Raw genomic sequence first — 66,183 nt, 5'->3', positions numbered from 1 at the left:
AACGGAGTTTCCGGGTGTCCCTGTGAGATGGGTAGTAACCGGCGTCCTTGGTGTCTTAAATTCTTCGTTGCGTCCGTGTCTCTCTACTCGTGCCGATAGGTTCTCTCCGGTGTGAGCAGAATATTGTTTGGGAGATTGGAAAACTCTGTGTGCTATGTGTGCGCTAGTTCTTACTGCGCTTGGTCGACTTTTTGCCTGTATGGCAGTTCAGATACGCGTCGTCTGGGGTGAGTTCCGTCAGGTTTATTCAGATGCGATAAGCGTGCGCAACATTCATCTTAGGGAGGGGGCGACGCTTCGTGGCAGCGGCCCTCCCTCCCTATCATGTCAATTTAGGGGGCTGCCTTTGCGCCCGCCTCTTCCCCTGACCTTCCTCCTCCGAGCGCATGCCTGTGGATGCAGTGCTGTGAAGCGAACGGAAAGCCTTTCACTTGCTCGGCCGTGCGGTGGCGCCCTCTATTTCAACGCGCCGTAGGCATTCCCTTGTTTTGAAGTGTCCTTAGCAGTTTTCAGTTGATGATTGCGATGAATATTTATTACTCGTGCAAATAATTCTTAGGTAATTGTCACGAACACTACTTGATTACTTGAGCTAATGCAATATTCTAAACCCCGTTAGTTCTGACGAAAGTTATACCGCGAGAAGAGAACGGCGACACAGAGACAAAAAGGACACTCTGTGTCGTCGTTCTGTTCTCGAGCTGTAACTATCCTCATGTCATACGAACTAGCCCAAGCTGCCACAGTTCTCGTAAGTTCATTACGGCATTTTTTAGCAGTGCTTGCAATGTTCCGGCCAATATTGAGCGTTTTAAATGCGAAGCATTTCTTAGCGAACTTCGGCGACATTGAGTGTATCTATCTATCTATCTATCTATCTATCTATCTATCTATCTATCTATCTATCTATCTATCTATCTAACTATCTATCTATCTATCTGTCTATCTATCTATCTATCTATCTATCTATTTATCTATCTATCTATCTATCTATCTATCTATCTATCGAGCTGCCTACGACTTTAAGCTCTCCTGGCCGTTTCAATAACGGTATTGATACCAAACTTGGTATGGTAAAACATGACTGTATAAAGAACATATTTGACTAGTCACAACATGAAAATCATGACATATATGTCAATAATGTCATGATTTACATATCATGGTCCTGTAGGTCTTGTGGTGGTTTCGTTCACATGACATGTTGCGAAACTGGTATGGTACGACATGATTGCATGGCTAACACAAGTGACAGACCCTAACATAAAGATCATATGGCATGCGTGTCATGTAACAACATGACTACTTGTCGCACTCATGATGCGCTCGTGGCCATTTCGCTAGCGTCATCATTATGATCATCAGCCTGACTACGTCTACTGCAGGACAAAGGCCTGTCCCATGTTCCACCAGTTAACCCAGTCTTGTGCTTGCTGCTGCCAATTTATACCTGCAAACTTCTTAATCTCATCTGCCCACCTAACCTTCTGTCTTCCCCTAACCCGCTTCCGTTCTCTGGGAATCCAGTTAGTTACCCTCAATGACCAGCGGTCATCTTGTATACGCGCTACATGCCCGGCCCATGTCCAATTCCTCTTCTTTATTTCAGCTATGATATCCTTAACCCCCTATTGTCCCCTAATCCACTCTGCTCTCTTCTTGTCTTTTAAGGTGACACCTACCATTTCCTTTCCATTGCTCGCTGCGTCGTCCTTAATTTAAGCTGAACCCTCTTTGTAAGTCTCCAGGTTTCTGCTCCGTAGCTAAGTACCGGCAAGATACCGCTGTTATATACCTTCCTCTTGAGGGATGGTGGCCATCTAACTGTCATAATTTGAGAGTGCTTGCCGAATGTGCTCCCCCCCATTCTTAGTCTTCTAGTTACTTCAATCTCGTGGTTCGGCTCTGCGGTTATTACCTGCCCTAAGTAGACATAGTCTTTTACAACTTGAAGTGCACTATTACCTATCTCGAAGCGCTGCTCTTTCCGAGGTTGTTGTACATTACTTTCGTTTTCTGCAGATTAATTTTAAGACCCACCTTTCTGCTCTCCTTGTCTAACTCCGTAACCATGAGTTGCAATTCGTCCCCTGAGTTACTCAGCAATGCAATGTCATCGGCGAAGCGCGGGTTACTAAGGTATTCTCCATTAACTCTTATCCCTAACTGTTCCCATTCTAGGCTTCTGAAAACCTCCTGTAAGCACGCGGTAAATAGCGTTGGGGAGATTGTGTCCCCCTGCCTTACACCCTTCTTGATTGGTAATCTGTTGTTTTCTTTATGAAGCACTATGGTAGCAGTTTATCCCGTGTAGATTTCTTCCAGAATGTTTATATATACTTCATCTACGCCCTGATTCCGCAGTGTCCGCATGAAGGCTGATATTTCTACTGAATCAAGCGCCTTCTCGTAATCTATGAAGGCTATGTATAGTGGCTGGTTATATTCTGAGCATTTCTCTATTACCTGATTGATAGTATGAATGTGGTCAATTGTTGAGTAGCCTGTTCGAAATCCTGCTTATTCGTTTGGTTGATTGAATTCTAATGTTTTCTTTACTCTGTTAGCAATTACCTTTGTAAATAGCTACATTGGAGTATATTGGGTCCTTCATGATGCGATCGCGTTTGTTTTGTTAGCTCCACATGTACCAAGTTTGGTGTCACGGGACGTCAATGGATTACGAAATATATGACTGGTGCAAACATGGTAATCATGACATGTGTGTCATGGAAGAACATGACAACATGCCGTGCTCACAGCATGCTCGCCGCCGTTTCGCTAGCTCCACATATACTAAATTTGGTATCACGTCACGTGAACAGATGAGGAAGACACATCCAAACATGATCATCATAATACGGAAGTCATGTGCAGCATCATTTACCTCCACCTCGTAACGTTGTGCTGATTTTAAAGTAACTTATCAATATTTCCCATTCGTGCTTCGCATATTATCGATCCCCACTGTACGTGGGATCTGCAAGTTTTTTTCTTTGTGCGTAATAACGCCACGTGAGATGCATGGAAGGACGTCAATGTAGCAACTGGTGCGATTGGGTGACTCTGCTGTAAATTACATCACCCCCAACCCCCAATCATTTGCTAGCTAGTAATTGTGAGTGGGGTAACTGACTGGATCCCTAGAAAAGGCAAGCGGGTGAAGGATAGATCAAGTTAGTGGACAGATGACATTAGCAGGTTTGCGGGTATAAAGTGGCAGCAGCAAGCACAGCACAGGATCTGGTTGACTGGTGGAACAAGGGAAAGACCTTTGTCCTGCAGTGGGCGTAATCAAGCTTGTGATGATGATGATGATGATGATGATGATGATGATGATGATGATGATGATGATGAATGGTGAGAGGAAACCCGCATCGAGTAAAGGCAACCCCGAAGACGACGACGCATTCCCTCATCGTGGGGCGCGAGAGGACAATACACGAACAAATGAATTTAGTTTCAATCCATCACGTCGAATGAGTTGTGAAAAAAGCCGGAAGGCGCCTGCAGTTTGGACTTCCTCGCGGCACGGTTCAGGTATCAGCTGAGAAGCGAGGCTAAACTAACGAATGGTAAAGTGATACGAGAACGATACTAATTATTCCATCACGTTCTACTGTTGAAAGAGAAGTTCAAGTGTCCTACAAGTGTATTTTTAGTCCTTGTAGTATACAAGCTTGCACTTTAGGCGTGTCTCATACACCGTTCTTGCGTCAGGTTATTCGGATAGGATACCATATACACACATATTTTACAAAGCAGACGTGGTTCAAAGTTATTACTTGTCGTGTTTGACATCGTCGTTTTTTTTTTTGTTCCCGTTTTAGCGCGCACGACATGCTACGTATAATGCAAGCTCTGTTCACCAGCCGCATTACGTACGGCACGCCGCACCTGAATTTGAAAACCACTGAAATTGAAAAACTTGATATCATAATAAGAAAGGCCCCTAAAGTAGCCTTGGGACTTCCGCCAATGGCTTCTACCACACGTCTCCTATAGATCGACGTCCACAACACGTGGCAAGAGCTCATCGAAACGCATAGGAACAGTCAGCTGGAAAGGCTCAAGCTGACGCCCACGGGGAGGTCAGTGCTCCGGTACCTCAACTACAGCGACACGTTTATCAACGATGCAGACCGGAAAAAGCGCACCCCGCTGTACGTTAGAGAGTCGATGTACATCGCCCCTATTGCACGCAACATGCATCCCACTTTCCACAAAAGAAGACGGAAAGCTAGAGCTAACGCTATTCAACGAAAGTGCAAGCAAGACCCGGACGCCCGCTACACTTACGCGGCTAAGTATCCGCATAGAAACGCGTACACTGTCAACGTCGTGGATTCTCAAGGCCGAGAATTAGCGTCGGCCACGGTCAACGCTTCAATTCAGACACCGAGAAAGAATCGGCAATCGCTCTAGCAACCACAACATTTACAGACGCCGCGGTGCTTTTCACCGACTCACAAGCCGCCTGCTGGAATTTCGCTCAGGGCCTTATCTCAGCCAATGCCATCAATATTTTGAAACAGCGAAGCACTCTACTCTCATACACTTGTATATTATGGGTGCCAAAACACGAGAGTCTCCAGGGAAGTGAAGCGGCCCACGCCGCTGCCCGCGAGCACGTCAGCCGGGCTGCCCCCTGCCCACAGGACATTCGACCCGTCGTTGAAGAGACGGAAGTCGTTCAAAACGCCTACTCGTCGTTACTCCAGCATTACAGGCTGGAGCGACGTGTATACCCTCCACCACACCCAAAACTGACAAAAGAGGAAAGCGTGATACTGAGACGCCTGCAAAGCAGCGCATACACACATGGGGCCCTAATGCACCGTCTCTACCCAACGAGATATAGCTTTATGTGCCCGCTTTGCAGCATATCGCGGACACCCTGGCACACTTGCTTCTTGCATTCCAGTGCATTGCCAGACATAATCTGCAACAACGCACGACTGATAATGAAGCAGGACGGACGAACAAAGACCTAACCGAAACGAGGGAGGCGAAGCTCGCCCTCGAGGACCTGGAGGACCAACAACAACTTGTCGCCAGGGCCATGAGGGCTGTAGAAGCCAGAGAGTTCCTGGACTAAGGAGCTCTCTCACCTTAGGGTGACACCGGGTATTGCTCGGGGCTCTGTTTCAGAATAAACGTTCACCTCTCTGTCTCCCGTCTTAGTGCGGTAATTGTTTTAATTCATGCACACTTTTCTACTTGTTAAACTTGCCGCAGTTCTAAAAAATTCGTCACACTCATGAGAGCATAGTCGTCGGCAGAACTTTCTCTTGAATGGTGAAAACGAGTGTTTCATGGCGTCTGGGGTGGGGGAGAGCATTGGTATAGCTCGAGTGAGGGCGAGCGCTGGTAAGGCGTGAGGGGCGCAATTGCCCCGTCTTCATCACCCTTCCAACCCCCATGCATGAGAGTGCAAATGAATTGCCCCATGGGCTGACACCATATGCGTGCGTCTTTCACATGTATTCCAAAGCATGGTCAATGATACACCATTTCAATATTTATGCATCAGAGATGTGAATTACGTAGGAGGTTGACTTAACCTCTCCCTCACCAACTCTTCCGGAAAATTCATTGGAATAAAAAAAATGTTATGATGTCATCTCTTTCAAGAAAAAGGACCTTACTACTTTGCAAGCACTCAGAACTCGTTTTCTAATCTACTATGTCAAACGGTGCCAAGAAGAGTACCGAATACGTGAGATATTGGTGTTAAAAATCTTTGACACCATGGCCGAAGAAGCTAATTCTTGGCTGAGGAAGTAAGGAGTCGACTGACTTGGACTCACTTAGACTCAGATCGAGCCGTGAGTCGGAGTCCAAATGAGTCCAGGTGAGTTGCGCTTTGGTAATTTTCAGTCCGAGTAAAGTAGCAAACCAGAAACCCACTCTCAAGGCCGACCTCTCTGCCTTCTTCTTGATTGATTTGTGGAGTTTAACGTCCCAAAACCACCATATGATTATGAGAGACACCGTAGTGGAGGGCTCCGGAAATTTCGACCACCTGGGGTTCTTTAACGTGCACCCAAATCTGAGCACACAGGCCTACAACATTTCCGCCTCCATCGGAAATGCAGCCGTCGCAGCCGGGAATCGAACCCGTGATCTGCGGGTGAGCAGCCGAGTACCTTAGCCACTAGACCACCGCGGCGGGGCTCTGCCTTCTTCTCATTAAACACCTTCTTCTTCAGGCCAAGGGAGTGCGGACGCTCGTCTCTCGGCTCCTTCGACTACGGCGCGTTCCGCCTTGCCCGCTCCCCAGCTGTGAATCTACGACGTTGCCGCGTTCCTCGTCGCAAGCAGCCAACGACTTCGCTGCTGTGCGTTTGCTTTTTGCCGCTGCCCACGTCTCTGCAGCTCTGAAGCGGTTCCCAGGCAGCCGCCCCTGTTGGGGCCATAGCTGTCCAGGCGTGTTTTTTCTACCATGAGCCAGGAACGCCCATCCACCAGCTCGTCCAAGGTATGTTTTCTCAACCTGAGCGCCAAGGGCGTTCGGCCTATTACCCGCTCTGTTTCGATGGAGCATTTGACTGCCTCCACGACAGTTTCCAACGAACATGAAACGCCGTGGTCGACGGCGAACGCCGACGCGCGTCCCTCGGTAGCAGCGCAGACACCCGAGGCGAATACTGCGAGGCCGGCAACTGATCCTGCTGTCTCCAATTCTTTCTCCCAACAACCTGAAGTCGACACTCCACCCGGAGAAAGGATGGAGGAGGACACTACTCTTTGCGACAACACGGACAACGACGCGGGAGGTTGTTGGAAGATGGTCCAACACAGGCGACGCGCCCGCCATATGCACGCCGAGGCGCAACCCCCCGAAGATACATCGGGCATTCCTTATGCCCCTCAGCAAACCACACGCAAGCGGAGCCAGAATCAGAATCCGCCTCCGCTTCCTTTACACGATGAAAAGATAATTCTGCGACCCCACAGCGGACTTTTCCTCGATAGTTGGACGCGCCCAGAACTCGCCAACGCTTTATGGAGCGCGGCAGGCTTGAGCACCGAAGATCGTCAGAACATCATATTCCGCCTGCGGCCCCAGCACAATTTGGCAGTCATAAGCACACCCAAGTCACATGTTGCCAACGCATTATACAAGGTGCGGGAACTGAGGCTTGGTCAGCGAGTGTATCCTATCACAACGTATTTTGCTGCCCCAGACAACTCATGCAAGGGCATTATTCCCGGTCTTGTAGCCGGCACGCCGTCGTCCACGCTAGTGGACGAGCTTTTGACACCTGGAACCCAGATTCTTCAAGCACGTATTATGGGGCAGACCAACGTTGCGTTAGTCACCTTTGAAGGATTGAAAGTGCCTCGCTATGTGCGATTCTACGGGGCCAAACTCCGCTGCTACCCTCATCGCCCTCGCCAACTGGTTTGCAAGATATGTCACCGGCTCGGTCATTGGGCTGACCACTGTCCCACGCCACACATGCTTACTTCTGCAACATGCGGGACTGACAACCCAGCCCCGTCGCATCCGTGCACCCCTCACTGCAGGTCCTGCGACGGAAGCCATCCTACATCCGACCCAAACTGCCCCCAGCGCGCTCGCCAGACACCGAACAAGGCGTGGGTGCGCAAAGCTCTGAAGAAAGAACAGCGTGAACTGCAGCCCCCCAGCACATCTACTGCTTCCAAAGATATGGCAACGACTGGACACCCACAAGTCTCGACTCAGGGGACACTGCGAGCGCGTTCGAAGTCTCGCTCGAGATCCTGTCGCAAATCCCAGACCCGTTCCAAGTCTCGGTCCAGATCCCGCGGAGCATGAATGCGGCCGCCCGAGAAACGCCCTCCTGACCAAACTGCACCACCCTCACAACAACCCTACAAGAAGGCCCTGCTTACCAACGCCTCTGCCAAGGTGGCCCAGGCCCCCACGGAGACGCAGAGAATCTCGGCGCAAAAAACATCCACACAGGCACCTCGGGAGGTAAGTCGAGCGGCGGATCTCCCACAGCTCGTTATAGCCCATACTTCACTTTATACTCCGTCCCCTCTCACTACCTCATCCTCTGCTCCCGATCCCCTGGTAGAAATCGCCCGTTTACGCCGTGACATGGAGGCACGCTGTGAGCACTTGCAAAAACAAATGGACGTGCTGGTGGCAGACATGGGTACAAGTATGCAGGCGGCCCTCGACCGAATCAAGCGGCAGATGGAAGAACTTCGTATAGGAATTACGGAGCAAGTGAAATTATGTATAGAACGTACTCTCGCGTGAGATAATAACATACAAACTCTTGAACCTAGCAGTTACAGCGCCAGCCTGCCACCCGACCACATCTCTCGGCCGCAACATTCAAACGTGGGTAACTCTAACGGGGGTAACCAACGCATGCATCCCTATACACGCCCCTCTGCTTCCTCTCGTGATGATAATTGCGCCGCGTGACCCGCCACAGCTAGTGGTGTGGCAGTGGAATCGTAGGGGATTCCGTCAAAAACGAGGTTCCTTGCAACAGTACGTTGCCACATCCACAAACCCTCCGGATGTTATCCTCTTACAGGAACCCAATTGCACCCCTTCATTATCCGGTTACAGCCCGCTCTCGGGTGTCTCACCTCTTGTGGGAGCCTTAGTCTCGAAACGCGTTGCATGTCACATGCATACGACGAGTAGCGACATTCCTCATCAAATATTGGAAGTTATTACGCAAGGAAAACGCGGCGACAGTTTGTTTATCCTCAATGTATACAGTTCCCCTCGTTCGCGTACACACTGTTTTTACCGTCTGTTAAAAGAATTTGGCAGCCTTGGACGGGTTTGTGTGGTATGTGGTGACTTTAACGCTCCACATGTCGCATGGGGTTACGTTAAATCGCAAGCCAAGGGAACCCGCTTATGGAATTCCATCTTTAACATGCGATACATACTGCTCACCGACCCAGAGCACGCCACTCGTATAGGCAATAGTGTTTCTCGCGACACCTGTCCTGACCTTACCTTTGTCCGCAATACTGGCCAAGTTGTAGTGCACGGGCCTTTAGAAGAGCACCTTGGCAGTGACCACTATATTGTCGCAACCATCCTGTCGTTACGAGGCGCTCGCAGGCCAGAGCGAAATGTGCGCATTACAGATTGGACAAAATTCAGGGAACGCCGCCAAGACCCGCCTGAGGGCCAGGGCTACGAACGATGGCTTGAGTCTCTCGCTGACGATCTTGAGGCCACCACGCGTACAGTGCGTACCACAACTGAGACACCAGACATAGATCCGCATTTACTTCATCTTTGGAACGCCCGGAGAGGGTTGACGCGGCGATGGAAGCTACAACGCCTCAACAGAAAACTTCAGAAACGTATAGAAGAAATTACACGGGAATCCGAGGAGTACGCAGCGTCCCTCACCAGTAATAACTGGCGACAATTTTTCAACCGCCTCTCAGGCACATTAAGCACAGCTAAAACGTGGTCGATTCTACGTTCGCTCACAGACCCCAACACATCAAACAGAAAAACATTTCAGCAGCTGCACATCTTAATGCACGAGTGCCGGGATGATCCTGACTTGCTCCTCACGGAACTAGAACATCAATTCAATCCCATAGGCCCGCCACCACAATACCCTGATTACCCGTATGTGGGTGAGGAGAATGAATTGCTGGATGCCGACATAACCCCGGACGAGGTGCGGGTAGTCCTACAAGACCTACGACGAAACACGGCTCCAGGAGCGGACCAACTCCGATTTTCCACCCTTCGTAACTTGCGTGACGTGGATATCAACCACATTACCCATATCTTTAATGAATACTGGCGCGAAGGCACACTTCCCTAAGCGTGGCGACATGCTGGCATTACACTTATCCCCAAACCGGGTAAACCTATAAAGGTAGAAAATCTACGGCCCATCTCTCTAACATCATGCATTGGTAAGCTAATGAAGCACGTACTCTTGCGGCGCCTGCAACCTTTCCTGGAAGAACACTCTTTCTTTGCTAACACACAATTCGGATATCGAGCTCATCTGTCTGCCCAAGATGTCCTTTTACAACTACGGGAGGAAGTCTTAGGACCACCGTCGCGCGCCCAAACGAGAGCACTTGTCGCCTTAGATCTTAAAGGGGCGTTCGATAATGTTGCACATGAACTTATCCTTCTCAATGTTGCAGAGTCGCATTGTGGGGCTCGTATGTACAACTATATTCGCGCATTTCTTCGATATCGCACAGCCACCATCAGAATCGGGCCGCATCGATCAGGTACAATCCGCCTTGTAGGGCGTGGGACACCACAGGGCTCTGTTCTTTCCCCCACCCTATTCAATATCGCGCTTGCAGGGCTCTCCCGGCTTCTCGATCAGATCCCCGATGTCGCTCACGCTATTTATGCGGACGACATCACTATCTGGTGTACACGCGGTTGCGGCGGTGCTATCCAAGAGCGACTGCAGCAATCAGTCGACACTGTCTCTGAGTATGCAAGAAAAGGGGGCTTAAATTGTGCTCCGCAAAAGTCGGAGCTCATAATCATTCGTTCCCGCAGCCCCTCACCTATGCCGCCCATCACTGTACACGTGGATGGTATACCCATACCACAGGTCAGCCGTGCTCGCATCCTAGGCCTACACGCCCAGGCGGATGGCAGGTCTAACTATACTGTTTCCCTTCTATCCCGACAAACTGAGCAAATTCTGGCCATGATCAGGCGGGTCTCTAACAGGCGCTCGGGTCTTCGAGAAGAGGACCTGCTGCGCTTGGTGGAGGCATGCATCATCAGCCGTCTTACATACCATCTTCCCTTTCAGCGGTTGACCCAAGCGCAACAACTTCGCGTTGATGCCCTCATCCGTAAAGCGACGAAGCTAGCCCATGGCCTACCGCACTATACTTCCACATACCGTCTCCCTAATTTAGGAACGCATAACACACTAGGAGAAATACTAGAGGCGCATTGGGTCAGTCACCGCCAGCGCTTCTTGCTCACACATACTGGCCGCTATCTCCTTGCACGGTTGGGGCACTCTGTCCCACCACTTGAACCTGAAGCCCGCCCAAAGACCTTATCACCCGCCCTACGTAAGGTACTGAATATTCATTCCTTGCCGCGTAATATGCACCCAGTGCATGACAAAGAACGGCGTAAAGCTCGTGTGCGATACCTTAACCGCATGCTCGAAAACATCCCAGAATCCCCGGCTCTATACACAGACACGGCGCGCACTCAAGAGGGCTATACATCCGTAGTGTTGGATGGCACTGAATCTCTGAAGGACTCTGCTGCAATGCGCGGCACTAATGTCACGTACGGAGAAATTCTCGGCGTTGCTCTCGCCATTCGACACGCCGTTCGTGTCCCAGGGGAAGTGTATATACTGACGGACTCGCAATAGGCATGCCGGGCGTTCCTATCAGGACATGGCATTCCGAGAGCGGCACAACAAATTCTCAAACAGATCCCGAAAAATGATTCAATCACACCTTCCCGCATCCACTTAATGTGGACCCCTGGTCATGCCTCGCTGCCGGGCAATGAACGCGCACATGCAGTAGCCCGCGATATTTCCCTCCGGGCGGCCCGGCGTGGTGAAATGACCAGTTCAGAGTGGGGGGATCCCTTGCTGCGTTACGGAGAGATTCTCCGTCATTATAGAAGCGTTCGCTGCACTCACCGTGCGCCACCACCATCCTTCTCGAGAGAGGAAGCAGTGGCACTACGCCAGTTGCAAACCGACACTTTTCCTAATCTTGTCTCCCTGAACCAATTCTGGCCAAACTGTTATGCCGACAATTGTCCGGGCTGCGGCGGGTCACCCTCCATCTTTCACGTCACTATCTAGTGCACGGCAAACCTTTTCCCTCCATTACCACCCCTCCTCCGCCCGCTGCGCAAAAAAGAGCTGTGGGACGATGCCCTCCACGACGGACCTCCCGAGGTTCTGCGAGCCATCATACAACAGGCTCGACACGTCGCCGGAGTCGTCCTAGGGACCCCGGACTAGGGGTCCCTCCCATGCTTTTTGTTCTACCTACATAATGAAGATGTTTGTCTCTCTCTCTTCAGTCCGAGTAAGTCCAGTTGCAAAAAAGTTTCGTGAGTGTGAGTCCGAGTAACTCTGGCTCAGCAAAATTTTAGTGAGTCTGAATCCGAGTGAGTCCAAAGCTCCAATTAAAGTTCATGATTCGGTCTGAGTGAGCTCTACGAGTTTTGTCGACCTATGCTCCGTACAGATGGTTAACCAGCGAAGCAGAATATTGTGGTCACAGGTGGTTGCAGAAGTCGCAGCCGAGGCCACTGGAGAAACAGCCGTCCAAAATGGGCCCACGTTTTCGTCATTGCCTTGATGACGGATCTTCGGTGTGAAGTCTCTGCGTGTAATTCGCTACCCGGGCTTGCTCTTGTTCCCGGGCTGCATCAGCCCGGCGCACATGAGTCATCTCACGGATCAGCAGTCGGTGCTGTTTTTGGAAAGCTGTCGGCTGTTCGGGCGTTCACACGATCTGTGCCCTCATCATCTAAATGTTGTAATTTCAACCTTCCTGCAACGCCGAACCTTTGCGCGATCATGAGCCTGTCAAGTGATGTTTTTGTAGGGGCTAAGCTTCTTATAGCGGCACCCGTTCGTCCACCGTAGTATGTAACAAGTATAGCATTTTGACCTCCAAGGTGGTGCCGGTGAGAGACTTCTTCTGTGCGTTGTTGAACAAACAAAAATAGTGCTCAATGTACATGTCAATGGCTGTTAATGGGGAATGAGAGACAGGAGCATTCGAATTTTAGTTAACGCGCTGGCTGCGATCACCATTAGCAGCCATTGGCATGTACATTGAGCACTGTCTGACAAGAAAGGGTTGCTACGTTATACTCGCTGGGTGTAACCTCCTTAGTTTTAGAAAGGTTTAGCGAGCGTTGAGCCGCAGTGCCATGAATACAATGAACTTGTATATACCATGAACGAACTCGATGTGGTTAAAAAAGGGAAGTAGATACGAAGCGCAAGCCGTAAGAAAGTAAAAGCCGAATTCTCCGCCATTCATTTCCCATTAGCAGCCATTGGCATGTACATTGAGCACTATCTGACTGAAAAAGTTTGCTACGTCATACTCGCTGGGCGTAACCTCCTTGGTTTTCGAAAGGTTTAGCGAGCGTTCGGCCGCAGTGCCATGAATACAGTGAACTAGTATATACCATGAACTCGAGGTGGTTAAAGGTGGGAAGTCGACCCGAAGCGCAAGGCGTAAGAAAGTGTGCGTGTTCCACCTCTCGTTTAGTCCTTGGAAGGTCCGCTGGATGGCGGTGCATCTATATGGGGAATACATGATGAAAAGATGCGAGATGGTGGTACTTGGAGTGTTGATTATATGGACGAACTGACACATAGACAGATGCATGGATGGACGCATGAACGGACGCAGGGGCGGCTGCATGGACGAACGCAGGGATGGACGCACGAACAGACGCACGCACGGACGCATGGACGGTCACACTGACGGACGCATGGACGGACGGAAGCAAGAACGAATGGACGGACGAATTCTTCGCCCCACTCTCCATCATTCACTCCGTGGATATGCTGCCATTTTTTTTACATCTCTCTTTTGGCTGTCAACCTGCTTGACGGCTTTTCCTAGCTCGGAGACGACGCGCACGCGCGTATACACTGCAGGGCGGGACTGAATCACCTTTTTTCTACGGCGAAAGCCTTTAATCTACGCCCTCGCACGGCACCAGGTGGCCCTTGGGTCCCGCATAGGATGTCAGTTGCGCCTCGCATCGGACTCTACAACGATCGCACTTTTTTTACGTCTCTAGCACCGCTGTCTGTCAGCGTGCCCAGTCATTCAAGGGGGAAGACGCGCACATCGCATACCATTCTGACTGACCCTGTCTCGATTCTCGATGGGCAGACGCTTCCGCCGACTACACTTCGGAATTCGAAAAGCCTTCTTCAATTTTGTTCTTTCTCTCCTAGATTCTTTTCTCTCCCACTCAGCATCCCTGTGCAGCGCTGTTGAGGTTGCCTTCATTTAAAGACGGTGTTGCACATTATTCTTCATTTTCCTATTTTGCGAAGCCACTCCAATGAAACTAATGTGTGCCGACGTGGTGGCACGGTTGGGATGAGATCGAAAGCATTGCAGACGGCGCTCCCAACGGTGTGCTCGCATGGGTGCGACGTAACTGACGCAGAAACCACTGGAGACGTTTAGCGTTTCTAGTGGCGAATGGTTTTTGTTTCGTCTAGCCATATACAATTTTAGCTGTATATCACCACTTCCAACAGAAGGCAGCATTTAGATCACTATTTTTAAAGTTTATCTAGTTTTGGAGGAAACGAAGGAAAGCTTATTGAACCACTTATTGGTTATTGAAGGAGAGCATGATGAAGAAAAGGATCAATTGAAGTGAAAACAAGGAAAAAGTAGATGTGCTGCCTGGTAGCAAAATTGCCGTTGTGCACCAACTTATATTGACCGGTGTCAAATGGTCAATTATATTTGATTATTTTGGTCCTAACTGCGACTTGTCCGAGGTGCAAAACATTTCTATTTTATTTCTGCAGATCATTTTCCTAGTAGTAGTGCTCTTCCTGCTTCCAAATGTTCAAATATAGGTAGTGGTGTGGTGCACCGATTGATACCACTTCCCGGCGCTGTGTAAGCATATTGTCACAGATTCAAGACGAGAAACACCAAAAACTACTTTATTATGGGTGAACTTGTACCCTGAAAACTAGCTGCGAAAAATGAATGAGTCCCCTAGAGCGTTTCAAAGCCAGAACTGTTCATCAGTGAGCCCGTCTTCTTTTTTGCAAGGCAAACCTACATTGACTCGTGCCCGCGCACGAGAGGCATGAGTTGCACTGCCAGAAGCGCGAGCACGCACGAGACCATGAACGCTGATCGTTAATTCATAAGGCAGAATCATGTAGTTAGTCTCTGTGGCATTAGCCCCCTATTAAATGCGCATCGTTTTGATGCGCGATGGAGGGAGGCAAACAAGGGAGCTTTTTCATTATCTCTCATAATAGGGTTTCATGCGGACAACGTGTACGACTTCCGCACTGTTTTGCCATGTTGAACAGATGCGTCCATCGGCGATGACTTCGCAGTTTAGGTCACTAATTTGTCGGAGAACCTTATACGGAACAAACTATCGACAAAAAAGCTTTTCTGATAGGTCACAGCGTCGTATTGGTGTCCACATCCACACTCGCTCACCTGGGTGGTATTGAACTTTTCTGCGGCGTGGGTAGTAATAACTTTCGTCTTAGTGTTGCTGATGATGTATTTAGTGTCATGTCAACTGACGTGCTTTCTCAGCCCTTTGCAGAAAGTCGTCAACTTCACATGATTTGCAATCGTCAGTATCTAGTGGCAGCATGGCGTCGAGAGTCATAGTGACAGCGCGACCATAGACCATCTGAAATGGTGTTACGCGGATGGTCTTCTGAACAGCCGTATTGTAGGCGGAGGTTTAGTATGGAAAGATTTCATCCATAATTTATGCTCAATGTCGACCTACATCGACAGCATGTCAGCGATAATGCGGTTCAGGCATTCTGTCAACCCGTTCGTTTGGGAATGATATGCAGTGGTCTTCCTATGAATGGTGTTAGTCTTTGTTTTTAAGGACTGCATCAAATCAAACGTGAACACTGCCCCTCGATCGGTAATCAAGACGATTGAGGCTCCGTGGCGTAGAACATTGTTCTGAACGAAAAACTTTGTGACTTCCGTTGCCGTTTCTCGCTCAAGGCAGCTGGTTTCAGCATACCATGTCAAATAGTAAGTGGCAACTGTGGTCCACCTTTTTCCTGATGCCGACATAGGAAGCGGTCCGAGGAGGTCCATTCCAACCTGTTGAAATAGAGTCATAGGAGATTATACGCTGGAGAAGTCCGACCGTCTTGAGGGGTGGTGCTTTGCGTCTTTGACACTCGCAACATGTCTTCACGTAGTGCTTCACGGACGCAAGCAACTTAGGCAAGCAATATTTCTGATGAATTCTTGCGAATGTTCGGCTTACGCCCAAGTGACCCGCAGACAGTTCGTCATGACAGGCTTTTAAGACTTCAGGCCTCATGGCTGATGGTATAACTTGTAGGAACTTCTCCTTGTATTCAAAGTTGCTCTTGTATAGTGCATTAGCTCGGAGCCAGAATGAGGATAACCCTCCCCTAAATAAGTGAGGAACTTGTTCGTCATGCCCTTCGAGATACTATATCATTGGGAGCAGTTGCACGTCAGCCCGCTGATGCTCGCGATTTCTGAGGTTTTTATCACACAAAGGAGTGGGCAGTCCTCCTCTTCTGAAAGGGTCAAGTCGACTGGTAAACGTGATAAGCAGTCAGAATCGTCATATATTCTGCCCGATATATATTCGAACGTAATGTCGTATTCTTGGAGCATCAAGCTCCATCTCACAAGCCGTCCCGATGGGTCTTTCAAGCTCACCAGCCAACAAAGTGAGTGGTGATCACTGACGGCACAGAACGGCCTGCCGTAGAGGTATGGTCTGAACTTTCTGATCGCGCATATCACGGCCAAGCACTCTTTTTCGGTCGCAGAATAGTTTCTGTCAGCTTTTGAGAGGAAGCGGCTAGCATATGCTATCACTTTCTCTTCTTTATTTTGCCATTGCACCAGGACCGTGCCTAGGCCGAGATTGCTGGCATCTGTATGAATTTCCGTAAAAGTGGTTTCATCGAAATGGGCCAGGGTAGTTGGGGCTTGAAGAAGTTTCTTTAGTTCATTGAAAGTACTCTCTTGTTCGCTGTGCTAAATAAATGGCACGTCCTCTTTCGTGAGTCTTATTACAGGTTCAGCCATTTTCGAATATTTTTCCATGAACCACCTGTAATAAGCGCATAAACCTAAAAATCGGCGTACCTTCTTCTTGCCTTTCGGCTTATGAAACAGCCCCATGGCCACAGTCTTGTCGGTATTCGGGCCAACACCTTCAGCGCTGATTACGTGACTGAAAAAACGAAGCTTCTTGAATCCAAACTGGCATTTCGCCAGTTTAATCGTCAAGCCGGCTGACTGGATGACCTGAAGTGCCAAACAGATTCGCTCGGTACGTGTTGTTCAAACGTTGCTGAAAACACAACAAAGCCGTGCAGGTAGACTAAGCATGACTGACATTTGAGGCCTGAGAAGACGCTGTCCATCATGCGCAGGAATTTCGCAGGCGCACAACAGAGGCCGAATGGGAGTGCTTTAAACTCATAAACCCATCCGGGATTACGAAAGCTGTCTTTTCACGGTCGCTTTTGTCCACTTTATATTGCCAATAACCACTATTTAAATTCATTTATGAGAAATACCTTGCGTGCCGTAGCCGATCTAATGTGTCATCAATACGTGGCAAAGGGTAGACATCCCGTTTGGTCACGCTGTTCAGTTTTCGGTAATCAACACAGAATCTCGGCGTGTTGTCCTTTTTCTTTACAAGAACTACAGGTGATGCCCACAGGCTGTTCGATGACTGTATGACATCGTCCTCCAGCATTCTTTCACTTGGCTCTTTATGATCTAACGTTCCTTCTGTGATACTCTGCATGCGGACGTTGGTATACCGGCCTTGTAGCTCCGTAATTTACTATTCAGTGTTTAACAGCCTGAGTCCACCGTACTTTCTACGGGGTAGAAAAACATCCAGTGAAATCCCTTATGAGGTGTTGCATGATTTTATTCTTGACTGCTGATAGATTTTTGTCGATCGCAACTCTTGCCGCGACATCGTGCGCAGGTTCCGAAACAGGTGGGCCTGACACCAGACCGCATAAGTCTGTTACTCCTGCAAAACCGTGCAGGAAAGCAATAGCAGTGTCCTTTGCAACAGGCTGAATTTCATTTGCGAAATTTGTTAGCAATACATCGGCACATCCATCCCGTAATTCAATAATGTCTCGAGCTACACAAATACCTTTATTCAGCAGTAAATCGATGCTAGCATCCGCTATACCTTCAGAGTCAACAAATGCTTCAATTCTTACACTGACCATTACGCCGCATTGTGGTGGCACGGTAACGTCACAATCTATAACACGTAATGCAGTGCACTCAGGTTCATTTGTGTCTATGGCCCGTTTTGTCGAAAATGAGACACTAGGATTCTGCAAGTTGATTAAAGCTCTGTTTGCTAGCGCAAAATTCCTTCCCAGAACTACATCCCTAGAAAACTCTGGAAGTACGACAAAATCTGCAACCTAAATACCACCTTCAATTCCAATTCTTCCGGCACATCTTCCCAGAAGTCTGATGAGATGACCCCCAGCCGTACGTATTTGGGTCCACTCCAATGCGTCAAAACTTTCTTTAAATCCTTTGCGGCAGCATAACTGACAACCAAATAATCAGCACCTGTGTCGACTAAAACGTTGAATTCACACCCGTCTACGGTCATGCGTAAGTCTGAAGAAATTTTGTCTTTACCTAACTTAGTCGTCATATTCCACTGGTCTTTGCTACACTGGGCCCTTGACGGAGGATCTTCAGTTGGTCGGACATCAGTGGTCTTGCCTCCCCACGTCATTGGCTTCGGTTTTCCTGACAGCGACTGCCTGAACGATGGCGTGTTGAGGTTGAAGATGGAGAAGGTGAACTTGATTGCCGAGGGCTTGGTGATTGATAGCGAACAGGCGCTGGTGATCTAGGCTGATGCGGGAAACAAGCAGTTGAAAACGGACGATTGGACAAGTAATCTTCAATTTCGATGGGTCTTTAGCCATTTCGGGGGCATGGCGCATTGACAGGAAACCCATGGTGACGAACTCGTTGATATGGGCACATTCTGTACAGGTGTCTATCTTCGCCTCTGTGGAAACGGAGCGGCGTCCTGTCAGGTGTGTGCCAAACGTCGCTTTTCCGTTGTCTTGGATCAGCTTGATAATGTGAGCCACGCGTAGCCGGTCGGTAGCCACTAGGTGCTGCAAACAAAGCAGTGTGTACGGCGGGCTGGCGTAAAGCATGGGCGTAAGTTGTTGCAGGACGCTCCTGCAATTGCTGTTCGAGTCGAACGGGCAGCGGTCGGGTTCCGCTTGTGGAATGGCATGCCGAACTTTATTTCGAATCAAGGTATTGAGAGACGAAACTGGCGGCGCTACTTGTGGCTGCAGTAGCTTAATGCTGTAGCTCATCCTTGACAATGGATCACCCCATTTCCCTCAACGCATCGCTGCTGCTGCCCAGGTTTGCTGAGAGTACATGGACAGGAACACTCCTGGCATCATGGTTGTAGTGGAGGGAGCGCTGCTGCAATGCCCTCTCTACTGTGGTGGCTTCGCTGCGAAATTCAGCCACCGCACGAGGTGGGTTGCGTACCAAACCGGCAAATAGCTCCTATTTGACACCTCGCATGAAGTGACGCAGCTTTTTCTCTTCGGTCATGTTCGGGTCGGCACGTCTGAATAGGCGGAACATGTCCTCAATATGCATGGCAACACTATCCTTGGTGTGCTGGTTCCTGGACTGTAGAGCAATCTCTGCCTTCTCCCGACGATCGGTGCTGGAATACGTAGCTACTATTTGTCGTCGAAGCTCGTCTCAAGTTGGTATGACCGCTTCGTGGTTTTCATACCACGTCCTCGCTGCATCCTCCAATGCGAAGTACACGCGATGCAGTTTCCTTGCCTCCTCCCAGCCGTTCGTCTTCGCAACCCGCTCCTAGTGTTCTAACCAATCCTCTACATCTTCGAACGCGTCACCATGGAAGAGCTCAGGGGTGCACAGTGGGGACAGGATAAGTTCCGATGCTGTCACCTGGCAAGCCATCGTTTCATCGTTATCTGCGGACGCTGCCTGCGTTGCTGGAGCACTAGGGAGGGATGCGAATTCAGGCGGCTTGAACGCTGGTGTACTGGAGCCAGTTCGCCAGGTTCCAATCGACAAGGATCAGGGCTCAGCTTTCTTGTTCCAAGGAGGCTTTCAATCATACCCAGCACGTCCACCAGATGTGATATATTCAAGAGGACAAGCACCAAACACTATTTTGGGCAAACTTGTGCAAAAAATGAATGATTCAGTGACAGGGCAATATAAAAAATCCTGAAATGGAGAGCAGTGGGCGACCGCACTGCTAAGCGCAGACCCAGAAGTGCAACTCGACGTCCTTCGGCAAGCCGAGGATGCCGCCAGAGCTCAAGGACTCATGGCTTCCTACTAAGGGAAAGAGACGATTCTTACACATCTTGCCGTTTTTTTCTTTATTAAAGTTATTTCCTCCTCCTCCTCCCCTTGAGCGTTTCAAAAACAGAGCTGTTCATCAGCGAGCGTGTCTTCTTTTTCACAGGTCAATCCCACACTGACTTGTGCCCGTGCACGAGAGGCTTGAGTTGCGCTGCCAGAAGCATGAGCGCACGCGAGACCTTGGACGTTGATCCTTAATTCAAAATGCCGGATCATGTAGTTAGTCTGTGCGGCAATATTAGGCAGGCTGCAAGCAGACAGCTGCATGTGGTTAAATGCAGACACTAGGTCTCGCGTTTCTCGTTCACTGGGGCTGATACTAGCCCCTAAAAAATTCAAATATACACAGACAAAAATTATTACGTTCTCCAGATAATCCCCACGTCCATGCAGCTTGTATAGAGACAGGTCCACTGTTAAATAAAACCGCTGCATGAGCAGCATGTTTATATTCCGCTATCTTATGGAAGCATAGTGGATAAAATATGCATATGACTACTGGTGATTAGAAGTTCTGACGCCTCTTGACAAACTACTGAGGTGCATGAAGATAGTTTCCTTATCCATCTGCTCTCAGAGGGCAAGGAATATCTATGAAGTGCATTCCAGTGTTCCCTTTAGCAGTTTACCGTACCGTATACCGCTAGGACGCATTGTTAGAGCGTGTTGACACGTGCGAACCTTGAGAGCGGTTACGTGTGTTTAGAATAAGTTGTTAACGATTTAGAGTGCGAGGTACGCTACTATGGGAGAGCATCAAGCCGTCCCGTGGGCCTCGAGTTCCCAGTAATTGCTTACAGTGTATGCAAGCAAAATCGCAGAGCGGTTACACACAAATTCTAAAAAAATGTTTTTCTTGCTTAAAACAATAAATATTTTGATAAAATTTTCTGAGTGAGTAGCCAGTGAAAGTTGCTACTGAATATTGTGACGACGCGAGATTGACGAGCACACAAAGCGCCTCAAACAAATACGATTTATCGATCGCAGGAAACAGACTGCAACGACTTCTTCGTCTTTTTCCCTTGGCCAAGGACACTCGCGCTGCTTCGTTGTCCTCACCACTGGCACATACGCGCGGCATTATTCCCCCTTTAAAAAAAACATCGTCCCTATGTTAAACGTTTGAGAATCAAGGCGAAACTAAAACTGCACAGTTAGTCACTGAAAGTAAGGCTTCATCCGAAGCACGTGGACAATTTCTGGTGAATTTCTGCGCCGCTTTGAACACTGCACGCCGTCCGGAACAACCTCGTAGTTGACGTCACTAAAGCGTCGCAGAACCTTGTAGGGTCCGAAGTATCTTCGCAACAGCTTTTCGGAGAGCCCACGCTGACGAACAGGTGTCCAGACCCATACTTTGTCGTCCACGTTGTATATGACGGGTCTGTGCCGGAGGTTGTAATACTTGGCCTCGTCGTCTTGCTGTTTGGTGATTCGCATCCTGGCAAGTTGTCTGGCTTCTTCTGCTAGCTGGGTAAACTCTTTGGCGTCTGTCTCATTGCCATCATTTTCATGAGGGAGCATTGCGTCTAACGTTGTTGTAACCTCGCGTCCGTAAAGGAGACTAAAGGGTGTCTTCCGAGTGGTCTCTTGACGAGCCGCGTTGTACGCGAACGTGACGTATGGCAAAATGATGTCCCAGTTCTTGTGCTCTACATCTACGTACATGCTCATCATGTCAGCCAGGGTCTTGTTGAGGCGTTCGGTGAGCCCGTTGGTCTGGGGATGATAAGCGGTTGTCTTTCCGTGAGCTGTAACACTTAGTCGGAAAATGGTGTCCAAAAGCTCGGCCATGAACGCAGTACCTCTGTCGGTGATGACTACTGCGGGAGCAACGTGTCTTAAGACGATGGCTTCGATGAAAAATCTCGCCGCTTCAGCTGTCGTTGCCCGTGGCAGAGTGCCTGTCTCCGCGTATCGGGTCAGGTAATCCGTGGAGACGATTATCCACCTGTTTCCAGTGGCAGACTTAGGGCAGGGGCCCAGAAAATTGACGCCAATTTGTGCAAACGGTGTCGCCGGCACTTGGATAGGCTGCAGCAGGCCAGCTGGTTTGATGGATGGTGGCTTGCGGCGCTGGCAATCTAGACATGCCTGCACGTAAGTTTTGACAACTTCGGCAAGTCTTGGCCAGTAATAGCTCTGCCTTATCCTCGCCATTGTTCTTGCGTAACCCAAGTGACCAGCGGTAGGTTCGTCGTGACAGGCTTGCAGTACCTCACGGCGAAGCGAAGAAGGAACTACGAGCAAGTAGCTGCTGCCGGTGGGTGAGAAGTTCCTCTTATAAAGAACGTCATTTCGCAAGCAGTACGACGGCAGCCCTCTCGCAAATAACTTCGGAACGCTATTCGTTCGCCCTTGTAGGTACTCTATAAGTGGTAGCAGCTCAGCATCACCACGCTGCTGTTGAGAAAAGGCGGCAGTGTCCACAATTCCGAGAAAGGCCGTGTCGTCATCGTCGTTGTCCGGGGATGCCGTCTCAACACGAGGCCGAGAAAGACAGTCGGCATCGGTGTGTCGTTTTCCCGACTTGTAGGCAACAATGAAGTCAAATTCTTGGAGCCAAAGACTCCATCGTGCAAGGCGGCCAGACGGATCTTTCAAGTTGACTAACCAACAGAGAGAGTGGTGATCACTGATAACGGTGAATGGGTGGCCGTACAAATAAGGACGAATTTTCAGGACTGCCCATATCATTACAAGACACTCTTTTTCCGTCGTAGTGTAATTAGCTTCAGCTCGGGACAGCGTCCTGCTGGCGTAGGCGATCACGTTTTCGTTGTTGTCCTTCGACTGTACGAGCACTGCTCCAAGACCCACATCACTAGCGTCTGTATGAAGTATTGTCGGCGCGTCTTCATCGAAGTGGGCCAGCACGGGGTATGTTTGCATTCGCTGACGAAGCTCGTGAAATGCCTGCTGTTGGTCTTCGCCCCATCTGAAGGGAGTATCTTCCCGAGTAAGCTGTGTCAATGGCCATGCGATGCGCGAAAATTTAGCAATAAACTGCCGGTAATAGGCATAGAGTCCTAAACAACGTCGCACTGATTTTTTGTCTGATGGCATCGGGAAGTTTGCCACGGCGGCAATTTTATCCGGGTCGGGTCGGATCCCTTGGCGGCTCATGACGTGACCGAAGAATCAAAGTTCGTGGAAGCCGAAGTGGCACTTTTCTGGTTTTAGAGTAAGACCGGCCAAGCGTATTGCTTCAAAAACTGCTTCGAGCCTTCGTAAGTGTTCCTCGAAAGTCGCCGAAAAGACAATCACGTCGTCGAGGTACACCAAGCAGGTTTGCCACTTAAGTCCTGACAGAACCGTGTTCATGAGACGCTGGAATGTTGCTGGCGCTGAATACAAACCGAAAGTAAGAACCTGAAATTCATAATGTCCATCGGGCGTAACAAAGGCGGTCTTCTCACGATCTCTCTCATCCACTTCAATTTGCCAGTAGCCGCTTTTTAAGTCCATAGACGAAAAGTAGCGTGCGTTTCGTAGTCTATCCAATGAATCATCAATACGCGGCAGGGGGTAGACTTCCTTCTTTGTGATCTGATTAAGCTTACGGTAGTCGACGCAGAAACGCAAGCTACCGTCCTTCTTTTTGACGAGTACTACAGGTGATGCCCAAGGACTGTTAGATGGCCAAAGAACACCATCTTCTAGCATCGTTTTCACCTGTTTTTGAATTGCCTCACGCTCCTTTGGGGCGACTCGATAAGGATTTTGCCGGATGGGTCTGGCGTCGGAATCCGTGATGATGCGGTGTTTCGTCAGTGCCGTTTGACCAACTCTTGATGTGGATGAAAAGCAGCCGTGGAACTTGTTGATCAGCGTGAGAAGGTGGTCTCGCTTAATGGGAGATAACATTGGACCAACGTCGACAGGTGTCGGTGTAGTGATAGTAGACGCTGCTGCTTCCTCCACTAAATGACAATCTTCTGTTTGCGAGAGTTCGTCAAAATAGGCAATAGCCGTGCCTTTAACTATGTGTCGGCGTTCTCTGCTGAAAGTTGTCAATAGCAGTTCAGCGCATCCGTCAATAACAGTGATGACAGCCCTGGCAACAGAAATGCCGCTAGTGAATGCGAGCTCCTTGATGTGTTCAGCGATGCCAGTACCGTTTTGTAATTTATCACAGTGCACGGATACGAGGGAACAACTTCGTGGCGGCAGTATGACGTCGTCATCGGCAATACGGAAGCGAGGTGGCTGGTGTTCCTCATCTGTAGCAGTCTCCGAGCTTACAGTGAACGTTACGCTTCCGTCACGCACGTCAATCACAGCCCCGTATTCGCGCAAGAAATCCATTCCCACTATGAGCTGTTTTTAGCACTCGTCGAGAATGACGAGGGTGGCGACAAAGGTGGAACCAGCGATGAAGAGTCGGGCAATGCACTTTCCAACTGGTGTCATCAACTGGCCTCCTGCCGTTCTTATATTGGGTCCCTGCCATGGCATTTTCGCCTTCCTTAGCCTTTCGGCTAGCTGTAGGCTTATTATAGAAAAGTGGGAGCCAGTGTCCACAAGAGCCGTCACTTGGTGGCCGTCAATGTGAACGACGAGGTCAGCGCTGATAACGTCGGTTACGTCGGCAGTTGTCTCATTCGTCGAATTAGTCGTTGCTGTCGTCTTCTTCGGTATCGGTGGATTCGAGCTGTCATTTGTCTGCAATGGGGGCTGTTCGGAATTTCGATTATTGGCAACCCCACCCCTGAGGTCGCTGCGTCTAGTTTCCCCGTCGCGGACTAGGGGACCTGCCCCTGGTGACGTCGGCAAAACTGCGACGATTAGGTGAACTGGGCCGCGCAGGAGATGGAGAACGTAATCTGGGCATTACTGGATTCTGCGGCGGTGTGTTCACAGGGGCGTAGTTGTACATGCGTCGATCGTCGTACGCAATGTAATCAGGGTAGCGAGGAAATCTCGAGTACTGAGCGTCGTGATAACGGCAAACTCTGTAGACGTGCCCAGCTTCGCCACAATGAAAGCATACCGGTCGACGGTCAGCGGTACGCCACAAATCGGTTTTCCGACGCTGGTAGGTAAGTGGAGACTCACTATTGGGCCACGTTGTGGGGAATGTTGGCTATACGGCATTCGTCTTGTCGGAGGAATCGGTGAGGTTGCGAAAGTGGTCGGTGCTGACAGTGGCTGTGTTTGCAGGGTTGGTGGTGGTCCGGTCATTGTAGTCTGCTGTGCTGAAGGTGCGACGACGGGGCGTCGGACTGCATCAGCATAAGTAAAATGTCGTCGCACACCATTATAGCCGGATGAAGAGAGAGCCTGGCGGACCTCATCCCGGACAACATCAGCGACAAAAGACAATGCCGGCGTCGGTTCAGTTGCTGGAATTAAACCAAGCTGCCGAAGCTCCTCCCTCAAAATCTCCCGGATGACTTCACGCAGAGGCCTGTCGTTGTCGCAGAGGCTCGCCGCAGTCGTAACAGGGCTACTCGCTCGAACGTTGACCGGGTTCTGCTGGTGGTATCGTTGCTGGAGGGCCCGTTCAATAGCTGTGGCTTCTTTCGTAAACTCAGCTTCTGTTGTTGGCGGATTTCTCACAAGACCAGCAAACAGTTGCTCCTTCATGCCTCGCATTAGATACCGCAGCTTCCTGTCTTCCGGCATCTCGGGATCCCCCTGCCGAAAAGACGGGTCATGTCCTCGGCGAACATAGCGACGCTCTCGTTTGGTTTTTGAATTCGAGCTTCCAAGAGACGTTGCGCATTCTCCTTTCTGTCAATACTACTAAAGGTGTCGATCAGCTGCTTGCGGAAGTCGTCCCACGTAGCCATGCTTCCTTCCCTGTTGATGTACAACGTCTGGGCGTTGTCGTTCAGGTAGAAGTACACATTCGCGAGCTTGTCTTCTGGGGTGGCCCACTGGTTGTACTTCGCGCAGCGTTCGAACTGGTTTAGCCACTCTTGTGCATCTTCATAGGTCTCACCATGAAAGCAGTCAGGAATCATGGGATTCTGAAGTGTCTTGTGCGATGTAGCTGCAGTGGCCATGGTGGTTGAAGGAGGCAAGCGATTGCTGGCAGTTTCTGGAAGCGAATTGAGCTCGGGAGCTAGGCCTCGCAGACGGCGGCTGGAACGATGGACTGGTGTGTCGACGGGTGGTAGTGATTCCGGGCTTGAATGTCGGGTCCGCGAAGGGGTGCCAAGCATGAAGACGTACCCAGCGCCTCCACCAGTGTGACGACGCGAGATTGACGAGCACACAAAGCGCCTCAAACAAATACGATTTATCGATTGCAGGAAACAGACTGCAACGACTTCTTAGTCTTTTTCCCTTGGCCAAGGACACTCGCGCTGCTTCGTTGTCCTCGCCACTGGCACATACGCGCGGCAATATGCTATTGAGCATATTTTTAGTATGACCGCCTCAATGATGAATTCACGGCCGAACATGTACAACAATGTACATTTTTGCATCTTTGTCACCACCTGTCAACTTTGTTTCACACTGTATGCGGCTCAAATTATTTTTGGTCTACAGTAAAGCATTCTGGTAATTTGCTAATGTCCTCTCTAGCACTTTAACAATTTTTGTCTTTTTATGAAAAAAGAGCCAAATGCCAAAATGGACCATATTGTTTATATTCGAGGCCACAGAAAACATCCACAGAAGCGCGAAAGATTGTAAAACATATTTTATGTAATACGCCTACCATGGTTATAAAGGTAAAAATTTGTCTTTAATTCGGAAAGAACGGATTTTTCGGCAACTTGTTTCACGAGCTACGGTTTCGAGCTTTCCGAAAATATTCACATGAGGCTTGTAGTACTGGAATTTTTTTTTCGCAAAAGATGCTTTGGTGGAACACTTTTGGCCTTAGGCAGATAGCTTTGAAGATTTTTAAAGTAAATCGCAGATGGTCAAGCACCAAGGTTGAACCGATTGGCGTGGAATGAACCCAACATAACATATACCAACGCTCCATCAAAGCGAATATTGCGTGTGTGCTGAGGCAACAAGGGAAGGTTACGACACCCTCGAGAAGACGACCTTTTGCCCCATATCAAGAGTGGAGAATGAACTGCAAGCGAAAAAACGGCATGGACCAGCAGGTCTTGTTCCGTGCAAAGAGATCAGACTCGACACGGTCGATCACCTTCCAACGTTCTCCCCCCAAAAAAAGGCCGTTGCAAATACCCGAAATGCACGAGTATTACCCGGGTAATGTGCAGAAAGTGCAATGTACATCTTCGTTTCACGGCAGGAAAGGAGTGCCTCCAGAAATTTCACACTGACCCATAGGGGTCATGCAATGAAGCCTGACTTCGGCCTCATGCCTATAGTGTTGTCCACAGGCAACAAAGCTGCATCTAGAAAACCAAACATAGCATTTTTTTTTTTTTTTTGAAATATTTAATGTCTCGTCAATAAAGGGTTAGAAAACTCACAGAGCTCGAAGCAGGGGCTGTTCTCTGTGATTACATTTTCTTGCTTAGTAGTGAATGGCCACACAACGGAACCCATCGCCGTGAGTCGCGGTATACGACAAGGTTGCCCTCTCTCTGCGCTTCTTGTTGTACTATTTATCGATCCACTGCTAGAACAGATCAACAGATGTAGTTCAATAGGCGGATTTCCTTTTCCTGGCCTGAGTGAAAGGAAACTGGCAGCCTATGCCGACGATATTTCACTTTTCCTCATGAATATGGATAGCTATACAGGGCTTTTTTGCAACTCTTTTACACCTACAGAAGCCTCTCGGGAGCTCAACTCAATCCAGATAAGAGTAAAGCAATGCGCTTTGGTACCTTCGCTGAGCAGTTTTCCGGTGGAGTCCACTGGGTAGATGGAATAAAGGTTCTGGGGGTGACCTTACTTGCATCCGTGTAAGTAGCCCGTACCACCTGGAATGAAATTAAGCGCAAAGTGGATGAACGTATTGAGATTGCGAGGACGTTTCATTTACCTTTTACTGAACGCACGTATCTCATCAGCACAAGCATAGCAGCTTTCCTTTTCTATGTCGTAAAAATTGCACGGCCACCTCGACAAGATTTTTTAAGAGTAGCAACCACATGTGGCTCCTTCTTTTGGGATGGCCATGCGGAAAGCGTCGCCAGAGCACTAGTCCGCCTACCAACAAAACTGGGAGGTTTTAACATTCCCGACTTTGAAGTTATGTGTCGTGTATCGGCCTTGAGAACGACATGGGAACTCATTTCAAGTACGACATACCGAGGCCAAGAACTCACAAAGTACCTGATGGGAACTTCCCGTCGTTTCTTTGGATTGGCAGACGAACCAGGATCAGCGGCTGAGTGGCCGCCGCCCTACTATACGTACGTGGGGAAATCTCTGCATTTATTGCAAAATAACTTACCAGACTGTGAGTTGATGGATATGTCACCCACTGAAATATGTGAATGCTTTGCAGTGAAAAAAAAATTTTAACGATGATCAGCGCAAGAAATGCCGCAAAAGTCGACGCTCCATGGTTCATGAAAACCACTACCATATCCGCTGAAGTTCAAAACTTCACATGGTTAAGAGAATGGCAGGCGTTGCCAACGGCCGACCGCCTTGCGGCGTGGGGTGCGGTGTGGGGTGTAGCGCCCTCTACCTCAGGTCCGCAATGCGGCCAGACGGAAACCCTAAATCATGTTATTCACGAATGTCCTGTGGCACGTAAATTCTGGCGTTTGGTGACCAGCACGTTTCAAGTCAGCATGCAATGGCAGTTGCGGTGCAGAGACATTCTTGTTGATTTGATAATGTGTATTGGTGCTTCTGTATTGTGGAAGCAGAGAGAACTGGAACGCCAGCGGGGATGCGTCCTCAGAGGGCCATGTTTCCTCTGCTACATCGTTCAAGAACCATGATGTTAACACATCTGAACGAACAGTTATTCATTCTGGGGGAGGAAGCTTTCCTTGTACGGTGGTCAACACGATTTATTCTTCTCAGAAAGAACAAAGTGTCCATGCCTTGCCTTCATTACTGAGAAGGTAGGCTAGTTTTTGTGATTTCACTGAACTTGCATGTAGTATTGTATAAGTATTTATTTATTCATATACGCATTTTTTGCCTTTTTTGTTCCTTTTCATGAAGTGTACGTACCCCTGCGCATAGTTTTCTTTGTGCACGTTAGAATTTCTGTTTGCAGGCACAAACAGTTTCCATTGTGTATTTGAATGTACATTAGAATATATTAGCAATGTCTAGAGAACGAAAAGCGTAACATTTAAATGTCTCCTGTGTATGTATGCTTCTTTAAAAAATAAAATTCTCTTGAACCTTCTACATTGCTTGCCGTTGTGTTTTTCCTAAAGGACGGCTTTCTGCTCTCACATAGCAGAGTGACAAGTACTCTAAATCGTTGTACACTTTTTCTAGACACACACAGGTGGCGTGATGCTCTCTCACAGTGATGCTCTCTGTAGAGGCGGATTTCGGTTCAGACGACAAGAATGCGCAAATTTATTTATTTATTTATTTATTTATTTAAAAATACCTTACAGGCTCTATTACGGAGCATAGAGTAAGGGGGGTACATAGGAAAGAATGCTAGTGGGTGATACTTCTGTCACAATACAAAGCAACTACAAAGCAAATCAACTACAGAGCAACTAATAACTAATAACTAATAAAAATACAAAGCAAGTAATAACATTGGAACTAATAACAGTGCTTGCACAAATGACAAAGAGGGGCTTCAAGCAACAACAAGCATTTCCCAGCCGCAAAAAAAAACACGAAGAACAAAAACAGAATTGAAGGAGGTTATACAATGCTATTGAGATAGATGTATCATTAATTGCTCGCGAAAATTTTCATGATTAGTTAAATTGACAATGACGTCGCGTAGGTCATTCCAGAGTGCTATGGCACGAGGCAAAGCCGATGAATTGAATGATTTCGTTTTTCCAAAGATGCGCGTGATGCTTCGCGGATTGTGAAGTCGTTTAGACATGCGCGATGGTGCCGTTAGTGGGAAGGGTGGTGGCCTGGATGCGTGAATATATTTATGAAGCAAAGACAGGAGGGCAACTGTGCGCCGTATGTCTAGATGTTGTAATGAAAGGTCATGTTTTATTTGTGTGACGCTCGAGGGGCGACTGTAAATACGTGAAATGAACCGTGCCGCCCTGTTTTGCACAGCTTCTGGCTGGTTAATGAGATAGGCTTGGAAGGGGGACCATATGGGTGATGCAAATTCCAGCTGTGGGCGAACAAAGGTTAAGTAAGCTTGTTTGCGGACGTTATTTGGCGCGTTTCGTAGGTTTCGACGTAAGTATCCCAGTGTTCTTGATGCGTTTGCAGATATGTAGGTTACATGTACCGCCCAAGTAAGATTAGAAGTGAAATGAACGCCGAGGTACTTATACGAAGACGACCGTGACACGTTGGAATTATTTATGGAGTAATCAAGTTCCACAGTTAATTTTTTTCGACTAAAGGATATTACATTACATTTTGATAAATTTAAAGTCATTTGCCATGCACCACACCAGTTGTTAATGAGATGAAGGTCTTTTTGGAGAGCAAGGTGGTCATCGGTAGTAGTTATAGAACGGTATAGAATGCAATCGTCAGCAAAAAGCCGTATTGACGAAGAAATATTAGTTGGAAGATCATTAATGTAGATTAGAAAAAGTAGTGGCCCCAAGACGCTACCCTGAAGCACTCCGGGTAGCGTCTTGTGCGTTTTGTGCTAAACAAAATTGCATTTTGTTTAGCCCACGTAGCCTTACGAATCACAGCGCAAGAGGCTTACCCGCTTTGTGGGAAGCAACACAGCATTTTTGCAGCTGCATGCAGCCGCTTGCAGCCTCAGCCTTTCTGTTATGATCGCGGGCAAACGCGAGAGTCACACGCACGCGCGTGCTTCATGCTAGGTAATGAAATTGCACACGAGGAAGCGTTTCTCTGCGGCTCAACCCTAACATTTATTCCCAAGCTTCTGTACGGTTGTCATACGGTGCACATTAGATTGCCATCGAGCCACACGTGGGTGAAAGATATATATGTATGCTTGACTCAGTTCCACAGCTTCTTCGAAGAGGTAAATCGTGATAAAAAATGGGATCCCAACCGGACTCGATTACCTTTGCAAATGCACTGCGCACCTTCCATATTATTTTGATCCCTTGAATGAGCATGCTGAGAGGTACGTCTTGCGTACTGTGATCTAAATGGCAATTTCGTGTTTTAGTAAAAATGGCTATGTCCAGCTTTTTTTACGCCTTCATTCATAAGCTGCGTGACATTTCACTGCAGTTATTGCAGGATGATTCAGTTTTCGAAGCCGACAGCGTTTTCACCTGTTGATCAAGACAACATTGAGAAGATGGAACTGTGGCTGTGGGCCCACTCTACAGGCATAAAAGCAAGGAAGCATGTAAGCTGAAGTCGTGGATGGTAGGGGCGCAGGCAGAACTTTTTTCCGGAGGAGGCACCACCTTGGTTAGAATTGAGGGCTGGGCAGGAAGATGTGGTCGACTGTTATTCTGTGTGCTATATGACATGCAAACTTTTCGGGGGGGGGGGGGGGGCACGAGCTTTGGACGAACGTCACTGGAAACAGTGTTTCGGCAAGTTGATTTGTCCTTGACAGGGCAACAGCGTTACCTTCACGAAGAAAAGTTCACTTGTCAACCGAATGGCTCCATCGACATTCACTGTAATCCTTTTCAGAAGCATTTAGATCACGTGTGGTTGTGTGACAGTGGTAGAAGTAAAGACTCACAGATTTTCATATTGCGGCTACAAGCATTTCATGAAAGGAAGCAGTTTGTAATTACTTGACATAATTTGAACTAGGCGCCAAAAGTAAAACAAACTAAAATTACGTAGCCAAGCCAACTCGAATTTAAGCCTTTCATTTAACGCATTTTCCCGACACGAGCTTGGCTGCAGTCTTCGCTCAAGCGACAATACAGTTCTGTCAGTCCAGTCATACTTACAGAGAACTGCATGGGCTTAATCATAAGTACTCATGCAAAATCGATATCTGCCTAAACAATGAGTCCGCATTCTTGTGCTCACTGGTTGCCTTTCGGAAATGCTGAAAAACCTTCGTGGAACTAGAAATCCCCGGGTTAGCGCACCGTACAGCCGCAGAAAACATCTCTTGCCCAAATAAACTATCTTCGAATGCATGGTGTAACTTGTTCGGCGTAGCTCACTGCTGCTTCCGTTCTCTGCCCTCCACAACTTGCCGTCTTTATCTTTGCCGTATATGACACGCCAACCGAGCGAGATAACTGAGCGCGATCCAGCTTCCAATATCGCTGAGCGAGGGGCGAGGATGAGCGGAAGCAAGCGCTGCGAACGCAAGACAATCCCTTCCCGTGCTTCGCCTGGCTTAAAATTCACGAAATAAGGAGCAAGAAAAGAGATAAACAAAGGAGAAATTCTTTACAGAGATATCAACTTTTTTTATATGTGAAAAGTTGTGAAAGCCAGTAACTGGAAACATTCAACCTCACTTCGCTTAACCACATCTTAGCATGTCCAGCGACCGCTGCAAGCGCACATGTTCTTTGAAACGAAAACTTGCGCCGCTTTTCCGGTACCTGGCGCCGGATCTTATGTGAAGCGCCGCTACTCATGCACGAAAACTGCATAGGGCAGGGTTCCCGAAAACGCGGCCCGCGAGCCTATCGTTTGAGGCCCGTGGTCCACACATGACTGTCTTCTTGCAACATTGTTTTTAGTTATGTCATTGAGTACACAGGTGAGCTACATAGGCATTACTGGCCTGAAGCACTTTTCGTGGGGCACCTCATGTGATCCCCATGTTCTGAAGGATTATCGTAAAACAAAAGTTTTATTTCCAAATATACTTAAGAAATGAACCATGCATAATATGGTAAAGGCATTCTTTCAAAAGGTGACGTTACCAGACAATTTGGACAAACTGCCCCTTCCCCCTGCTCCACTCTCTGCTTTTGTCTTCACCTTCTTATATATCTGTCCCTGCCTTCAAGGAACTAAATTGCTTCACTGCAGTCCCTTGGCATAAACAACCACCACCCACCCCCCTAAAAAAAAGATTGAAAGACGGCAGCAGGTTAGCTCTATTTAAAAAGTACTACTGATGAGATTGCATGGTTAAGAATGATATTTAAACTGATATCAAAGTGGCCGTGCATCAGCTTGAGTGCTATCTTTAGGCGTGTACTTCTAAAAGTTGATCTTACAACTGTTCGAGGCATCGCGTGCATGCGCCGGTGATGCACTACTAAGTACGTAGATTGTGCCCGTTGATTTTAATTATTGCGCATCAGTGCCGCTTGCACTTTTACACCTTCATTCGTGTAGATCTCTATATATGCATTATTACTACATCAACACAATTCGCAGACATTACGCAAGTCCCACTCGCTCGGATGTTCCTCCAGTGGAGAGAGAAATGTTCGAAAATAGTTTACGTCCAAAACCCCTCATATTACTCATGATAAGCGGAGCAGAGCAAGGCTCCGAACATTCCGACTGTTCTTTGGCATGCACTGATATCGCACACAACACGGGCCTCCTCTATTGCACCTTCACCGAACTGTGACCACCGCGGCCGGGTTGAAACCCGCGACTTTCGCCTTAAAGGCTGAGCATCACAACCTCTGCTTATCCACGGTGCGTAGAAATCTTTCATAAGTACCAGTGATACGCACAAATCAATCTAATAAGCAACTTTCTACCTCAGTGAACAAAGCGTTCACAACTTGTGTGCTATGTACGGAGCTTCTGGAAGTTTTCCCGAAAGTTTACGGTAACTACAGCCTGCTATAACGGCATCGACAAAGCATTCGTTCAGTTCGCGAGCGAAAGCCCAACAAATGAGCAGAAAGGCACTCCGACTCGTGCTCATCGTCACACATGAAGAGCATAAGTCACTATGGTACAGTAATGCATCGCCTGTTTTTTGTTCAGCACACCTATTTAACTGCCGAGCGTATTCTTAAAAAAATTACAGAAAAATCTATTTTACTTCAGCGTGAAAATCTTCGTTTTATGCGACCACAGTCGCACTGACACCAACAATGAAGCAAAAATTTATGAAAAAGTTTGCCATTTCATTGACCATGTGTCCTTTAGTCGATCGTCTGTTCCTCGGATCATCTGTTCGGGAACCATCTTCCAGGGTCCTCAGCGACGGCCCTCTCCTGCTGGACGGCCCACACCTAGTTTTTGAGGCCTCACTGAAGCCGGCTTGCCATCACTAAGCAGGGCACCCTGCTTCAGGGGCACCTCGAGTTAGCGTCGTCCTGTTTCGTGACCAACCGCGTCACCAAAGACCACGGGCCATATATATCGGCCCGTTCGTTGTCGCACCACGGGCAGCCAGGTCACCATGTTCGGACGTAACATATAATTGCTCCGAAAGAGTCAACAGCCGAAAATTTTATATGTGGTGGCATTAGGTTCCTTTGAAACCACTAATGACGCTTATGAAAACGATGGCTTCTTACCGCTGTTCCAACCTTATGCACCACTACCAGATAACGACTACCATGTCGCACTGACCACACGTTAAGCCCTTTCAGCTATGGTGATAAGGCTTTCGAAGTAATAGATACCGACACGACCAATAATTCTTTTCTACTGTTTGTTGGTTATCTGTAGCTATACAGTGATGAATTGTGCACATCCTTTTAACAGCATGCGGCGCAGCCAGCATCATCACTGCGGTTTCAGCTTTCATTCCACGTGGCATTGATGTAAGCGACGTGTATGTTTTTATCACCGAGTTGTCAGCAAAATTGCCGAAATGCTCGGCAAAAGGTGGGTACACCCTGCGGAGAAGTACAGCGAATGCTCTTTTGTTGCGTTTAGATAGAAGGCACCGTACTTCTGACCTCTCGCAATCAATGACGGTCGTTCATAGGATGCGACGTCCAGGGATTACTCCACAAAAGTATAGCATGAAAATGTTACGTACTATCGCTATAACAGCACGAACTACAGCGCTACTAACTGAATGGCGCCACGGCATACTTCGCCGTTTCTACGAGCTAACACAACAAGAACATTGAGTGCGTAATTAAAACACTTTATTTTCAAGTCAGCGGCTCTCTCCACTGGCGCACACGGTCTTGAGGAGGCCACAGACGCGAAATCATCCTGCACAGGCTGGTTAGCCTGAAAAAAACAAAAAAGTAGCAGAGCACATTCGTGAATGTGTAGCAAGGTTGGCATCACAAATTCAAGCAATCGTATTTCTGAAGAAAACTAAATTTGCCACACGGAACGTGCAGCCCGGAGGATTTTGTTGTAATGTGTATAAAGAATCGGTTCGCATTCACGACAATTACAATTCAACCTAGTGGCGATAATGATCCTTCCGCGGCACTTCCACTTTTTTCACAGGGACACAGCAAAGAAAAGATATGCTCGCGCTACATCTTTTACAATATTTTGCAGGAAAATAAGTGCTGCTGCAACTTCATTCCGCGTACTGTCGAAACGGTGAAGACGATTCCCCTTCATCAGGCTCACGTGCACCCATATTTCGGCGCCTCACCTTGGTTCACCCTTTGCACTAAGCGTCGCCCATCTTGGCGGGTGTCGCCCTTTCTCTCCTACTGAGTCCCACTCTCGCCGAAATACCCCGTGACTAGTGCTACGCCGAAGTACGGGAGAGTCTCAACCAAGAACAGCTGCACCATTGAACATACAAAGCCGTTTCACAACTGCAAGGATGGCCAACAGCGAAGTCAGCAGCTGCGATTGCACCGGCAGGCGCTCCGGTTCCCTTTCCCCTTCCTCTGAGTGAATGAGGTTCGTTCCACAACGAGTACCACTTACGTGTACCCCAGTACTACGGCACCTTTTCATGCATTTAATTAAGGAAACTGTCTACCGTCCTTCGCCGATTTTCTCTTCTTTCCCATGTCGCAATAAAAAGCGTACCACCTTAAGCGTCAAACCTCGAATCGGTTTCTCTAGAAAGTGTGTGGAAATTTTTAAAAGAGCGTTTTCGATCTGTGTTTGATCTATCTGTGGAATGAATGCCCAAAACACTGGTCGGTGAAGTCGACGACAATTGTACTGTTAGTAAAACTGAAAAACTGAAACTACGTGCGGTTTTGGTAGGATTCATCCAGATTTGTTTATGAAGCAAATACCTTAGTGGCACGCACATACATTTGTTCTTATGAGCGGCGACGGGTGCCATGGTGTGTGCCGTGTGCAGGCAGCCATGCGGGCAAGCGGCAACACTTCCGGCAGCGCCACTACGTGCCTTATTGGAAGCGTGAGAAAAGTAAAGGAAAAGTTTCTGTGATGCAACCTAAAGTTGCCTGAAGCGCGAAAAATACACATTTAAGTTATACGTTTCCGTTTCGAGCAAAAGAGACAACCTTGCTGAGAATTCTTGTCCTGCTAACAGGTTGACCACATGGCTGTTGGCTGACGCTAGCGGTCATTTTTTTGTTTTGTCAACATCGACCGAATATTAAAACGCGCTTATCTATCGGGCAAAGACATGCTCGTTGCCGCCGATGTGATGATTGATGTTTGCACCACAATCACAAAAATAGTTTTCCGAGTCCCTTCAACTCCCTAACTCCAAAAATCACTGAGTCAGACTTATTGAGTGGTCTTTGAAAAAGTGACATTATATTATTATTGTATAATTTAGCGAAAATTGGCTTGTGTGCAAGTTTTCCATTGAGTATTTTGTACTGAATAAATCAAAACGTACCTAGTGTATGACTGTGCACCAGGAATCATGGTGAGTAGCAATGCCATCGTCCGACGAACGGAACATTGCCTGGCATAACCCATCCACCTGAAAAAATACATTGAAACAAGCCCTACATAGTCAAGTAGATCCTCCATGAGAACGGTAACAACGGAGGCGTTTATTTTGACAGTCTGGGTCAGAGTTTGGCTTTCGTCGCCAATTCTGAAGTCAGAGTCTGGCCTTCACGTGGTAGTTCACGGTGTACCGAAGACACTCATACCATATATATATATATATATATATATATATATATATATATATATATATATATATATATATATATATATATATATATATACAGATATACATATATATACATATATATACATATATATACATATACATACATATATATACATATACATACATATACATATATATATATTTATATATCGGTGAGTCGAAGTTTCGGCAGAGCAAACACTAATATAAAACCGCGGTACGCTACTAGCGGCTCGTCCACACCACCTTCGGCGTGCGGTATACTTGACACACTGGGCTGTCTGGCTTGCCGCGATGGATATACGCTCCCAATCGTAGATCTTTCTTTGAATTAGTGAAGGAAAAAAGTTGCACAATTATTCAGCTCGTACTGACGCTGTAGGTCAACCTAACCCGATAAAGGTGGCGGGGCATATATGGCGGGTGGCGGGGCATATACTCGATATAGAAAAATTCTTGATATACTGAAGCATTTCTCTTTCCACAGCTTCATGCCCCTAACACCCCACGTACTTTGAGTCTCCATATTATGACCTGTGTTCATCCGCAATTTCAATATGACAGAGTTCCTGTGCTGCCATAGACAGATCAAGGGGTGAAATTTAAAAAAAAAGAAAACTTGAAGAAGTTTACATTAGCCATGCAAAGCTTAACAGCGAAGCAGGTTGATCTTGGCAGCATAACGTGGCCTCAGCGGCAGATGCCATGTCTTTCTTTGGCGTAGACAGTACAGAGCCGAACCACTGTTACAGATCATGCATGTACTGTATGCAAACTCCAGCACCAGGACAACTAACCTACAAGGCGCGCTGTGGCACGCCCTGTAGAAGCGCGAGCTTGTCACTAGTACTCTACTCGACCCTCGCTGGAAAACTCGGCGCGGCAGCTGTGTGGACTGTCTCTGTCAGTGGACACGGCTGTTAAGCGACGGCGTGGAGAGGACATTGGACGTTTTACCTTGAGCTTTATTTGATCTGTGGGGTTTCACGTCCCAAGACCACCATATGATTATGAGAGACGCCGTAGTGGAGGGCTCCGGAAATTCTGACCGCCAGGGGTTCTTAAACGTGCGCCCAAATCTTAGCACAAGGGCATATAGCACATTCGCCTTCATATAAAATGCAATAACCGCAGCCTGGATTCAAACCCGTGACCTGCGGGTCAGAAGTCGAGTACCTTAGCTACTAGACCACCGCAGCAGGGCGGGAAGTGCATACGAGGCTGTACCAGGCACCAGCCGCCAAAGATACATTGTAAACAGCAAGTTTGAACTAACCGACTTGTTAGCTGGGTGAGACGCGCGACCCAAGGTTGAAAAGGGGGAGAAAATTGTCCGACAACTGAAGGTGAAGGCATGAAAGAAAAACCTTAAGAGATGTAGAAGGCTGAACAAACAGTGGAGCCAGTAGCACCAGTTGAAGCTGTGTCATGGACGAGCATTCCAAAATGAATGCGAGACCAGCTTTTCAAGGATGGATATTAGCTGGTCATCCTCTAAACACCACTTCCTTCGTTGCGGCCATAGGATCGCCCTTGCTCGCCTCCTAAAGGCCAAGCTACACCTTCTCCACGTCACTGGCCTTTCTGAACCAGGCTCACCTTGCTACACCAGGCTTTGATAAGGGTAGTAGCATGGCATCGCTCAAACCAGCGATATAGCGAGCATCAAAACACCGAGACCGGATATGCCGACGCACCCTCGCTATCTGCAGCGCATGTTGTGATAGAGTGCCCGGGAATGCAGTTTTGGCTAATTTGACCACAATCAGCATGCTCCAATTTACATTTAGAGCGCCTCTAGAAGGTAATCGCAGCTCTCCCGGCTAGGCGGCGCCTGCGAGAGCGCTGCACTGGCTATAGTCCGTCAGCAATCTAGCATATGACAGTGATATTTGGCGGCGCTGCACCTGAATAACCCATTTATTTAAAAAAAATATCGGCGTAACATGCGCTCCTGAGTACTTTGGTTGTGGGACGACGCTGTTCACACGCAAGACCACAAGTATGGCGACTGCCACGCCAGCGCCCTTGCGGATGAAGTCGCGTGAACACCTCCTATACACTTTTTCACGCGGCCTGAAGAGCTTACGGGCCCTGAGGGGGACCACTGGAGAACCAATGCTGCTATCGCTGTGACGTGGTAAACGACACCACGCGCGCTGCTTCCCTTCAACCCCGAGGCTGTTCATTATCTAGACTAGTTTTTTTTTTACCGCTCTATGCCGCAGTGCCGGACGCCTTAGTGGGCCTTCCTGTGAATTAGTTGTTCCAAAACATCGCAACAGCGATATACTTGACTGATTAATTTGTATGTGAGGATTAACGCCCCAAAACCACCAAGTGATTACGAGAGACGTCGTGCACGTTAAAGAGCCACCTGGGGTTCCTTAACGCGCACTCGAATCGGAGCACACGGTGTCTCAAAACGAGCGCTCAAAAAGGGCGCGCCGCCAAATTCTCGCGACAAAGAGCCAGAGTGACGCGGCGAGGTCAACCATAAAAAAAGGAAACAAACATCTAACGACCCCCCCCCCCCGGGCGCGCGCCTCTCCTCTCGGAAGCGTAGGTTCGCCGACGAACCTCCTCACCCCACATCGGCGGCCGAGCAAGCTCTGGAAATTTCTAGATGGAAAGGGGCGTGGTGATGCCGGGTTGAGTCATCCGTCGCGGACGGCCTTCGAACCGTCTCGCCCTCTCCCCAGCCTTCGCTGCGCATCGCGCCGACGAAATGATGAGAACATTCTGGAATCTCGCGCGGAAGGTATTTAATCGAGCAGCCGAGACGAGAGATCAGGAGAAGACGGAAGTTAGCGCCGGAGCGCGTAGGGATTCCGCCGAGTAGTCGGCGAAGGTTTTGTCCGTAGAGACAAAGCAGGAGAAGACGATGATTTCCACCTGAGGGGTGACGACTCGAGCTACAGGCAAGAGTGTGTGTTTACCGCTATCGAGCGAAGACGCGTGGCAACAACTGCGTGCGAAGCCGACGTGTTTCGGGCGATGAAGTTTGGTGCTTGGTGAGCGGCCAATTGAAGACGCGAGGTTTCCTGGAAGAGAAACTTCTGGGGCAGCGGAACGACAACAACGCTGGACTTTGAGTGAGTGAATCTCGGAATAGTATCATCCAGACTTTCGTTCCCAGAACTTCGGACTGAATAGGTTTTCTATCTCTTTAGTCTTTAAGTGTCTTGGTTGTTCAATGCATGCGACTGCATTGTAGGGCGTATTGTTGTCTGTGTCCGTTGTTTCGAGTGTGGCTGATTGTACTGTGTAGTACGTTGTTGATTGGTGACATATTGTAGTCAACTATTGTGGAGTGTGCATACTTGTGTATTGTTTTGATCTGCCATTATTGAGAATATAATTTTGTTTGTTTATCAACTCTCGGCTCTGACGTGTTCTTTGGGCCACAGCCGGCGTCCGCTGGCGCGCCAAAAAGGACCACTTCTAAATTGTCCACGCTTTCGTGGTGCGGTTCGGGGGGCCGATACTTCGGCCCTTGGAATTAGCCCGGCGATCACCTCCCTAATTAACGGGACCTGTGACACACGGGCCTACAGCATATTCGCCTCCAAAAATGCAGCCGCCGCAGCCGAGATTCGCTCCAGCGACTTGCGATATACTTGATAAAACTAATATCAGCGAAACAGCTAAGCGTTCATCCTCGCGTGTGCAACTCACTCAGTGGTCAGTTTTAAAAGACGATAGTCTATCTTGGGGGCCTGCGACGCAAAAATTTTGGTCTGTTTGTCCGCCCTTAACGGTACCCTATATAAACGGCACCAAAGTGACCAAACGATACTCTAAACGGCCGACCCCATCCGCAGCGCCCACCAATATTGCTCAAGGTTCAGCGTTCATACTTGTGCGATTGTCAATTAAAAAGCAATTATTGCGCATATCTGATGCATCATAACAACGTCAATAATATGCATGAGTATTTTTTTTACTAGAAACGGCATACACAATTTTAGGGATTGTAGCCCTTATAACGCAGTGCTGGCCATGCAACGCTTGCACGAAACGGCATTTCCAACGCTTAGATAAGACGACACGGTGGTGGCGCCTACTCGTCGCCTTGCGTTCTACACCTTAACACTCAAAGACGGGCGCGCACGGTGCGCGCCTCGTTTTCCAAGATAACTGCCAGATTGCACTCATGTCTCACGTGTGACGCGACTTGATGCGCTCGTTTGCCTCCGCTGCACGCACTATGCACTAACGCAGCGCCTCCAGAATACCATTCACCGATTTTCTTGCGCAGAACATCAAATAAACGTTTTGTTCACTCTCTCCAGACGCAAGACTATCGCCTTTCAACGACATTTGCGGTGTCACATTCAGATACGGGGCAAATGTGTTTTTTTTTCTTTTGAACGTCCGTGTACCCGCAACTACTTTGCTCCCGCAATGAGAGTTAAAATGTTCAATAAGTACGACGATGTCCTTCGCGAGTCTGTAGGCATATGAATATAATACCTTTATTTGCACCTGGCTGCAAAGAATGATTCCTGAAGCGCGCGGTCGCAGCAGTCGTTTTGTTCGGCCCTTGCATAGTCAAAAGAACGCATGATGCGGTCTACTTCTCGCCCTGGCGCGAATTCACTGCAAGCGCGAAACCAATCGGGATGCATGTTCGATAAAGCCGAGAATGGGGAAACGAGCCATGATTCATTAGGGAGCTTTAAAATACCGTTTGCAAGCGCTGCAAGCGTAGTGGGCGCCATACGAGTTTTAGAATAGCGTTTGCCCTGCTGCGAATTACAACGCACGATCGCAGCGACACCATAGCGTCGAAACCAGCGGCTGCGGGCCACATGCGGGCCGCCATCACCGCACGCAATTTCGGATTTTTTGCGTGCGATCCGCGAACGCCGACTCGCGTAGTGACGCATGTGCAATGGCAGCGACCGCACCGCAAGGGCTCGTGGTGCGCTATGCTAAAGCTCACTATTATCGCGTGGCGTAAAGCGCTTTCGCGAAAAAAGATTTCAAGTACTTCGTTGGGGCTGAAATCCTGGGGGAGTATGACGTGGGAATTTCCGGAAACGTACACACAGGAATTTGCGACGTTTATTCACGCCAGGCCGGTAGTTTTTTTTTTTTCAGCTGTCTGTAGTACAAGGGTGGCGAGAGTGATTTTGTAAGTATGCTGCGCTGTACGAGGGGGAGAGGTGCATAAGTCGTCCATCTATTCCTCATAGCGAAACGCAGTTGAAATTTGTTTTGCACCTGAATTAAAACGGGGAAATGTTCTTTGGACCTTTATGTTAGTTACTTACACACTTGTTTGCTTCTTTCATTGGTTGTTTCAGAACGCACGCGCACGTTCCACGCCTCCTGGAATGTCTGCATAACTTGAACGACTCGGCTGCGCACGCGCAGGCACTTCTGAGGAACCTTCGTCTGCCTTCGTATTTTTTTCGTGTTTAATACAACGGTAGTTCCGAGGCTGCGTTCGCACCATCAGCTTCCTCGAACTTCATTCTCGTCTGTCTAGTGCGGTATAAGCTGTTAAAATGAACCTTGATGAACTATAGCTTTCAATTCCCTTATTGAAGGACCCACGATTCGTGTTGAGAGAGGTGCACTTACCCATCTCGATGTCGACTGGCACTGAGTAGGAGAGTAGGGGCCGAGAGACGAGCAGTTGCTTCTGGATGTGAGGAACTCCACGATGTAGAAGCCCTTTGGCGACTTGTCTTGGGAATACTGGAACAGTGCGAGACATGTGATCATCAGCACAGCACTCGGGTCTAACGCAGGCCATGACACGGTCAGCCAATAGCTGGTGCGTTTTCAGTGAAAACTAGATGTAACGTGTCTATTACACCTGCAGAGATGAAAAAGTGGGCCCGAAAAATATTTACGAGAACCCCACCTCAGCGGCTGTATTACCATGGCACGTGTGATGTCGTGGGCTGGAAGCAGTGCAGCAGTCGTCTTCTAGCGCAGTTTCAGACACCGCAAACCGTCGTCAGTTTCAGTGCCAAGCAATAAAAAAAAGTTGCACTATATCGGTATCACGCGAAACTGGCCAAGAAAACAATATCGTTCGCCGGAACGCAGACGTTCGCAAAGCCAACTTGTTACGTCAAGGATCGCGAGTGCTGAACCCGACTCTCGGGCCCCACCCGCGTTTAATGAACAATATTCAATTATAATGATATGCGAGGTTTAACGTCCTAAAACCATCATATGATTATGAGAGACGCCGTAGTGGAGGGCTCCTGAAAATGATGACCTGGGGTTTTAAAAAACGTATGCCCAAAAAAACAATATCCAATTATAAATTATGTGCCCGACCAAGTGCGGTAAACATTTGTCAGCTTATTTGTACATTCACAATAATCCACGTAACACATCCAAGAAACAGCGAAAATATCGAGCTTATTGTACTGTTTCTACTTTTCCAAAGTGGTTTACTGCTGATTGCTAAACCACTTATACAAGTCACTTTTGTTTTAGTTATTGATCATGGTTACTTTGCCAATTTCTAGCTTCAAAGTTGGCTCCTTTTCAAATCTGCCCAGCGGCAACACTCAGTACGAGAGGCAGAGACGAAGACACACGGCACTATATGACAGTTTGCATAACGCACCTGGCCACCTCGCCATGTACTAGGCTGAATGGAGCTTTGCGCCGTTGTTTGAACGTTTCGAGATGCTATGTCAGAAGATCTTTTAAGTCCTGCACGCTTGGAGTAGTTGCCATTCCATCACGATATGTCAACATCTGGCGTAAGATATTACGCGACCACACTGACGCGTCCAGACCTTGTTGCTCTTTAAAAGACCGTCAGATATATATATATATATATATATATATATATATATATATATACCACGACCAGATATGAAGGACTGTCTTCGGCGACGCAAAAGCGGCAATACAAGGCGTTGTCAGTTTTTCAACCCGAAATCTGCGGACAGATAGAACCAGGACTGCGAGAAACGCCAACATGACACCGACAAAAAATGACACATTGTACTTCAGTGGCTGCCAAGCCTACAAAACAACCATCCCAATGAAACCGCAGGGAAAGCCCACGAAAACTGGATTCATGCCTCAGCGCCTTTGTCAAGCGAGCAAGCGGCTCAGCACGTAAGCATGTGCGTTTAGAACTGGTGAACGATTTACAGTACTTGGTAATGTACTATGGTGAGCTAGAAGCCGTTCCATATTCTATCCGAGGCATGTGTGTTTAGAAAAATTGTGTAACGATTTAGAGTACTAGTTACTCTACTTTAGGATAGCATAAGCCGTCCCGTGGCTACCCTAAGAATAGATTACGTGAGCTCTGTCACACCGGAGTTGCGTTGCAGTATCGGCTGCAATTCTTTGCACAAACCACTACAACTATACAAGTGCTATACGCAGTCTTTTCAAGAGCAAAGATGCAATGCTGGAGGCCTGTATCGTACTGCGCAATATGTAATATCATGCGTTCCGTGTTGGCCACCGGCCTTTTAAAAACATGTTTGGTAGTTTTGAAATGAAGTGAGACGCAAGCGGTAATTGAGAGTGGCCTTTGCTCAGTAGCTCACAAAGTATAGCAGCTGTTCAGGTGCTGTCGGAAACCACGGTATATAATTCCGTCTCAAAAGTACCGAATGCACAACTTATGCAGGTGCAGGCCTCTAGAGACAGGTTTCTGCCCTCCCATAGTAGAGTGTTAAGTACTCCAAGTTGATTGATTGATATGTGGGGTTTAGCGTCCCAAAACCACCATATGATTATGAGAGACGCCGTAGTGGAGGTCACCGGAAATTTCGACCACCTGGGGTTCTTCAACGTGCATCTAAATCTGAGCACACGGGCCTACAGCATTTTCGTCTCCATCGAAAATGCAGCCACTGCAGCCGGGATTCGATACCGCTACCTGAGGGTCAGCAGCCCAGTATACCTTAGCCACAAGACCACCACGGCGGCGCTTGAGTGCTGTAAGGTAAACACTTTTTTTTCCTCAACACGCATCGGAGTGCAGAAAGCGTACTCACTGTGGACTAGGACCACTCAACACTCTCCCATGGTGCACATCGTACTCTAAATACTCGAACATTTGCTCTTAACACAAATACTGGCCCTCGTAGTGAGAGCACCTCATTTATTCTCCTGCTTAGAGCAAGTTCACTCGAGCCATATAAATCGGAACACGCGAGCATTCAATTTAACCGATACTTTGATGGCACTTTGAATTGTTCCGCATTTAAAAAAAAACACCCGCTAGGGTCTTGCTTGAGTGAGACAGGACCACGGCCGACGCCAACTGGATCCCGCAAGGGGTAGCCCACCTAGTTTTTGTACGGGGCGGCCCCTTAAGGAGCACTCCCCACCCTCCCTGTACATAACTTAGATAAATAAATGTTTTTCACCACCACCACCAGCAGCAGAACGATTATGATGGGCGTGCGGTGGGAAGAGCTGGTGGGCGTGCGGACATTTAGTGGAACTGTGGTGCCCTATTCATTCTGAACTCTCACCAACGGTGACCGAAAATCTCTTGACACCCACAGTAGAGTACCAAGTACTCTAAATCACGAACCCTTTTTTCTAAGCACACATTTGATAGCATCAAGTGCTTAAGAAATTGCACTAGATTCGCATTCTGCCTCTGTGCATGTCCTAATACGTCACCAGCTCGTTCACGGCGTAATTATTGTCACCACGGCCTCATCAATTGTGAGGCCCACGGAACGGCTTTGTGCTCTCCCATAGTAGAGTACCTGGTGCTCTAAATCTGTAATTACTTTTACCAAACGCTGTCTTTTTTAAATGCGGAGCATTTTATAGTCGTACTCGCGAATCTGGCCTCGGCAGCGGCAAGCCCACTGCGCATGCTCGCGCCTCACGTCTTGTGCCGCATGCTTGCGTCTCGTGCTAACGGTCGTCTCTCCCCCGTTCTTTCTTACTCGCCTCGCAAGGCCGGCACAGGCAGGGTCTGCTATAGTAAAAATTGACTGCTCGAGCTGCACAACCGTCCACTGTCCAACCCGCATAAAAGTAGGCACTGGATCGCTCATCAGCGTCCCACCACTCGTTGAAGGCAACGCTTCTTCATCAATAAATAATATGAATGACGAAATTACAATTTCGCATGCCCAAACCATACTCAATTACGAAACATTCACGTGGTACCCCAACCACTCTGCGACGCTTTACTCGAGTTCCCCCCCTTGGAAAGATGCGGGTGCCGGGACTCATTCCGTTGCCGGGCCTCATTGAAGTGCGACGCCCATGGGACGGCTTTGTGGTCCCCCGTAGCAGAGTACCGAGTACTCTGAATCGTTAAACACTGTTTGTATACACACACAGTTCGGTTGGACGTATGCGTCACGCGCGTTTCGTTTCACGTTGCTTACGGTATAGTACGTACATCCCCGTATTAGAAATGCTATTTGACTTGAACTTGAAACGCGCTGTTAAGGCAGCACAATTACGTTTCAAACGCACGGCAATAAAGGCGGGGGCAAGTCAAGGAGCGTTGCTGAATACGGGAGTTAATCTCTGCTCACTTGTCCACGCAGTGCGCTCTATATGAAGTGAACCTCACTAGGAACATTACAACACGGTGCGAACACTCTGGGAAAGTTCGGGGTCTGAATAAACAGTGAATGTACGAAACCACCAAAATAGTCAAGAAATAAGGAGAACTAGCCAAACAGCCAGTGTGACCCATGGGAATTAAAAGTAGCCAAATCAATCACAATCGTAAAAACTGCAATGTTATTCAAAGAACATATGCATGTTGCCACGTGACGCAATGATGGTGTAATAAAAATTGTGAGTTTTCAAATAGGTGCCCCAAATCCTACCCCAAAAGCTATGCGTCAGGTAAACCTGACGTACCCCACTGAATTGACGGCTCACCTGGAATAGGGGGATGACAGGGGGAGTGGCCCAAAGAGTGCATACGCTTTGGGCCACTTCCCCCTGTCGAATTGTCACCCAAAGCGAGCATACGCAAAGTGCTTTGGGGCCCCTATTCGAAAACTCCCTAATAGAGGCTTTTAGCAAGCTACGGAAACACGTTACGGAAACACGACACGGTTCCTTTTCTTATGCGCGTACAATGCCCGCGCATGCGAACTCGTCAGCCGGTTATTTACTTACGCATTTCCGTAACGCGTTTCCGTAGCTTGTTAAAAGCCTCCACTGTTCCTTAGGCCGCGAACGCATCGCAAGAAAAGCGCCACACTCACAATAAATGCGCCGCGTGTCACTCCGTAGACTGTCTGCAGAAACTTGCCCGGCGGATCGTAGGTGTATCTTCGCATGGTTAACCCTGCAATTGCCCGGTACATGTCATCGTTACGCAACTCTCGCTCCGTCAAGAAGTAGCAATTGCCCGGATGTGGTCCACCCTCCGGCATGTCGTGGCAGTCTTCAAAGAAGTTCGTACGTCGGATGCCGATTACTGCGGCGCATAGCAGCACAAGCGTGGCAAGATTGCGGAACATCTCGCCTCTGCAGCTGCCCGATTTCCCTCTGCCGAAAGTGGGCTCACAGAAATCAATGCTGTAAGCCGAGGCAACAGGCAGCAGGTATATAGCTTCGGTTGACAAGGTTCTTCTGGGGGAGTGGTTAAGATTCCGGATAGTGATAGCGAAGTGCGATTGCAAGTTAGGTTCGCTTTCCTATATAAAGCGCCCCCTTTTTGATAATGGCATAAAGAAGAAAGTTTATTTTAAAAGTATTTGAGACAGCTGTTGTAAACGCACATTGTGCACTGGAGAGGAGGTAGGATGATGCAGATCATTGTGCACATGGTGCGATAGTTTCACTTGCCCTCGCGCATCGTTTCGTCGTCGTGTATCTGTGCAAGACCACTCTACACCAGAAGTTCGCCAGTGTCGTGCCCGCCAGCACCTACGTGAGCATGTGCTATAGGTGTAAAGAAACAATTTTATTCATAAAGGTTGTCGAAAAAAGTGCGCTCCTTAAAAAAAGAGCTTTATCGCAAATAAAACAAATATTATTGCGAAATCGTCTTCTGTAGTTATTTCTCAAAATGTTTTTAGATAAAATGCTTAAATGTCTCATAAAGCCCGAATTTAGACCGTTGGCGTCCCGCACGGCAGCACCGGAATGCCGGGACGGAAAAAAAGTCAGCATGTGATGGCGTCACAGACCGCTAAAATTTGTGACGTCATCTTGACAACACTTCATTACGTCATCACGTGATGTAACTTCGTCGAGGAGATTCCGATCTTGCTTGATTGATATTTTGGGTTTAACGTCCCAAAACCACCATATGATTACGAGAGACGCCGTAGTGGAGGGCTCCGGAAATTTAGACCACCTGGGGTTCTGTAACGTGCACCCAAATCTGAGCACACGGGCCTACAACATTTCCGCCTCCATCGTAAATGCAGCCGCTGCAGCCTGGATTCGATCCCGCGACCTGTGGGTCAGCAGCTGAGTACCTTAGCCACAAGAGCACCGTGCTGGGGCATTCCGATCTTGAAGGCAACGCGAAACGAGTTGAGGTGCATTGGAAGCAGTAAAAACTACGCTTTGTGCAGAAGGCTTTCGAATCCTGGCGTGGCAGAGTCAACACATCTAGAGTTACTGCATATGACTCTTTTAAATGGCGCAATTGCGATATTGCTTTTCACGTGCCACTCCCATGCCCCAAACGTAGAGACGCGGAACTCTAAATTTTGCGGATAAGCCAATTTGTCCACTCTGAGCTTCTTCACTAGTCGCATGAGGGCGCTTTAAGCGACTAGCAAAAAAAAAAGAGCTATGTGATACACTAACAATAATTGTTGCGGTTTAACATCCGAAAACCGTGATATGATTATGAGATACGCCGTAATAGAGTGCTCCAGAAGTTTCAGCCACATGGGCTTCTTACACGTGCACTTGAATCTAAGTAGAGTCGTCATTTTCATGAAAGGAAACGCGGTATCACCTTGCAAGCAGCCTTGTGCCGTTCATGTGGCACGGCGCCACGGAGAAGTGCGAAACAAAAAACACTGTAGTAATAAAACCTCGAAGTGGTGTCCTTCCTTCTACTGCCTATTCTTCCATCCCTAATGTGTTTATCATTGTTAGACGCTTTTTATTTGGTATCCACAATTTGTTGGGAAGTTTTAGTGAACGACGATGGCTACCAATAAGGGCTGTCGCTACCACAGCATAAGACTACGGCTTTTTTAAAAGCATGAAGTGCTAAACAAGAAAGAAAACTGCACGATGAAGTGCTGACATTCGAAGGAATGGCATCGCTGTTTCCCCTTTATATGACGGTGCAAGAAAATGCAGGTGCTGGCACTGCGCGTGCCTGAGCAGCCACAATATGGACACACTTTGCTGTCTGCCGTTACGTGGCACTGCAGCCCACAGATTTAATGAGAACAAAAGCAGTGAGCATAAGGTACAGGAAGTCACGCTAGAAATAGTGGATAAATACAAGTACTTGGGTGTATTGGATAAATAACGGGGCTGAGTATCTAAGGGAGCACGAAAGATACGTAATGACTGAGGGCACCAGGAATGCGGCTGTAATGAAAAATAGGGCACTGTGGAACTACAATAGGTATGACGTTGTGAGAGAGATTCGGAAAGGTGTCATGGTCCCCGGTTTGACTTTCGCCAATGCGGTCTTGTGCATGAAATCAGAAGTTCAAGCAAAATTGGATATTAAACAACGTGGCATAGGTAAACTTGCTTTGGGAGCACACGGGAATACCCCGAATCAGGTGGTACAGGGAGACATGGGATGGACATCTTTTGAGTGCAGGGAAGCTAGCAGCAAGATAGAATTTAAGGAGCGATTAAGAAAAATAAGAGAGGAGCGTCGGGCTTGAAAAGTTTTAAGCTACTTGTACATGAAGAATGTCGGTACTAAATGAAAGAAACGAACTCGAAAATTGTCAAGCAAGTATTTAGACAACAGCAGAATACCAGGCCAGAAGAAAACACAGGTTAAGAAGAAGGTGAAAAAAACAGGGAGGGACATGAGGAAGATGGGAATGTTTACGAAACCACAACTGGAGACCCATAGATACAAACTTTTAAGCAAGAAATTGCAAGGGAAAAGATGTACGATAAATCTCGGGGTAGTTTCTGCTCTTCGAGGCTAGAACTAGAGTATTACGGACCAAGACGTACCGAGGAAAATACGAAGGCGCAGACACGGTATGTAGTGCGTGTGGAGAGGAGGAGAAAACGACTGAACATTTGATAATGCTCTGTAAAGGGCTCCACCCTATAGTCGAAGATAATGGCACCGAATTTTTCAAACCACTGGGGTTTAGGGACAGTGAAGGCATTATAGACTTTAAACGGGTAGAAATAACCAGGAGGAGGCTAACTGATTGGTGGCTACATTCGAGGTGCAAGTGAAATTCAATTCTTAAACACACAGTGATAGTACTTAACTTTATGGCTAGGTGGAGTGAGCCATCACCCGATCTAAAATGAATAGCCGGATACATCTATCCATTGATCCATCCAGCAAAGCGGCGATGAGAAATTGAAATTCATCTGCTTCCCCATTTATTTTCTCTTCGTAGCTGTGTGAGTAGCCCCGCTGGGGTGGTCTAGTGACAAAGGTACTCGGCTGCTGACCCGCAGGTCGCGGGATCGAATCCCAGCTGCGGCTGCTGTATTTCCGATGGAGGCGGAAACGTTGGAGGCCCGTGTGCTCAGATTTGGGTGCAAGTTAAAGAACCCCAGGTGGTCAAAATTTCCGGAGCCCTTCACTACGGCGTCTCACGTAATCATATGGTGGTTTTGGGACGTTAAACCCCGCATATCAATCAATCAAGCTGTGTGAGTAGCACTGAAAGCGCGAAGGAAATTTGTAGGTTCAGATTAAAATGAAGAGTGTACCAGAGACCGAGTGAAAATATCCGTGGAAGCGTGCGTATACTGTTACAAAGCAGTAACGAAGTCGTTGGGCCGGATGCCCCCAAGCGTGCCTTCCCGTCATCTCGGACATTCTGTGTGGGGGCGGGTTGTCACCTGCACCGGCTCTGTTTGTCTCGGCTGTGCGCTTTGCCTGCGGGGCAGTGGCTACGGGCGGGCCCCTCTGGAATGTGCGGAAGGCCGGTTGTGTGCTACAGGAGGGACTGCCGTGAATTTCTCCTGCGTGGTCGCTTCCGAGTCCCCGCGCGTGTGCCACGTGGATCTGCCACGTGTGTGAAGGGACACTTGTGTTGTGCTCTCCATGAGTGGTTGGTTCCCGAAGAGACATTCCGCCTATTATCTTCGGAACTGCACGGCGAGGCAGGGGGAGCAGCCCACCAGAAGAAAACAGGAGAGTGTCGCGAGAAGAGTCGTCGTTCGGACGTTACTGTCCAACATGTTGCAAATAAACGTCTTGTTAAGTTTTCCTTTACGCCTGTCCCTCTGCCTCAGCTCTCGAGGGTTCTGAACGTCCCCGTGGCCTGCGGAATAACGACCACCACCCAGCTCCATGCTACCTACTGGGTCCGCTGCGGCCACCGACGCGGCTCGTAACAACTGGATGGCAGCGATGGGATTCTGCTCACGCCAAGTCGCAACAAGCTCGGGCCAGCATCGGGATCGTCTCCGCTGTGATCATGGCTGCAGAGTGCGGTGAGTGCTTGACTTTTCTTCACTGAGATTTTACCAGGCTTTATCTAGCATTTTGTAGGAAAGGTGGTAAATTTGGATAACTACTCTACGTTGACCTGTGCATGGGAACGTAGCGTCCTAGTAGTAGTGAAGTTAGCAGGACTTGTAGCAACCATGAATCTGAAGGCACTGAAAAAACCGCTTTTGCTAGAGTTAGCTAAAAGTTTCGGTTTGGATGTTCATGAACAAATGAGAAAGCCAGAGATTATCGAGGCTATTGAGAACCTTAACGCAGACGACGACGAGCTCTCAGAGTGTCTAGAGCTGATAGACGAACATGAAAGGCGTAAAGCTGAAGAGAAAGAGAGAAATGAGAGGCTCATACGCGAAGCAGCAGAAAGAGATCTTGAGATGAAGCGCCTTGAAATAGAGCTGCTCAAGGCTCGATTAGTGAAGGTAGCGAAGCGTCTAGCGGAGTAGAACGGAAGTCATTCAGGATGAAAGACCTAATGCAACCTTACCGCTCCGGAGAGGACATGGGTCTGTTCTTGGTAAATTTTGAGCGCACATGCGAGAAGGCGCGTGTTACCAAAACGATGTGGCCGCACTGCTTGCTTACCCTACTACCCTGTGAGGCTGCCGAGGTAATTGCCCGCTTGACAAAAGAGGAAGCAGGTGATTACGACCAAGTTAAGTCGAGCCTGCTAAAGAAATATAGATTGTCAGCAGAAGCATTCAGGCAGAAGTTCCGGAGCGCCGTAAAGCCGAAAGACGAGTTGTATGTTGATTTCGCATACAAGTTAATGTCTAATATGAGGGAGTGGCTCAAAGAGGCTAAGGCGTTCGAGCATAAAGAGAAAATCGTGGAGTGTTTCGGACTCGAGCAGTTTTACCGTCGTTTTCCCCAAGACGTTAGGCTCTGGGTGCAAGACAGGGAGGAGGTAACCACTGTGTCGAGGGCCGCGGAGCTAGCGGAGGATTTTGTTTCGCGCCGCGCGCTTGATAGAAGAGAAATTCCCCAGTGGGAGGGCCAAATCACAAAGGCAACTGGGTGGAGGGGACATTCAGTCCAACGGAATCGAGAGCGCAACACTGGTCCCGAAAAGCAACGCGAGGTAAGTAATGAGACCACGGTTGAGGAAAAGCACCAAAACAGTGCGTTTGAAAAGAGGCGACCACTTGTGTGCTATAAATGCCACAAGCCAGGTCACATTGCGGCCGTCTGCAAGAGTCCAAAAGTTGTTTGCTTTTCAGTCGACAGCGAGGGTGAAAACATGCGACTGCTGGAGCCATATATCAGAGAGCTGATATTAAATGGAAAAGAGTGTCGCGTGCTGCGGGATTCCGCAGCGACAATGGACGTGGTCCATCCCTCGTATGTTGAAGCTGAACATTTCACAGGAGAGTGCGCTTGGATTAAACAAGCAGCGGAACCATCAAGCGTATGCCTTCTGATTGCTAAGGTATGCATCGAGGGCCCCTTTGGCGCATTGCACACAGAGGCTGCAGTATCTGCTTATTTGCCAAAGCAGTATGCATACTTGTTTTCAAACAGATCCGATTGGTTACTAGGACAGAAGAACCTAGCGTACGGGGATGGGGTTGTGTGCGTGCTCACTCGCTCAAAGGCGCGAGAACTCGCAACTAGAGCCGCACCGCTCGATGTTCCCTCGAGAATCACCGAGAAAGCCGAAGATGGAGAGCCCACGAACACGGTAGACACGATCACAACAAGCACTGATCAAGTGAGCGATGAAGGCGCGGATGAAAACGAGGAAGACCCTCTTGAATCTGGAAGTGTGAGTGAGGAAATGATTACTCCTGCATCTAGTAGCCTGCAGACTTTGCTGAGAGTAGATCGATCGTCCCTTATAGAGCAGCGAAGAGCAGACCCAACTCTTCAAAATGTAAGGAGTCAGACTAATGAGGGTATTTCAAAGAAAAACGTGATGTATCAGAACAGGGCCGGGATACTTTATCGTAAGTATCTAGATCGCAGACGGGTGCAGTTTGATCAGTTAGTGGTACTCATGGTTGCTCATGGTTGGGTCACTTAGGGGTCAAAAAAAAAGAAGGATCGCCTGCTGCAGGAATACTATTGGCCGGGTTGTTTCCGGGAAATAGAGAATTTTGTCAGAACCTGCGACACCTGTCAGCGTGTAGGAAAACCAGAGGATAAGGTTCGTGCCCCAATGAAGCTCGTGCCAGTGATCACTGAGCCCTTTCGACGACTCGTGATCGACACAGTAGGGCCTCTTCCAACAACAACATCCGGTTACCGTCATGTCGTAACAGTAATTTGTCCCGCGACCAAGTTTCCTGAGGCAGTGCCTTTAAAGGAACTGAGCTCGGTAGAAGTGGTAAACGCGCTGTTGTCTATTTTCGCACGCGTTGGTTTTCCCGCTGAAATACAGTCCGATCAAGGGACCGTTTTTACGAGTGCACTGACTACAACTTTCTGAGAGAAATGTGGAATCCGATTAATCCACAGCTCGGTGTATCACCCCCAGTCAAACCCAATAGAAAAGTTACACTCGGTAATGAAACGCGTCCTTCGAGCACTCTGTTTCGAGCGCAAAGTCGACTGGGATGTGTGCTTGCCAGCAACCATGTTTGCGCTCAGGACTGCACCCCATGAAGCCACTGGATTTACCCCGGCAGAATTGGTCTACGGTCGCTCTCTGTGATCCCCACTCCGTATTCTTCGGGAGTCATGGGAAGGGCGAGCGGAGGACCCTACGGTGGTTGAATATGTGCTAACTCTGCTAGAAAGGTTGCATAGAGCACAGGAGCTGGCAGGGGATGAGATAAGCAAGGCACAGGCTCGGGCCAAACGCTACTACGACAGGTCGGCAAGATCACGCCGGTTTGAAGCTGGAGATCAAGTAATGCGGCTGAAACCTTCACCAATGAATAAGCTAGATGTCCAATGGGAAGGTCCGGCAGAAGTCGTTCAAAGGCTGTCCGACACAAACTATCTGGTAAGGATGCCAGGTAGACGTAAGACGCAGCAGATCTACCACAGCAATCTGCTCAAACCGTATCGAGAGAGAGAGGTTGTCGTAAACATGGCGGTAAACGTGCCCGAAGAGCCACCACTAGATTTCCCCTTTTCGGGAGCGGAAAGAAAGGAGGATAACGCTGGTCAAACGCTCGAGGCCATGGTTAAGGTAGCGGAGCTCACAGCTAACGAGAAGCGTGACCTAGAAAGCCTCCTGATAGAATATGAGGACATGTTCTCGGAGAAACCGGGCCGAACAAATTTGGTAGTGCATGACATAGAGCTTACGGCCACTCAGCCCGTGAGGTTAATGGCGTATCGAGTGTCGCCGCGTCAGCGTGCCATTATTGAGACCGAGATTAAAAGAATGCTCGAGCTCAATGTGATTGAAGCTTGTGAAAGCGATTATACCTCTCCGCTTATATTAGTGGAGGTTCCTGGGAAAGATCCGCGACCATGCGTTGATTACCGGAGGTTAAATCACATAACGAAGGATCAGACCTACCCCATACAAAATATAGAGGAAAGAATTGAGGCAGTAAGCAGTGCTAAGTACATCTCTACCTTCGACCTCGTTCGAGGTTATTGGCAGGTGCCTTTGACCGAAAGGGCCAGCAGATATGCGGCGTTTATTTCTCCCATAGGAACATACCGCCCTAAGGTGTTGAGCTTCGGCTTAAAGAATGCCCCCTACTGTTTCTCGGCTCTCATGGACAAGGTATTGCGGGGTTTAGAGGGGTTCGCCCTGCCTTATCTGGATGATGTAGCAGTATTTTCAGGATCATGGTCCGAACATCTCACCTACTTGCGAGCAGTGCTTCAACGTTTCCGCGAAGCAGCTCTGACCGTGAAGGCTCGGAACTGCCAACTTGGCCGAGCAGAGGTTACTTACCTGGATCACATAGTGGGGCAAGGCCACCGCAGACCTTTCAATGTCAAAGTGGCGGCAGTTAATAATTTTCCGCAGCCCCGGACAAAGACAGATGTGTGGTCGTTCCTAGGATTGGCAGGGTACTACCAGCATTACATTCCCCGTTATTCAGAGCTGGCCAGCCCGCTTACTGACGCTCTTAGAAAAACCGAACCTCAGATTCTGGAGTGGGATGAAAAGAAAGCGAGGGCATTCTTAGCGCTGAAAAATGCGCTCATGAGCCAACCTGTACTTCAAGCCCCCGACTACGCTAGACCCTTCGTGGTTCAGTGCGATGCAAGTGACCGCGGCATGGGCGTAGTATTGTGTCAGAGAAACGACGCAGGAGAGGAACATCCCGTGCTATATGCAAGCCGCAAACTAACTGTAAGGGAGGAAGCCTATAGCGCTTCAGAGAAAGAATGCGCCTGTGTTGTATGGGCGGTTCAGAAGCTCGCATGCTATCTCGCGGGATCAGAGTTTATTATCGAGACGGACCACTGTCCCCTCACGTGGTTGCAAACGATGTCACCTAAGAACGGCCGGCTACTTCGCTGGAGCTTGCTATTGAAACAATACCGTTTCGAAATTCGTTACAAGAGAGGCAAATTGAATGGCAACGCTGACGGCTTAAGTCGTTGTTTCTAGGGATCTTGATGGCGTCAGGTAATCTGCCTTGGGTATTTAGGTTCCATTTTTTTTGTGTGTGTGTGACAGGTTTACAATTGCTTTTTTTGTATTTGTGCTTTATCACGACACGTGTTTGTGAATTTGAGCAGCCTATTTCAGGTTGGGTTGTTAGAATTGCTGCTGCGATTGTAATGAATAACAGGTCGTTTTGGATTAATTAAAAGCCTGGTGGGTCTCAGGAAGAGAGTATGGGCGCTTGTCTGCTTGGCAGTTGTGTTTCTCGCGTGGTGGACACATGTGCTGTCTTTCGAGAAGGAATGTTGGCCAGCAGAGCGGGAGCCTTTCTCCAATTTTGGACGACGCTATACCAGAGGCTGCAGATCACCAGGGTGCCAGAGGATTGCAGCAGAGCCGCATCGAGGTGTCCACGGCTTCAGCACACCAGCATTGTCTTCATCGACCTCTCCCCACAAAGGTGGATGACCTTCGTACGTTGAGGTCTCGGCCGGCCGCCGGGGAAGCTGTTACAAAGCAGTAACGAAGTCGTTGGGCCGGATGCCCCCAAGCGTGCCTTCCCGTCATCTCGGACATTCTGTGTGGGGGCGGGTTGTCACCTGCACCGGCTCTGTTTGTCTCGGCTGTGCGCTTTGCCTGCGGGGCAGTGGCTACGGGCGGGCCCCTCTGGAATGTGCGGAAGGCCGGTTGTGTGCTACAGGAGGGACTGCCATGAATTTCTCCTGCGTGGTCGCTTCCGAGTCCCCGCGCGTGTGCCACGTGGATCTGCCACGTGTGTGAAGGGACACTTGTGTTGTGCTCTCCATGAGTGGTTGGTTCCCGAAGAGACATTCCGCCTATTATCTTCGGAACTGCACGGCGAGGCAGGGGGAGCAGCCCGCCAGAAGAAAACAGGAGAGTGTCGCGAGAAGAGTCGTCGTTCGGACGTTACTGTCCAACATGTTGCAAATAAACGTCTTGTTAAGTTTTCCTTTACGCCTGTCCCTCTGCCTCAGCTCTCGAGGGTTCTGAACGTCCCCGTGGCCTGCGGAATAACGACCACCACCCAGCTCCATGCTACCTACTGGGTCCGCTGCGGCCACCGACGCGGCTCGTAACAATACGCATTGGAAACTCTTTAGCACGACCTTGGTCAATCTGCTGCCCATCTGGGTCCAGCGGTCTGAACACATGCATTATCTGTTTGCCTGCGCTTGGCAGAACGCCCACAGAAGTAGTTGAGTAACGCCCGATTTAGAAAAATAAAACTAAATAAAACCAAAACGTTCAAGAAAGAACCTTTAGTGTCATGTGCGAGTCATCGACGTAAAAAAAAATGTCCAGCTTTTCGACGCTGTCTTCGAACAGGTTTTGATGCTGCGTGCTGATGACTGCAGCAACTGCAGCATATTACATACAGCTGAAGCACAATATTATTGATCCACGCGACACTTCCGTAACTGTCAGATTTGACTTTCAAGAAAATAGCCTCGCCAAAAGCGGTGCGTTAAGACACAGAACAAGGGAACAGGTTGCCTCGGTTCCCAAGGTTTTTCTGGAGGCGTGTGTAAAGCTAAGAATAGTGATAGTGAGATTTGATTGCAAGTTAACTGCGATTCCTGGAGCGCCCTCTTTTTGATGACGACTTACGAAGATTTGATATTACAAATAGTCTGGATAGAAATCTGGTGGCAAACACACATGGCGCGCCAGTAAGGGACAATTTGGTCCAGTTGATAGTGGTCATGGTGCGATAGTTTAACTTGCCCTCATGACAATTTGTTCATCGTTTATCTGTCCAAGTCGACTCTTGACTACACCAGAAATGGTGCACGTCAAGGAACTCCAGGTAGTCGAAATTCCCAGAGCCCTCCCCTACGACGTCTATAATAATCAAATGATGGTTTTCGAACGTCCTACGCCGCATATCAATCAGCATCACAAATGGCCTATCATCGTGCAAGTCACGCCCACGTGCGCATTTGCTGTAGGTGCAAACAGGAAATGTTATAAGAAACTTGTCCAAGAAGCGCATGCCAGTTAAGAAAAAAAAGAACTTTATAGAAAGAATTTGTAATGGTGATAGAGAAAGAAAACGCAGTGGAACCATCTCTAGGTGCGAAGTGCGAGCTGTGAACGCCGGGCCCGCAGCGGCCTGTACGGCCAAAGTGGTGATTCGAGACGTGTTCCCCACTGTTGAATTTCTCGTGTTGACTTCACGTTGTCACGACGTCATGCTATAGTATGGGACTTCTTATCACGCCAGCCCGCCGTTGTCGACTGCGCTCGGGCCGAAGTGGAACTGTCACCTTTTCGTGATGCGCCTTCGGTCCATGCGACCACCTACAGTGCGACAAGTCTTGTCGTCGCAGCGGGCACTGACATTTTAGCACCGTGTTTGACCCTGTCTACTGCGCTATTGTTCAGTTGCAGTGCTATGCAGAAGAAGGCTTAAATATCTCGACTTCGCGCGCAGCTGACGACGGAACATGGTTTGCCGAAATGCACACGTTCACGCAGCCAGCTGCATGTTACGTCATCGCGAGTGCCCCAGTGTTGCCCGGTTCTCAGGCCACTCGCTTCTTCGTAAGAAGATTCAACAATAAACGAGGTGCTCGACCAAATGCGCTAAAATTTCGCCAGCTTATTTGTAAACGCACAAGCACGAAGCCACATAAATGAGCTTTTAATGAAAATTTGGTGTCATGTTTCCTTTAACAAGCTTTGTTGCGTTAACCTTTTTTAAAAGTGCCTGATAAATTCTGGGGGTGCTTAAACGACAGGGATAGTTGACGACGCACACGCATACTTCGCTATAGATGAGCATAAGCGCGCAGTAAAGAAGCTTTGTTATCACGCTTGATCTGCGCGCAAACTGAGCTTCACAGTATGTAAATTAAGTGTGAAATACTGAACCTATTTATGCGGGCTAGCGAAGCTCCTGTTACTAAACGGGCGCGTTTCCTTTGTTCCAAGCGATAGATTTGTTAAATGGGACAACCAAGGAATGTTACATTAGACAGGCATCGCGTGGTCAAGGCGATGAAATTACCAAAAGCAGTGTAACCACATTTCATGGAGATGTTGCAATTTTGATTAATGCAAACTTTATATATGTATTTCTGCATTTAGCGAAGCGATGAATTGGGCTAGTTGGTGGTCGCTCATGACTGGCGCCAACAAAATTATTATTCAATGCAATGCCTATGAACTTACGTAGAATCATGATGAAACCTTCCTCAGTCTCAACAAAACTAAACGTGGTATATATGTCCTTCTAATATAACTGTCGCTCAAACTATCGTCAATCGTCCAACCTTAAAGTAGTGCCGGAATTCAAGCGAAAGGTCGAGGTGGGCGCAAGACAGATTGCAGTCGGAGGACATTTGCAATTTGGCCTTCCATGCGTCGATGTGTTTTGGCATGTGCTTCCACCGGAACCAGTGTTGACAGCAGCCAAGTTATCCCAGTAAACTTCTCACTCTCATCTACCCACCTAAAGTCTGCCCCCTCCCCCCCACGCTTGCCTACTCGTTCGAAGACGAAATGCAGATAAATATTGGAAGGTTAGAATGTGCGTACCTCTGCAGAACTGCATGCTTCGGCAAGAACTGTGGAATGAAGGAGTCTTCACCAGTAGAGTGGCAATGAGGGAAAAAAAGGTTTATTGACGCAGCGAGATGAAAGCACGTGCATGTCAGGCACACGTCCTTTTCTGCACACCTCGTGCGAGTTCCCCTCTCAGGCCCAAACACTTCGTTGCCTTCTTTCTTCTGTACATATTAAACAGGTACGCTTTGTTGTCACGGCATTCGTCCTCCGTCAGTAGGGTGCAACTACTTGGAATCTGTTGTCAGATGTGCGAGTTTAGCACGCCTGTGTAACGAGGGCACAACAGTTTCGGATGCTACGTGCCGATGACTGCATCGCACAGCGGCAGAACCTCGGTAACTTTGTTGAACATCACGCTTCTGGAGCTGCCTGGTCCCCCAGTAAAGTGACCGCACTTCCTGAAACCGACGCAGTAAGCGAAGGAGATAGATGCAAGGAAAGGCAGGGAGGTTAACTAGACGCACCTACGGTTTGCCACCCTGTACTGGGGTAAAGAACAAAGAGGAAGAAAAGAGAGATGTACACAATGCCCAGCCCAGTTGGGGAGAACATCCGATCTCCAGGCTGTCGCTCAGATTTGTCGTACTATAGCCGACATGGTAATTGCGAAAAACGGCAGCAGGTCGATACGTTTTTAAAAACCCTTTTTAAGAGTGAAGCAGATAAGAGAAAGGGCCATGGTATCACATGCTACGTTCACTAGGGTGGTTTAAATTACTTCTAATTCACATCTCTATTATAAAACACAAATTATTATTTTTGTAGAAAAAAAATATCTTGCAATTTTTCTTTTTAACAGAATCACAGCCACCGCACTTTTTAGTGTGAACCAGTGTGAAAAGCTACGAACCCGTTCGGGCGAGGTGCCCCAGGCTCATCCTTGTGTCAGATATTCGAAGCACATCTGTACTTGCTTTATCTTTCACTCAAAAGTGGCAAAATAAGTATTTAGGCAGAAACACTGACATCTGAAATTCCCACAAAACAGTGCGCATAAAAAGAAGTAAACGCACCTCCATTGCGACAAGAGTCAGACTAAACACCGTGTTGAAATGCTCGTCGGCCGGCTGGTCTGCGTATCTCCGCAGAACCGACATGGCAAGCATGATGTACACTGTCGTCCTTTACGAAAGGGAACACGCGAACGCGTGGCCTGCACTCTGCGGCGGCTGCCTACGGCACCATCAACCGGCAAGTGAAGAAAGCACGTTCGCTTTTGGCGTCATCTAGGGCCAAGCAATGTAACGAGTCATGGCCAGTAGACAAGCAAGCGCTGCTAGATTACGATCCCTCACTTCCCGCGCGGCTTTTCAAACATAACGTTTGAAATGTTGGCAGTGAACTACGCACTACAGGCCAGAGCAGAGAGGGAGTGCAATCTAGGAGCGCTTGTCTGCTGGCCATAACTTGTTAATGTTTTTTTTGTTTTTTTTGCAGCAGATGACGCTGAAGGCGAACGTGTTTTCTTTTGCTGTCGGTTGATAGTGCTGCAGGCAGCTGCCGCAGAGCGCAGGCCACGCGTTCACGTGTTCCCTCTCATAAAGGACGACAGTGTACGTTTCGTCATCGCGCAGCTCACTTACCGGCACCAGCACACACTCGTGCGGAGCCATTTCCGCCACATTCTTCCATGGACCACCGCAGGATTGTGTCTTGGCGGGTGCAAACTCATGTTCCATTGTGTTTGGTGGAGAGGAAGCGCTGGTGTAGGTAGCTTGAGTGAGGGCAAGGGTTGGTGGGGCTTGAGGTGGGCAAACGCCCTTTTGCACACCCCTGCTGACGCCCATGCATTCCTTGCACAGCCTCGAAACAAATGTTCCGAGTGTGCGCCAATCACTGCGACGATGGTCCAGCTGCCTGGTATGCCTGAAAAGAAAATCAATTTGGTGAATGCGACGCAGTAAATTGCAAAATATGTGCGTCGGTTGGTTCGAAAATATTACCCCGAACATTTCATATGGTAAGCTCAGTTCAATGGTATAAATGCTAAATTAAGCAGGAGGTTAAAGAAAACACCATGAGTGATTAATTGATTTATTGATTGACATGTGGGGTTTAACATCCCAAAACCACCATATGATTATGAGAGACGTCGTAGTGAAGGTCTCCACAAATTTCAACCACCTGGCGTTCTTTAACGTGCACCCAAATCTGTGCACACAGGTTTGCAGCATTTTGGCCTCCATCGAAAAAAAAAGAAAAGACCATAGGTGCATACATGAACTATAGTTACTGAATAGATGAAGTAGCAATAACTAAGCAATTTCCCACAGATAGGGCGTGTACACTATTGGAGTTCCAGTTTTTTTTATAGTAATGTTCTTACATTGATTGGAGTTGAAAGGACTTTTGTGTGCCAACTCTCCCTGATGTGTAGCTGCATTCGGAGATGGCAGGGATAAAAAGACGATAGTGAGTGACATGACAAACCGTCTCTTTTTTACTAAACAGCTTTGTTGGGGAACATGACTGTCGAGTGTTACCTCAAAAGCTAAGCTAAAATGCACAAAAGTGAAGGCGTGTCTCTAAAAATGCAATGTATTAAAGTTATAATTTCAAAAAGGAGTATACGTTCGCTTTTCTTTAAGCTCCCCAAAATTGAACACAAGCGCTCGTTACATAATCTGCAAAAATAAGTTGCATTAGTTTTGCAAGACCAGAGTTCGAAGGCCACTGAAATAGGCAAATTTTGCGCGATATGATGATGATGATGATGATATGTGGGGTTTAACGTCCCAAAACCACCATATGATTATGAGAGACGCCGTAGTGGAGGGCTCCGGAAATTTCGACCACCTGGGGTTCTTTAACGTGCACCCAAATCTGAGCACACGGGCCTACAACATTTCCGCCTCCATCGGAAATGCAGCCGCCGCAGCCGGGATTCGAACCCGCGACCTGCGGGTCAGCAGCCAATTTTGCGCGATATACCACGCGCATATTCATGATTGTTAGGTCTTAAGTATGTGTTCTTTGGGGTACACGAAACTACAAATCAACGGAAGAAATACGAAGACTTGGTCTAAAATGTTTGTATTCGTCGTATCGCTCCGGTGAAAGTAATTATCGGAAAAGAATGACACTCGAAAGAAGTTTTCGCATGAAACTATTTTCTACAGCGTTACTGCGCGCAGGACGTGAAACATGCATTGAAGGAATCGTGGTTACAGGTAGAGACTCGTCTGAACACGGCACACACAATCTCCTTCTATGCGCGCCCTGTGTAGGACGTCCGACAACAATGTGCCAGCTTGACAGTCGTCTTTAGAAGGAAACTTTTTGTTAAGTAAATGAAATGTTTAGGCCCTAAGCAGGGTTTCGACCATTAACAAAATGTTTGACACACACAGAGGCAAGAGCACAATTCACAGCGATTCGTTTGACGCGGCTGAAGCAGTTGCCAAGACGTCCAGAGCTTTTTTTGGCATACAGCTCACGGAAATGTGTTTAAATATCAAAATGTTTCGCTTATAGGTAATCTTTTTATTGTGCTAGTTGACACAGCGCTAAACGCTTGCTCTGAGCTGTGCGACTGAGCCATAAATGGCAGTGGGATGCGACAATCGCTTCCAGGCTCACATAGGCCGCTCAGTACAGGGTGGCCGCCAATTCCGCGATGACACGACTGGAGGCTGTGACAGTTAATGCGATGTTGCGACTGCAACCTTTCTGCAGCGTATTGCAGACATAAGTATATATAAACCATCATTCTGTTACTCCCACGACTGCATCTTATTCCAGACGCAAGACTTCCGCCTACCATAAATATGACGAAGTTAACAGCACCAGAAGTAACTACGTTCATCGCATATAATTACTTTGACCAGCACTATATAGTTCGAACTTCATCCACATGCTCCAATGTTCAACTTTCTCAATAGCAGTGCATAAGCGGAGCGGGACTTCTTGTTAGTCTAATATTTGAAGAGGCTTTCTGCCAGACAACTGTATTATCCTCACCTGGCTTGCTCGAGTTCTATTTTTTTAATACATGCGTCTCCCAAGTTTTTTATTGAAGATACTACCGTTGCCCACAAATCGCGCACGTCGCTAATGGTCGGGAACCACCAGGACCGTCGAGATAACACAACCACAGTACGCGAAGTAGATTGTGGGTATAGCGCCACGGGAAAATAATTGGCCAGATGCTAGCACTCTAAAAAGAGTGCTTGATTAAAAAGCCCATCACACTGAGACGGTGAAAAAATTATGGAAAGACTTATCATATCATCTTTGCGACCGGTCACAATAGCAATGTGGTGAAACTTTACATAGTAGATTATACCAGTCACCGAGATTCAAAAGGCAACTCTTCAATCAATACAATATGTACAGGTAAACATTAAAAACCATGGAGACTTAAGCATTGTGTCTATCTGCTGACAGTTCTGATCACCGTCATACTATTTCGAACACCTCGTTCCTGGAGCATCACAACATCTACCCGGACGCTATGATGGGATTTCGCCGTGGCCGGTCATCAATTGATAGCGTCATAGACCTGGTCAGCTACGTGCAACACGAAAAAAAAATGGCAGCATATCCACGGAGTGAATGATGATGGAGAGTGGGGCGAAGCATTCGTCCATCCATGCGTCCGTCTGTGTGACCGTGCATGCGTCTGTTCGTGCGCCCGTCCCTGCGTCCGTTCATGCATCCGCCCCTGCGTCCGTTCATGCGTCCATCCATGCATCTGTCTGTGTGTGCATTCGTCCATCTATTCAACACTCCAAGTCCCACCATCTCGCATCTTTTTATCATATATTCCCATATAGAAGCACCGCCATTCAGTGGACATTCCAAGGACTAAACGAGAGGTGGCACACGCACACTTTCTTACGGCTTGCGCTTCGGGTCTACTTCCCACCTTCAACCACCTTGAGTTCATGGTATATACTAGTTCACTGTATTCATGGCACTGCGGCCCAATGCTCGCTAAACCTTTCTAAAACCAAAGAGGTTACGCCCAGCGAGTATAACGTAGCAACCTTTTCCTGTCAGATAGTGCTCAATGTACATACCAGTGGCTGCTAATGTGAAATGAGAGACAGGAGGATTCAGCTTATAATTTCTTACGGCTTGCGCTTCGTATCTGCTTCCCCCCTTTAACCACCTCGAATTCATTCATGGTATATACTAGTTCATTGTATTCATGGCCCTGCGGCTCAACGCTCGCTAAACCTTTCTAAAACTAAGGAGGTTACACCCAGCGAGTATATTGTAGCAACCCTTTCTTGTCCGATAGTGCTCAATGTACATGCCAATGGCTGCTAATGGGGATCGCAGCGTGCGCGTTGACTAAAAGCCGAATGCTCCTGTCTCTCATTCCCCATTAGCAGCCATTGGCATGTACATTGAGCACTATTTTTTATTGTTAAACAACGCACAGAAGAAATCTCTCACCAGCACCACCTTGAAGGTGAAACGTTATACCTAAGATTTGGGCGCACGTTAAAGAACCCCAGGTGGTCGAAATTTCCGGAGCCCTCCACTACGGCGTCTCTCATAATCATATGGTGGTTTTGGGACGTTAAACCCCACAAATCAATCAATCAATCAACGTTATACCTATTTCGGGTATATGTGCCACTGGTGGTTACGTACTACGAGGGACGCACAAGCCACGCCATAAAGAGCTTCGCCCCTACAAGGCCGTAAGCATCTCTGCGCTTCTTTATTTCTTGATGTTAAAAGGGCGTACGATAACGTCACACATGAAGCTGTCCTCACCGCTCTCAAGGAGGTAGGAGTGGGTGGTCGGATGTTTCAGTGGCTACGCAGCTATCTCTCTGAGTGATCCTTTTTCGTGAGAACCGAGGATGGTGACACTTCGCTACATTACAGCCATTGTGGTGTTCCCCAGGGTGGCATACTTAGCCCTGTTACTATTCAACCTGACGCTAATAGCTCTCAATGAGCATCTGCCAAGTACTGTAAGATTGTCAATGTACGCGGACGACATCTGCGTTTGGACGTCTGCAGTAACACGTCTACAGCTGCGAGCGCGAATTCAGAGAGCTGCCACTTAAGTTGCTATTTACCTCCGTCAATGAGGTCTGAAAATTTCCTCTGAGAAATGTGCACTTGTGGCATTTACGCGCAAACCAATGCAGAACTACAGCGTTCTGATAAACAGCGAAAGGATACGTCACCTCCGACCATACAAGTTCCTAGGTGTTATAATTGACAGAGACCTCTTATGGAGCTCACATGTATCATACATGAAAAGGCGATTGACAGGCATCTGTCATTTGTTCAAGTTCTTCGCTGGAAAGAACTGGGGAATGTCCACAACAGCTATGTTGTGACTATACAGGATTCTTTTCCTTGGATTCCTTCGGTACAGCCTACCTGTGTTAACCAACGCAAGTAAAACAAGCATAC

General features: G+C 48.2%; 1 protein-coding gene across 1 annotated transcript; it reads right to left on the bottom strand.

The window, feature by feature from the left end:
• Positions 1–35,172: 35,172 nt before the first annotated feature.
• On the bottom strand, positions 35,173–47,722 carry LOC119182183 (uncharacterized). The gene is made up of 4 exons (XM_037433268.2): positions 47,305–47,722; positions 42,698–42,814; positions 36,842–36,928; positions 35,173–35,277 (listed from the first exon to the last, which is right to left on the bottom strand). Exons 1-3 carry the CDS (start codon positions 47,560–47,562, stop codon positions 36,842–36,844), a joined length of 462 nt encoding a protein of 153 aa, XP_037289165.2. The 5' UTR covers positions 47,563–47,722; the 3' UTR covers positions 35,173–35,277.
• Positions 47,723–66,183: the final 18,461 nt, after the last annotated feature.

The sequence above is a fragment of the Rhipicephalus microplus genome, chromosome 6, assembly GCF_043290135.1.
Source record: "Rhipicephalus microplus isolate Deutch F79 chromosome 6, USDA_Rmic, whole genome shotgun sequence".
NCBI classification, from domain to species: domain Eukaryota; kingdom Metazoa; phylum Arthropoda; class Arachnida; order Ixodida; family Ixodidae; genus Rhipicephalus; species Rhipicephalus microplus.
Note: the sequence above shows the minus strand (reverse complement) of the source record. Positions and strands in the feature narration are given on the sequence as shown.

Bases quoted from the DNA above. Each gene is read 5' to 3' on its own strand.
- LOC119182183 (XM_037433268.2), bottom strand. From the start codon at position 47,562: ATGTTCCGCAATCTTGCCACGCTTGTGCTGCTATGCGCCGCAGTAATC. The intron at 42,815-47,304 runs GTGAGTGTGGCG...GCACTGTTCCAG, and splicing joins TGACACGCGGCGCATTTATT to TATTCCCAAGACAAGTCGCC. The intron at 36,929-42,697 runs GTAAGTGCACCT...GTATTTTTTCAG, and splicing joins GCCAGTCGACATCGAGATGG to GTGGATGGGTTATGCCAGGC.